General features: G+C 39.4%; 2 protein-coding genes across 2 annotated transcripts; both read left to right on the forward strand.

Annotated features, from left to right (window-relative positions):
* Positions 1–33,369: 33,369 nt before the first annotated feature.
* Positions 33,370–35,800, forward strand: LOC147856895 (small ubiquitin-related modifier 1-like). The gene is made up of 3 exons (XM_087328827.1): positions 33,370–33,507; positions 35,095–35,244; positions 35,482–35,800. The coding sequence occupies exons 1-3, from the start codon at positions 33,394–33,396 to the stop codon at positions 35,539–35,541; spliced, it is 324 nt and encodes a 107-aa protein (XP_087184953.1). The 5' UTR covers positions 33,370–33,393; the 3' UTR covers positions 35,542–35,800.
* Positions 35,801–40,306: 4,506 nt separating this feature from the next.
* On the forward strand, positions 40,307–56,501 carry LOC147856896 (DNA-directed RNA polymerase II protein). Its single transcript, XM_087328268.1, has 13 exons — positions 40,307–40,444; positions 40,530–41,096; positions 41,210–41,297; positions 46,407–46,506; positions 46,598–46,671; positions 46,759–46,830; positions 46,920–47,000; positions 47,149–47,276; positions 47,368–47,440; positions 49,900–49,958; positions 55,463–55,807; positions 55,888–55,987; positions 56,069–56,501. Exons 2-13 carry the CDS (start codon positions 41,017–41,019, stop codon positions 56,276–56,278), a joined length of 1,410 nt encoding a protein of 469 aa, XP_087184394.1. The 5' UTR covers positions 40,307–40,444; positions 40,530–41,016; the 3' UTR covers positions 56,279–56,501.
* The last annotated feature ends 15,588 nt before the right edge of the window (positions 56,502–72,089 follow it).

Below are 72,089 nucleotides of genomic sequence, written 5' to 3' on the forward strand. Positions count from 1 at the left end.
CCTTCGAGAAGCACAAGATCCAGCATATGTGAGAAGCCGACGACCTAGAGGCCGAAAATTGAATCGAACACTAGTCGATTCAAATAACTAGCCGACTTGGCTAAACTGACTATACCTTAGGTGATTCGGCTACCAGCCGATTAGCTTGTAATATACATTATAGTTTAAAGTTAAGTTGTAATTTAAGCTTACAGAGGAGATGACCCCATATCATTGTGTTATATACACATACCGTAGGTGAGGGTAGGTCACTAATATTTACATAAGTGAAGGGTATGTTCACTAATGTTAAAAAGGGGACTAATGTGATTGGATAGAAGGAATGATAGGTGCATGCACTATCATGATTTGGACAACCAATAAATGGAGAGCCTTTTAGAAAGGCACATCTATTCAAGGGGCCTAGGAAAAGGTATAAATATGAGGCTTAGCTACCCTCATAAGGACATTACGTCGGAAGACTGTTGTCTTAGACACCGATGGTGCAAGCTAGGCTTTTGTCTCGACGATCGTGTAATCTCTTCCAAGGTATTAGTCATCCTAATATCCGGTGATATGGGACATCGGTGGTAGGTTGGCTATGTCTAGATCATAGCTCAGGGGTGGTCGGGTGGAATGGGTTCTTCTATCCAATCTATTTTCCTTCTTTTACTTTAGTTTGGTCTATTGATTAGTAATAGACTCTTAACACATTGTATGTAGACAAAGTAGTCATTTTACGAGGTAGTTTGTTGGCATAAAAGGTTGATTCTGCCCAAACCTTGTATCTCTAGTGTGAATGCAGTTGAATTAACTATTTAAGTAGGCAACTATTCTTGTAAACTTATGAAAAAGAATGTCTCTTTGGGAAAAACATCTCTCTCTCTCTTTGTGCAATTGTGTAACTATCTATTTCATCTTCTTGAATCTTGACACAATGCACATCTCCTTCTTACTTGCTACTTGTGTTGTTTGCTAGACTTAATTACAAATCCTCAATCTTATTCTGTAACATCAACTACCTGCCCCACCCATTTGGTGCAATAATCTATTGCTACAATTAGATATCTATTCCTAGTTCAACTTATTGTTGTAACCTAGCTCATAGGGTCGCCTCCATTCTATATTGTAACTTTGAGTTCGAATAATACAATTACATACTGTGTGCCATACTCTGTCTCCTTGATCTTGCACTACCATGCTAACTTTGTGATCTTCTAAGCATCGATGTTGTTCTTGTTTCCGCACTGACGGTCTTAGACTCCAACATCTAGTATCAAAGCGAGAGGTTATCCAACTTGTTGTCGGCCGTCATCTATTTTCAACAACATTCTTGCCCCTACCTTCCTGAAGACCCTGAGTTCAAGATCTCATCTTGAGAAGAGAAAGACTACTGAAGATTTGCACCCTACTGAGCTAGATCACTCTTGAGGTAAGCTAGTCGGTTGTACCTTGCTTCTGTGATTGCAGCCATTTAGAGTGGAATCTCTATCAAATTGGCCTAGATCGTGCTTTACCGGGTTAGGCACTATCTACTCGTTTGTCGTAACCACTCAAAGCAAATCCAGCCCTAGGAGCAACCTCATTTGTGCTTCACTCGGCCAAACAAAATCCGGGAAGAATAGTTTAAATATGTCCCTCCAATCATCGTAGTCACTCGAAGCAAGATTGACTTGAAAAGAGAGCACATAATCTATGATCGTCCTCAAATTTTGGTATTTGGAACCTATTTGGCATATAGTTTTGCTCAACTCGACTAAGCAATATTCGGGAAGACCAATTGGTTCTGTCCCTCCCCTTGTTGTAGCCACTTGGAGCAAACTCACCATCCAATAGTGATTCGAAACCCAATTGGCAAACTCGTGACCAAATACGGCTAGGACATATTCGGGTGAGCTAGTTGGTTGCATCCTACCATCGTTCGTACCCAACTCTGGACAAAATCTCCTAAGGCCAACACTGATGGCATCAACATCTAGCTCATCAAAAATGATTCTAAGGAAGTTCGATGGATAGAAGTTTAACTTCTAGAAGGAACAGATGCATGACTATCTAATAGTCAAGGGTCAGATCGATCCAATTGTTATGTACACATAACGTAGGTGAGTGTAGGTCACTAATATTTACATAAGTGAAGGGTATGTTCACAAATGTTAAAAAGCGCAGGATCATTAGAAAGGCACATCTATTCAAGGGGCCTAGGAAAAGGTATAAATATGAGGCTTAGCTACCCTCATAAGGACATTATGTCGGAAGACTGTTGTCTTAGACACCGATGGTGCAAGCTAGGCTTTTGTCTCGATGATCGTGTAATCTCTTACAAGGTATTAGTCATCCTAATATCCGGTGGTATGGGACATCGATGGTAGGTTGGCTATGTCTAGATCATAGCTCAAGGGTGGTCGGGTGGAATGGGTTCTTCAATCCAATCTATTTTCCTTCTTTTACTTTATTTTGGTCTATTGATTAGTAATAGACTCTTAACAATGGTATCAGAGCATTTACTAACAATTTTCTTTTGTTGTTTTGATGTTTTTTGCGTGTGAGGGATGGGGATCTAACAAGGCTCGTCATGCTCTTCACAGGATCAAAACAACATTCTTAACCCAGTATTCTTCTTTCTCGATCTCTCTTTTCTTTTTTTCTATGATGCTTTTTCCTTGGTCATATGGAAGTGGTATTACGTTTTCTTTTCTTTTCTTTCTTCTTTCTACCATGATACGATGTTAATCTACTTATGCATCGGGTCGAGCATGTTTGCACTAATCGCACACGATCAACTCATGGCCCTTTTGCATATTGCGATGTATCTCCCACTCTCCCTTCTCTTGAGCCATCTCTTATGGTAATAATTATTCTTGTGCATCGAGTCGAGCGTGTTTGCCCTAATCGCACACGCTCACCTCATGGCCCTTTTGCATATCATGTTGAGTATGACACCCTTTTCGTTATTGAGCCATCACTTGGCCGATTCTATGGGATGTTGTGGTCTTAACGAGGTGTATGTCGCCCACCTATCCCACTTTACTCTCTATTGAGCCATCACTTGGCCGATTCTAGGGATATGTGGTGGTCTTGAGGAGGTGCATGTCGACTACCTTAAGGCATGCTTAATGTTCCATACACCTAATTGATTATTATTCTAATTAATTTTTAATTACACAAATTGTCGTTTCACTTTTCAAATTGTATGATTTTCTCGTAATTGTCATTTACCCACCCACAATTAACTCTCTTTTTTCCTTTCCTTTTCATGTTTAAAGTATTTATGTGCGTTTACCTATGATGTAACGCTTCTGTGTAGACTATTTTTTCGAATGGATTGGGCATCATGCCGCTTTTTGAACAATTTTTTCCAATGTGTCATCTAGGTTTAACTCATATTATTCAGCCTTAGAACTCAAGTGAAACGACATGAGTTTCCCTATTGATGTTTTACTCATAAATTTGAGTACTACATCTTTGCACACAATACCACCACCATTTGTATCAACTTGTGGCTTATGTCACAATTGAGCAACTTACAACCATCATAGTGGGATGTATATGTGCATACCTCACACCATCCATTTATTTGTGACATTGTTATTTTTTTAGTAGGTAGCACATGGGGTTTTTTTACCCTTGTTTTCGTCACTGCTTAACTCTTATGGGTAGTGCCTTATTTTATCGTTTTTATCATAACATTTGCTTGTTACTCGCAAGACTAGAATATTACTTGCGAGTGCACTTGTTTTTTCATGTAATACACTTTCTCGACCATATCAATACATGTTGGGTTTGCATTCTAATATAAGGCTAACTAGGAAACTACATTGATGTTAGAAACATGGTTGAGCCTCGGGGAGCCGCCATGATTATTCAAGATAGAGATTCGAGATAGACATCTTAGCTATGTTTTCCCCCATGATTTTTAAAACACCATAGTGTTACCATAGTTATCGGATCTTGAATCGCATCTCATATGTCTAGAGGGGTAAAGACATGAGATGCTTTCTTGGTAAAGTTCTTCCAATTAAAATTTCAAGCATTCATTTTGCTTGTGTATTTTTTGAACCTCCTTATTTATATTGGATACCCACAGCTTGCATCATGGAACAAGTTTTGAACGCTATTGGAGTGATCTCTCCGACTGAGACCTCTCAACTCCAATCCACATCTCGCACACAAGCTGAGATCACTATTGAGCAATTGCTCACTACTACCTTGAATCAATTGGCCAAAATGAGGCAGGCCAATATGGCATTGGAAAAGAAATTTGAAGAATTGATTATTGAGTCCAAGAAAGAATGTGAACCTTCTTTCGTAGTCACGTCATTCAAGGGAGATAAGAAAGAAAGAACCGAGGAGGCCATTAGCACTTGGCTTGGTCGTTGGGAGTCTCACTTTGAGCTCCACCCCAAGCCTGATGCTGTAAAAATTGGTTATGCCGGTCGTGAGTTAGGTGGCCGAGCTGTTGCTTGGTGGCGCGGCCTAAGGACTGCAAAGAACTCACCCACAACTTGGGAAGGTTTCGTTGATGTTTTTAAGAAATAGTTCTTGCAGCCACCTCTCAAACCGAACAAGCGCAACACTTGCTCACGTTGTCGAGTAAGCCATTTACCTCTCTCGAGGATTATGTGCATCATGTTGGACCCAGATCCAAAAATCGGCACTTACGGGTGAGAAATGGTTTGTCGCTTGTGTTTTGAATGGTATTCCCAATGGGGATTACCATTGGATTGTCCATGACAAGGACCCCACAACTTTCCAGGAAGTCATCAACATTGTACTTCCAATGTTGTAATAAACTAATTAGTTTAGAATAAGTAAATAGAAAAAAAAAAAAAAAAAGACGAAAAGGTATATGAAATGAAAAGGTGCACCCCAAAATAGGGTGCACCTATAACCACCACCTCTCCTCTCTGTGTGGTCGGTTGGTTGTAGAGAGAGACAAAAACTATCATTCAATAAAGTTTTCTTCTTCCCTTTCTCTCTCTCTCTCTCTCTCTCTCTCTTTCCATTCCATATTTCCTTATTTTCCACATGGTATCAAAGCGGTGAAGGAGTCCAACCCCACCACGAATTGTGTCACGGTGTTAATAACGAACGTGTGAATTAAAGAAACGATTTTTTGACCATGTCAAACGGTGGAGTGATAGCGAATGTGGCGGAAAATGCCACCCAAGTATCTTCTCGCACTTATCACATTGAAAAATTGAATGATAAAAATTATCAACCATGGCGTATGACCATGGAAATTATATTAGAACAACATGACTTGTTAAATATCGTCAATGGAACCGACGTGTGCTCCGACATTAATGTCCCCACAAATTCACTTGACGTGCAAACATGGAAGCTGCGTGATTTAAATGCTCGCTTAGAACTTCTCCTTCATATGGAGGACACACTTAAGCAAAGTGTGAGAACTTTGACTACCTCCAAACAAATATGGGATAGATTAGAGGCTGATTACCTCCATACGGACATTACGTCCCAAGTTGCAAATTTAAAAACCTTAATAAATATGAATATGAATGAAAATGATGATGTTGACACATTTGTTAAAAATTGGAAACTTCGACTTGATGATGTGATCCTTTCAGGACTTAGCTTGCCAAGTTCCGTTCAATCCGCTCTCTTGTTAGCTGCCCTACCCCCATCATGGCAACCATTTATAAGTACAAAATCCACATCAGCCAACATTAGTGTCCCAACATTAGTGGCATCAATCTCACAAGAAAACATACTTCGTAGTGCAATAAATCAACCCTCCTCATCTCACACCGCACTTTATATCAAACATCCAAATTACAATAAAAAACCTTACAATAAACCTAGATCAACATACCAACCTAATAACTCCAAATTTTATTCACGGACCTCTAAATTTAATGATTCAAGGAATCATAACAAATCTAGGTTCCTTAGATCCTTTTGCAAAACTTGTCAAAGGAGTGGACATGAAACGAAAGATTGTTATAGGAATTCTAACAACGGGAAAAGAACATATAAAGAAGACCAATCTTACAATGCATCACATGATGACTACGATCAAAATAATGACATATGTCATAATGACCAAAATTCCGATGAGGATAATGAAGATTCTTTCATTGCCTTCATGGCCCTCACTTCATTTAACAACTCTCCCACTTCAACGTGGATTCTTGATACAGGTGCCACATGTCACCCCACCTCAAGAGTTAAATGGCTCAAAGACTATAAAGTCTTAGAACATCCTTTCCCGGTTAGATTTGGGAACAATGGGGTTGAATATGCCCTTGGACATGGAATTGCCCATCTTGAACTTTCTGATGGGAACTTCATTGAAATCAATGAAGTTTACAATATACCTAACATAGCAAAAAACTTGATATCTGTCAATAAAATCACAAATGATATTTGTCTACCCAATCCCTATCTGGAAATGTATATTTCCTAACATTTATCAATGACTTTACTCGTTTCACGATGGTCACATTTCTCAAGACAAAATGTAGTGATCAAGTCCTTGAGAAATTCAAAGCCTATCATAAACTTGCAACAAATCAACAAGATTTACCCCATAAAGTACTCCAATCAGATAATGGTAGAGAATTCAAGTCCCAAAACTTCCAAACTTATTGCCAAAACCATGGGATTCAACAACGGTTTACCATCCCATATACACCCCAACACAATTCAAGGGCTGAACAACGAAACCGGTTGTATATGGGTGCCACTCGTTGCATGCTCGTCGTTGCAAAACTTCCCCGAACATATTGGGAAGAGGTTGTTTCAACCGCTTGTTACATATTCAATAGAACATATAGTCGATCCATTAGGACAACTCCATTTTCCTTGTGGTTTGGAAAAAATCCTAATTATGAAAATCTAAGAATCTTTGGATGTTCATCATATGCACTCGTACCATTAGAAACTCGATCAAAATTAGATAATCACGCAGTTCGCACAATATTTGTTGGGTATGGTGAACCTCATGGCTATATGGGTTATCGATTATACGACCCAAAATCCAAAAGATTTATATTTAGCCGACGAGTGATATTTGATGAAGACAAACTCATATCTAATCCTCACTCACATCATGGCTATGAAAAGATACAAGACACGACTACCATGTCTAACACTGAATCCAATAAAGAAGTAATATCATCACCTACTAATTCTTGGCGGGCTCCACAAATGTCCTCGGAAATTCAACAAGTTACAATTAACCCTCCATTAATGCCCTCATCTCTAGAGGTCCACCCACAAGTCTCAGGTTCAACCAATGATTCCAACTTATTGCCTCTAATAACCAAACAATCACAACAAACTGATGTACATACTCCAATTTTAAACACTAACCCTACCCAAACTAAAAAGAGCCTTAATAAGCACCATAGCACTCATAAGGAAAAACATTTAAATGGAACACAACTAACTCACATTGATTATTCATGTTCCCATCCTATTAAAAATCTCCCTATCGCACTACGACGATCCTCACGCCTTAATGGCAAGTTGAAAACCATTGGTCACAATGATGCAAAAGTAATTAAAATAGGATGTAGAAATACTTCATATTCCACTAATAGTCAACATGTAGAACATACAAATAGTTTTGACATTGCGAAATCACCTAGTTCACTTAGTGCTACATCCACTCCAAAGAAAGTTCGTACTATTCAAGATCTTTATGATCACACAAAAAAAATAGACGCCCTTGTTGCGGACCATCAATTTGCATTTTTTACTCTTGGTTCCCCCTCAACTACATCAGACATTTCTGATGATCCCTTAACTATCAATGAGGCATTGCAAAGTCCAGATCGTAGTGAATGGCAAGCTGCCATGGCAAAAGAACTTGAATCGCTTGAGGCCAACAAAACGTGGACTCTAGTACCACTCCCAATGGGACACTCACCTATTTCATGCAAATGGGTGTTGAAGAAAAAACTAAACCCTAATGGTACTGTTGCACGTTACAAAGCCCGACTTGTCGCTCGTGGTTTTTCTCAAGTTGAAGGACTTTACTATTCTGAGACATTATCACCCGTTCTTCGCATGGCATCCTTTCGGCTCCTAATGGCTCTGGCCACCATTCTTGACCTCGCGGTACATCATTTGGATGTACAAACGGCATTTTTACATGGTGATTTACCTGAAGAAATCTACATGTCACAACCTCTTGGGTTTGAGTCATACTCTCAACCAAACTATGTGCATCGGTTACATCAATCACTTTATGGACTCAAACAATCTCCTAGGTTATGGTTTCAAAAATTTAACAATTTTATGCTCTCACATGGCTATTCTAGATTGTTATCAGAACCAAATATATACATTAGACATAATCATACATCTAATCGGTTGTTAGTGGTAGCACTATATGTGGATGACATTCCTATAGTTGGAACACCATCTGAAATTACTCAAGCAAAGCTAGAACTTTCCAAAGCATTTTCAATAACAAATTTAGGTCCCCTATCTTATTTCCTAGACATGCAAGTTACTCGTAATCATAGTATGGGCACTTTGATAATTCATCAAAATAAATTCATTAATGAGATTTTGAAATCCTTCGGAATGCTAAACATTAAACCTTGCACTACTCCCTTATCACTAACATGTAACTTACGCATATCCGATGGTCCAACCACAAAAAGAGATATTAATTTTATGCAACTATTTCCTTTTAAACAATTAATAGGAAAACTCAATCACATTAATCACTCAATCACATTTGAACTTAATAATTGTAAACATTTTATTCAATGTTCCAAACTTCCTTCTCGTTCACTTGTGTATTCTAAATCTTTAAGTGCGTATTCTAGTTCATTAATTTATTCGTGTGTAAATGATCTTGCTCTTCAATTTTATTATTTTAATATTGAGGCCACAAAATTACCATATTATGAACAACAATTACTTAACTCTAGCAAAACGTAATGTGGACCATCAAATTGAACTCATCCCCGGTGCTGCTCCTGTGAGCATTCAACCTTACCGACTTAGGCGATTAGAAGAGGATGAGATCGCTAAACAACTTAAGGAATACTTAAGTATGGGCCACATTAGGTATCGTAAATTATCTTGGGGTGTGCCAGTTCTATTAGTTAAGAAGAAGGAAGGTTCATGGTGAATGTGTATCAATTATCATCGTTTGAATAAAATGACAATTAAAAATGCATATATGTTACCTTGTGCCAGTGATTTGATTGATCGTTTGCATGGGGCCCGATATTTTACCAAAATTGACTTACAAACAGGTTATCATCATATTCGCATTGTCGATGATGATATTCCTAAAACCGTTTTTCGTACTATGGCCATTATGAGTTTTTAGTCATGCCTTTCGGGTTGACTAATGCTCCAACCACATTCCAACAATCGATGAATAGCGTTTCCCGAGATCAACTCAGTGATTTTGTTGTCGTCTTCTTGGATGATATTTTGATATATAGTCATACCTTGCAAGATCATGTTCAACATGTTCAATTTGTTTTACAAAAGTTGTGTGGCAACTCTTTCTATGCAAAACATTCAAAATGTAATTTTTTCAAAAAATCTATTGTGTATCTAGGTCATTTAATTACAAAAAAAGGCGTTGAAATTGAACCTTCTCATATTGAAAAGGTTAAACTTTGGCCCATTCCACATAATATTCGTGAACTTCGATCATTGTTAGGATTTGTTGGATTTTTACGAAAATCAATTCGTAATTATTCTAAATTGACTACGCCATTAACTGACCTTTTAAAAGGTCATCCACATAAGTCTGTCAAACCAATTTCATGGAATCAACAACTTGACAAATCATTTAAGACACTCAAAGAGCATGTGTGTGAGGCTCCAACTCTTCTTTTACCGGAACCCTTCCAAACCTTTCTCAATCGAAACCGATGTTAGTGATTATGATATTGGTGTCGTCCTTTATCAAGGCGGTCATCCTATTGCTTTTTGTTGGGAAACATGTCCCTCCGGATAGGAAGAGAAGTACCGTGTTGGTGATATCGGCCTCAGACGAAATTGAAATCGAAAATCGAAACCGTTTCGGAAGACTATAATTGTAAATAGTCTAAAATGCCCCTTGTGGGCTATACATGTAAATAGCCAGAAAGTTGCTTTTGTTTATAAGTAACTAGGGCAAACTTTAGTATAGTAGTTTATCATTATTGAAAAGTTAGAACGAGGTAGTTGCCTCTGTAACTGTGAGTGAGAGAGTGAGAGTGTAACTCTATAGCCGTTTGTCAGACAGAGAGCTCAAGGTCGTTGCCTCTGAGTTCTATATTTGTACTTCTTCTCTACTATAGTGATATGTTTTCTCAGGGTTTGTGGACCTCCGTGGTTTTTCCCAATTCGAGTTTTCCACGTAAAATATCGGTGTCTCTGTGTCTTCACGTTTTTGTTTGTGTACTATTTCTTGGTTTCTGCACACGAATACGAACGTGTAACCGGTTTTGGCCGGTCGATTCCTAACACTTTTGAAAGTACAAAGCTTGATGCTACTCAATCTTGGTATTCGGTCCAAGAGAAAGAATTGTTCGCGGTAATACATACACTAAAAACATGGAGGTATTATCTCTATGGAAATCAATGTGTGGTTACAACGAACCATCAATCCTTGAAGTATTTTTGTGACCAACCAGATCTTGTTGGTCGTAAAGGTCGTTAGGCTGACCTTATGCAAGATTTTGATTTTTCCATACGGTATCGCAAGGGTTCTATGAACACCGTTGTGGATGCTCTTAGTCACATTAAACAAGCTAACATGCTTAGCTTCACAGAAATCAAATTTGATCTTTTAGATCACCTTCGAGGGAAATACCTTGATGACTGTTATTTCTCGAAATATGAGACGAAAGCCAAATCTAGTTCAGATGTTGTTACTAGCACCCTACCCTCAAAGGCGACCTTTCATATTACAAATGTTTTGCTTTATCATAGTGGAAAGGTCTATGTTCCAGATTTACCAAATGTAAAACAGAAAATTATTCCTGAATGTTATGATGCACCATATGTTGGTCATCGTGGAATACAATGCACACTCGTTCCCATCTCGAGTACTTTTTTCTGGCCTAAGATGCGCTCTAATGTGCATAAATACGTGATTCAATGCTTACAATGTCAGATTAATAAGTCGAAATGACTTAAAGCTGTTGATCTTTTACATCCCTTAGATATTCCCAACAACAAATGGGAAAGTATCTCGATGGATTTTATTGTTAGTTTACCTCATACACAGAGGGGTCATGATGCCATTTGGGTTGTCGTTGATCGACTAACAAAATTGGCTAGATTTATTCCTACAAAAACCACGGTAACCACTCAATAATTGGCTTATCAATTTGTTGATGAGTTATTTCGTTTGTATGGATTACCTATAGATATTGTTAGTGATCGAGATTCCAAGTATACTAGTGACTTTTGGACGCAGGTCTTTAAGAAGCTAGAAACTACGATGTCATGATGTTTTCGACACATAGTGCGAAACCACCCTCAAAAGAGAATAAAATAGTAGTCCAAATAAACTAATGTTGTTAAATCAACTATAATAATAAATGAAAGGATAAAAAGTTAGAAGCGGTTTTCGAAAGTAGACAAAAGTAGAGAAAAAGATGGGAAAAGAAAAGTTAGGCGTGGATATGAAGAGCAACGTCGAGTAAAAAGCTCATAATTTCCTTGTCCAATGTCCAAATTAGAAAAGGAAATATGCATAAGAAATCTAACAAAAAGATCTTTCTAAGAATATCTTGCATGTCAGATTTGACGTTACGGAACAGAAATAGTGATAAAAAGAAACTCGACTCATATAGACAAACTTTTAGGAAAAAAAAAGAACGGAATCAAGAAATCCTAAACCTATAATAAGAGCTCATTTTAAGAATAAGGGGGGAGGGGGAAAGAACGCGGAAGCTCTACTCAATTGGAAAGCAAAAGAAGAAAGATCAACAACATCAAGAGGCATCATCAACAAAGAAACTCCTTCTATATTCCACTCTCTTCTTTTCTCCACCTCTCTTCCCCCATTCCTTATAAACAATCCTTCATATTCACATCCAAACCGTTCTAACATTATTCTTATATTATAAAAGAATCTATTATTTTGATGTAAACTAATGTTTTCTTTCATCTACTTGTCTTATGTGTAAATCTTGATTGTGTTGTGCATGTGAACTCTAATTCCTTCCAGTCCATAACCCCGGCGGCTCCGCCTCACGATCCGCACATAGTGACGGATTTTTCATGACAACGTTGAGCATGAGTTTAGTAAATCATCCTCAGTTTGATGGACAAACTGAACGAGTTAATCAAATTATTGAGGACATGCTTTGAGCTTATGTAGCAAAAACCCCTTCTAAGTGGAAGCAATACCTTCCTATCTTAGAATTTGCCTATACTAGCACTAAACATACATACACTAGATATAGTCCTTTTATGTTGATGTATGGTTGTCAGCCACGTTGTCATGAAGATTTTCGTCAATTGTGTGAAAATCACATAAAACATACGAAATCGAGTATGAATCATATAAAACAATAATAGTGAAAATACTATTTTAAATAAGTTTAATATCTTAGTACAAAAAGATAGAGGTATTCAAGAGTTTTTTAATGCACTTTACTACATAAGAAACAGACATCTAAGTCTCAAGTTATGTGGGTAGGAAGTTTGCAATGGAAAAGAGAAAGATAAAACTGTGAGATATCCCACATCGACAAGACAAATAAGGATCTCACCATATATAAGGTAGAGCAAAAGCTATTATCTTTGTGTCTATATGTGGCATATAGAGAGTTCAAGGTGACTTGAACTAAGCTAATTCATGAGTGGGTGTGGCCTAGCTACTTGTAAAAGTTTTTGGCCAACCAAAACCGGCGACAACCGACAACCGGCGACTGACCGGTGAGCGGCAAGAAACTCGGGATGCGGACTAGGCCGGACCAAACGGATGCAAATCGGATAGATCGATCGGGTTGGTTGATCGCGGGCCAACCAAAACCGGCGGCAACCGGCAACCGGCGACTGGCCGGTGAGCGGCAAGCAACTCGGGATGCGGACTGGGCCGGACCAAACGGATGCAAATCGGATAGATCAATCGGGTTGGTTGATCGCGGTGCATGGTGTCTTAAAGATATTTGGTCCAAAAGCCTAATAGTATTTTGTGCATAAAAGAAAAAGATATAAACAAGACTCGAACTTAACACCTCCAAGATATGAAGCAGTAGGCTTACCATTAAGACAAACCATTTCTTTAGGGATTATATTTTTATCATTATAGCTTTACATGTAAATTCTCATGTGTGAGAGCTTAGATGATGACATGGCAAGCATGCATTCTATGCATGTCTTGCAGCCTCACATGCACCATATGCATGGGGGCATCTATAAAAGAGTGGAGGAATCAAGCAAAAGGGGGATTTTTATCAAGAGAGCTTTGTACTTTATATCAAAATTAATATTAAGAAGAAAATTCGTTTTCCAATTGATGTATTAATCAAGAAATTAAGAGGAAGAAAATTTGTTATTCCATTTTTATCTCTCAATCTAAAGTCAAGCATTCTATCTTATCTCAAGCTCTATCTCCTTCAATCTATCTTAAATACTTTCTTGCTAAAGCTTGTGCAAACTTTGAATCCTTCCAGTCCAGAACCCCGGCGGTTCTGCCTCATGATCCGCGCGTAGTGACAGATCTTCAAAACAACGTGCCCCATTCAATGTCACGATTCATTGTGATACATTAGACAATACACACAATTTTTTGCAAGACATGAACCAAATGTTGCACATTGCCAAAGAAAATATCAAGACATGTCAAGATTGTGCTCGATTTTATGTTGATCAGGATACACGTCCTTGTACGTTTACTATTGGTGAAAAAGTTTTTTTGTGTGTCCCTACTGACTCTACGTTGTCGTAGTGTAATTCGCACACTATGTGAAAATTGCTTTTTGGTCCCTCCGGATGGGTAAGGAGGATCCGATAAGGAGAACCGAATGAAGGAGGAACCGACAAGGAGGACCCGGTAAGAACCAGATCAAGCAGAACCGACAAGAGCCGGATAAAGAAGGCCGGTGAGAGTCTCTCACCGGATGAAGAGACAAATTTGTAAATAAAAGAAAAGATTGTTACAAGCATAGAGCAGGATTCAAACCCTGTACCTCCATGTTAATAATGTAAAGCCTTACCATTACACTAACACATCATTTATGATAATAAAGTAGATGTCCCACATAGAAAGGTAAGTTCATGCTAGGATAAACTTTAGTTAGAAGAAAACGCATGATAAAAGAAAAAGCTACACATGCACATCTAGCGTGTATAAACATTATAGTCGATAAAAACGTATCAAGTTAGAAAAAGCAAGATCACTTTAGAAAAAACATGTTAGATAAAGCATATAGTCTATTGTTAGAGAAAAAGCATGGATTATTAAGACTCTCTCATCACTATATAAGGATGGGGAGCACAATGTAATAGGGGGGTGTAAAAATCCTTGGAAATTGGATATGTTTCTAAGTACTGATTAATAAAATATACTCATGGGATTCACGAGGTTTCTAATTCTCTCTCTTTCAATCTAAATTCATATTCTTATCTTAATATTGATTAATCTAATACAATATAATTGTGGGATTCACAAGTTTTTATATCTCTTTCTTATAATCTATTCATAACCAAACTCATCTCAAATTCTTCCTCCTCCTAGTCCAAAACCCCGGCAGTTCCCACCGGACTCACGCAACGATCCGGAAAGGCACAACAGCGTCATTGTCTACGGGCAAGTGCACTAAGTTAGCCCCACGATATTGTGGCCCATTTAAAATCCTTAAGCGAGTTGGGTCATCTGCTTATCACCTTGCCTTACCCCGTAACGTTGGTATTCATCTCGTTTTTCATGTCAGACGTCTAAAACTATTTTTCGGCTCTAGTGATAACACCATCACAATCCAGGATCTTGTAACGTTAGAGGATTTTTCTTACAAACCTCATGTTCCTAAACGATTGCTTGATTCTTGTACTAAACGTTTACGTTCTAAAGAGATTTGGATATTCAAGATCAAATGGATGGATAAACCTATTGATGATGCCACATGGGAACGTGAGAATACTCTTAAGGGAAAATTTCCTCACTTTATATTGCAAGAGTGCAATCTTTTGAAGTAGAGGAGTATGTTATGTACACATAACGTAGGTGAGGGTAGGTCACTAATATTTACATAAGTGAAGGGTATGTTCACTAATGTTAAAAAGGGGACAAATGTGATTGGATAGAAGGAATGATAGGTGCATGCACTATCATGATTTGGACAACCAATAAATGGAGAGCCTTTTAAAAAGGGACATCTATTCAAGGGGCCTAGGAAAAGGTATAAATATGAGGTTTAGCTACCCTCATAAAGACATTACGTCAGAAGGTTGCTAGCTTAGACACCGGTGGTGCGGCTAGGCTTTCGTCTCGACGATCGTGTTTATCTCTTCCACGGTATTAGTCATCCTAATATCCAGCGGTATGGAATGTCGGTGGTAGGTTGGTTATGTCTAGATGATAGCTCGGGGGTGGTCGGGTGGAACGGCTTCTTCTATCCAATCTATTTTATTTCTTTTACTTTAGTTTGGTCTATTGATTAGTAATAGACTCTTAACACATTGTATGTAGACAAAGTAGTCCTTTTATGAGGTAGTTTGTTGATATAAAAGGCTAACTCTGCCCAAACCTTGTATCTCTAGTGTGAATGCAGTTGAATTAACTATTTAAGTAGGCAATTGTTCTTGTAAACTTAGTTCGGCGGGAAAATGAAAAAGAATGTCTCTTTGGGCAAAACATCTCTCTCTCTCTCTCTCTCTCTCTCTCTCTCTCTCTCTCTCTCTCTCTCTCTCTCTCTCTCTCTCCTCTCTCGTTTCACTCCAGCCACCATTGTTTACATTCTATAGCTCATTGGAAAGCGCTTTCAGAGAGCTTTCTAAGAATGTTCGTTTACTGAATTCCGTTACTGTGGTGAGAAGTTATGAGCATTTTTGTCTACATCCATCTTTGTCCCACGGCTCCTCAAACGCAAGGTAGATTTTGAAGCCCTAAATCAAGTGAAAGGTACATTTTCTCTCTCCCTCTCTCTCTTCTCATAGGGTTTGGTCCTACAATGACACACACCCATAAGGCCGCCTCAAAGTTCGGGAGTATGATTAATAATGAACCGAAATCACCAACAAATGTTGATTCCAATGCAATAAACACAATGGACAAAATGCTTATGAGTCACTTGATTTCTCTTCAAGAAACCATAAACAAGCAAGGTGAAGAGATTAGGATGTTAATGAAAGAGAATGCTAAGCTCCAAACTATTGCCATTGAGAATTAAATTCTTAAGAAAGTGGTTGCAAAACTTGAAGAAGAGATTCAAGAATGTAAAAGAGCTTCTTTCGAAACTGTCAAATGAGGGCCTTAATAAGATTGAGTTAAAGGAAGCATTAAAAGAAGAAAAATTAGACACGATGAGGCGGGATGTAAGTGAGATGAAAAATATATGTACAACGAAATCATGGGTCGATGTATGTGGTGGGGATGGGGTATCAAACTGATCTAGTATGCATGTGATGCATCAAGAGAAGAATATTAAAAGCATAGATGCCCATGAATTGAAAGAGCGTGAACGAAGATGAAAGAACATTGTTATCCATGGGATTAAAGAGGAGAGTATGGAAACACCCACTTCCCTTGGAAAGGCCATTGGTGAATTTTTTAGCATGCATTATGGGATGTCGGATGTGAATGTATATGGGGCACACCGAGTTGTGAAACATGGTGTTACTCGCTCCGGAGAAAGGCCCATTGTATGCACAATGATGGATTATACAAAGCAGCGGATCATACTTGAAAATAGTTGGGTATACCTCAAAGGTACACAATGCTTTGTGAGTGAAGATCGTACTATCTCACAACAAAATGCTCGTCGTAAAGCATATGAAGAAAGATTGAAAAATAAGGTTAAGGATGTGCTTAAAGATGGAAATGTAGGCAAATAGGGGCATGTGACCTATGAGACTAAACCGCGTCTTTTACGATTATGTTTTTGGAATTGCAATGGATACCCATGGAATGCGGGATTTAGCATAGAGGAGTTCGTTGATGACTCAGATATCACACTTCTTGTTGAAACATGGGAGCATGATACTCAAAGAATTCGAGGTTTAGGAAACTATAATGTACACTCTTTGATATGGGAGAAAAATCCAAGACAAAGAAGAGGACAAGGAGGGGTGGCATGTTTGATTAAGAAAGAAATAGAGAAATATGTGTCAATCATAAAAAATGATGAACATAAATGCTACATATGGCTCAAAATAGAAACACCTAATGATTTGCCCACTTTTGTCGTTGGATGTTACATTCCTCATCAGGATTCTAACTTCTATGCTTGTTTGGATAAAGATCAACCTTTTGCAAATCTAGAAGATGATATTGCTTATTTCAAATCCAAAGGGAAAGTTATTGTCTTTGGTGACATGAATGCTTGTACAAGAAGTTTCCAACTTGATTCACAAGAATCTTTCATGCCACATATCTCAAGGATGCAAGAGGATATGCAAATGTATAGTCGATCTTCTAGCGATGAAAAAGAGTCGGACCAATTTGGGAAACTACTCCTACAAATGTGCAATAGTACCAGATTGCTTATTGCAAATAGTGTTTCCTTATGGCCCAATACTAACGGCTTTACATGTAGCAAACACAATGGAAATAGTGTGATTGACTATGTGCTACTTTCCGAAGGTATTTTGGATCGTATACATAAATTCTCACTGGGGCAATGGACACCGAAATCCAATCATAGGAATTTATGTATTGATCTCAAATGTATGCATAGGTTTGATTGCGAGAAGGTCATTGAAGATAGTAAACAAACACACTTGAGCATGAATCTTAAGTGAGCGCCCATGTATTCCAAGATGGTTGAGGATATGTTACAAATGACAAAGACACAACATGGTGCCACACTAGAATGCAAATGGGAAGCTTTTATGAATGTCATTCTCTCTTGTACAAACAAATGTTTTTCGACCAACCGCACATCATGGAAATGCACCAAGAAATGTAAGAAAAAATGGTTTGATAAAGAATGTCATAAAGCTCGAAAGTGCCTTATGGTTTTGGATGTGGTTAAGGATAAAGAAAATTACCAAAAGCATTTGCATGACTATAAAAGGCTTATTCAAAGAAAGAGACGAATATGGGAAGTTACTCAACAACTTCTCCAAACGCAAGAGAAAGCACATGCATGTGTTAAATTTTGGGGAAATCTTAAGGGGAAACGTGTTGAGAGTTATGGTGACTTAACTCTTCATGACTTGTCTATGCATTATAAGAATTTATATGAGTTATCTCTTGCCGGAAAGATGATGTGTTATGGTTCTCTTTCACATATGTCTCCCTTCTTTACAATTGAAGATATATGCATAGGACTTAAGAAATTGGTGTTGGGAGACATGTCCCTCCGGATGGGAAGGGAGAAGAACAGTGTCGACGAACAATCTCGGCCGAGGCCGATAGGCCGAGCCCGGTGTGAACCGGATGAGGAGCACCCGACTACGGAGAGCCGGATGGTGCAGGCCCGGTGTGAACCGGATGAGGAGTACCCGGCTATGGAGAGCCGGATGGTGCAGAACCGGTGAGAACCGGATGAGGAGCACCCGGCTACGGAGAGCCGGATGACGCAGACCCGGTGCAAACCGGAGGAAGAGACATATTCGTAAATATGTTTCTGAGAGCCCATCGAGGTTACATTTGTAAATAGCCGAAAAGTCATATTAGTATAAATATGACTTAGGGAAAACTTTTAGAGATAGTTGGTTGTCATTCTTGTTGGTGCAAGAATAGAGAGTGTGCGTAACTGTACAGAGAAAGAGAGAGAGAGAAAGAGGTCGTTGCCTCTGTTGTAACCGCCGCCTGTGGCGAAGATCTGTGAGCACGAGGTCGTTGCCTCAGTGAACTCACTGTTGTACATTCTTACATAGTGACAGTTTGCAGCCTGTGGGCTGCCGTGGTTTTTTCCCCTAGTTTGGGGTTTTCCACGTAAACCTCCTGTGTATTCTCTTCTTCTTTGTGTCGCGTTTTATTTCCCGTTTTCTGTGTATGAAAAGAAGCTCGGTTGTGGCCGAGCGTTGCGCATAAGGAACGTTGCAATTCCCGTCAATTGGCCTCTCAAAAGGCAAGCGATCTTCAATGTATAAAAGTTGAAATGCTCAAATGGAAGGGAAAGGAAGCACTTATATGGATATGCAATATGTTTAATGATGCATTGCAACATGGAATCCCTAAATATATGTGGAAAGAGTTTGAAAATGTCCAAAAACATTTTCTTACAAAGTTTCTACAAGTTAAGAAACAAACGCGCTACACCCTCCTCCTCCTTGAGACGGGATCGCTTCCCATTGAGATCATGGCCATAGAAAGGGTTGTTGAATACATGCTTAAGGTTCAAAAAAGCCCCTCACATCGACTTCCTAGAATTGCATAGGAAGCAAGCAAAAAGATCCAAAAGACGCATAAAAGCAAAATTTTGTGTTCCACTTGGATGCAAGATTTAGAAAAATGGTTTGGTAGATGGGATGCAAGACACTTGCATCATGATGCGTCACTAGATTCCTCTATAAATGAGGCCTTTTTGCAACGCCAATGTATCATGACATGGGACATATGTGGTGGCTCACGCTTCACACATTATACTACAAATGTTGCACCTAACTACAAAACCATATTCTTCGCGGAATGGGGAAGCCGTACACATCGATACATGTTAGAGCCCATCCCAATATCTGCCATTCGAACCATTGCTTCCATGCGACTTAGCTCGCACGCATTGAGATGTGAGACGGGGCGTTGGGGCACAAGTGATGAGAGTGGCCAACTATGCACACTTTGCCCTAAACAAGTTCGAGAGTCTGAGTATCACACTTTGATACAATGCTCTACCTTTGATCATATTCGACCATGCTTTCCACATCTCTTCGATCGAGCCCAATCCTTGCACAAATTTCTCTCACAACCACGATGTGCACTCTCGATTGCAACATTCATTGGTAAAGTTCTTGAACATCGAGAGTCGCTACTCACCTTCACACGTATCACGTGAAATGTAATATTTTTGGTCTCATAGGTCATATTTGACCTTCGAAGACGGTAATATAATCTATCTATCTATCTATCTCTCTGTAATTGTGTAACTATCTATTTCATCTTCTTGAATCTTGAGACAATGCACATCTCCTTCTTACTTGCTACTTGTGTTGTTTGCTAGACTTACTTACAAGTCCTCAATCTTATTCTGTAACATCAACTTCCATATTCAACAACCTGCTCGACCCATTTGGTGCAATAATTTGTTGCTTCAATTAGATATCTATTCCTAGTTCGAGTTGTTGCTGGCTTGAATGGGCTGACAAAATCTAAGCCACATTTTTGGAAAGGATCCAATGGTAAAATTGGTTGATGTGGCATTCTAGCCTTCTCATTCGCTTGTTCCATTTATTGGCATAAATCGCATTCTTTGCAATATTTAATGGCATCCTTTTGGATGGTCGGCCACCAAAGACCACTCTGCCATATCTTTTAGGTAGTTGCTTCTCCTGCATAATGCCCGTCTGCTATGCCACAGTGCGCCTCCTGCAACATTGCCATTACGCGTACATGAAGCGAGTGACGGAAGTGCGTGAGCCGGAGAGCTACGCAGAAGCGGCGAAAGACACGAACTGGCGTGCCGCAATGGAGGAAGAGATGCGCGCATTATTGGAGAATGAAACTTGAGACCAAGTTGATGCACCGATGGGTGTGAAGCCGATTGGATGTAGTTAGGTGTACAAGGTCAGGTACAACACCGATGGTTGGGTCAACCGATACAAGGCCAGGTTGGTAGCGAAAGGCTACGCGCAAAAGCACGGCGTGGACTATGACGAGACCTTCGCGCCTGTGGTGAAGATGACTACCGTGCGAGTCTTGCTAGCCATAGCAGCGGCAAAGTGGTGGCACTTATATCAAATGGATGTAAAGAACGCGATCCTGCAAGTCCTTCTCGTGGCTACACATGCCTCATCGCCAAATTCCATCGGCTCCCTTATGATGCAACGTGTCTTGGATCAAACAGAAATTTCGGTTGTGTACGACAAGTTGCTTCCTTTCATCCCTGTTCAAATTCTAGGGTGGCAATTTTGTGCTTAGAAAACACATCATGTCGTCCATCCACCTATCCTCAGGTACGTTGTCCATACCGGTTGATTCGGTCACTATGATACTGAACAATTGGTCATTGGGAAAATCATCCTTGACTTTGACTCCTTCCTCGCTTGATTCTAGTCGACTAAGATAGTCGGGTACGACATGCGGCACTCCTCGCCGATGGTAGATGTCGAATTCAAACTCCTATGAGAGATGCTTTCGAGACCAAGTATAGTAGTGTCGAATGCTCGATGTGAAAGGAAAACTTTCGGCCCAACAAATAATGACGATACTTATTTACACTGTACACCATTCCTAATGCCTCGTGTTTCGTAGTTGAATATTGTGTTTGGCTTTCGATAATTTCCAACTCATGTAATACACTGGTTGATACCAATTCGGCTCGTACAACTGCATCAATGCACTACCGATCGCGGCGTCTGATACGTCCACAAAAACATGGAAGTCCTTTGTCCAGTCATGAGGTTGGATGACCGGGGCCTATGTTAGCCTTACCTTCAAAGCTTGGTTGGCTTTTTCCTCTACCTCTATCCATTGGAATGACGTTTGATGGACTGCGGCGTGTAATGGCGTGGCGAAATCTGCCAAATACCTGAGCATCCGACTGTGCCATCTAATTTGTCCTAGGAATGGGCTCGGGACTTTGGTCATTGTTGGAGTTGGCACCTCTAGAATTTCCTTGACCTTGTCCGAATCAACCACAATTCCCTCCTGCCTAATATATGGCCTAATAATGTGCCACTTGTCACACCGAACACACACTTTCCCGGATTTAAACTAAGGTAGTTCATTCGGCACTTCTCCAAGCAGAGCCGAAGTTGGCTCAAATGGTCAACCCGCGTATTGTGCACGGCAAAATCATCCAAACATACTTGCATAAAGGCCAAGATGTATTACCCGAAGATTTCCATGATAATCCTTTGATTGGCCAAATGAAACTGCCTCTCAAGATCTTCTCGATTTCTTCCTTTACTTTTGTCACATAGTTTGGATTCATCCAATATCGCCTCTGCTAAACCGGTTTGGCATCCTTACTCAAATGGATTGGATGCTGGTAGAATTTCGGATCCAACCCCTTCATGTCCTCATATGATCAGGCGAATACATCTTTATATTCCGTCAATAGTTCAACCATGGTCATTTTTTCCTTCGGCACCATCTCCTTTGCAATCTGTACCAGCCTAGGTTTAGAGGTGGAACCTAAATTTACCTCTTCCAATGTAGAGGCCTTCACCCTCTAAGAGATCTCCATCTCTCATTCTAATGCCTCTTGTGCATAGCGCAATTCTTCTAGCACCTTATTGATCATCTCCCTTTCTTCATGCTCCTTTTTTGGTCGGGATGTTGCAAAGGTCATTTGTCGGCCGAGCCATTCCATGAGTTCATAGCTCATGTTGAATTGCAATATAGCGGTAAACTCTTGAGCAACCGTTGGTATGTCTAGGAACCTTAACATCGTGTCGACTAACACCATGAATGCATGTCCCTCTATCTCTTTTCCTTTAGAACCATTTGTTTGGGGTTTTATGAGCATGGACTCCCCTACATGCCCATCTACGGTCGGCTCCGGTTCAACCGTTTCTTGCTTATTGTTTGCTTCTTTGTCCACTACTTGACCGGACTCTATGCTAAGCCCTTTCCCATTTACATATGTCAGTTGTCATCACTTCATCAACCGACGCGACTTGCTTCTTCTTCTTGGTCGCTTCTTCTTGGCTGCTTCCTTCTTGGCCTCTTCTCCGACTCTGATCAATAAGTCAGCTTCAGCGGTCACTGTCTTTCTTCCCGATTCAACTCTTTGATTTGGGTCATCTGTCGTTGCTTGCTTGACCCTTGTGGTCGACTCCACTACTACCATAACAATTGCATCTAGCGTGGCTGAATCTTCTGATACGGTCGTTATTATCGATGGTTCTGTTGTGTCAGCTCTAGGAGGACTCTCCTCCTGCTGCTCCATTTGCAGCACTTCGATCATCCAACGTCTTCCAGACTACCTAGGCATCTCCTATGTTTACCCCTTGTCTGAAGTCTTCCTTGCCTCTTGTTGTGGAAGCATGAAAATAACAATATATATAACCATAAGTAAAGCTATTATATAGAGTAAGAAGAAAAGATAAAAACAACACCAGAACTATCGAGGTTTGACCAATCAGCTTACGTCCTCCAAAGCAACATGCTCTATTACGGTTGGGAGAGAAGAATACAAATTGAGGATATCAAACTAAGAGGGAGAGGAGCGTATTTATAGCTCCCAAACCACCTCCCTAAACCATGCGGGATAAAGAATGGGCCAAAAAGTTAACAAATCTCCACCTTGGCACAATCTCTAATCCTTCCAAATACAAATCTTCTCAAGCAAACCAAAATAAAACAGATTGCTTTCAAATCTGCGCCATGAGGCGCCAACTTTAAATGTGTTGGATATTAACCAAGTCTAAACAAAGTTCAAACTTGGCCCTTGTAACCACTTTGGTCAGCATATCTTCAGGATTCTCCTTAGTATCAATCTTCTAGAGAAGTATCTCCTCCTCTTCAAGAATTTCCCGCACAAAATGACAGTGAACATCAATGTGCTTCATTCGTGAGTGAAAGACTTGGTACTTTGCTAAATGAATAACAGTTTGACTGTCAGAATACACATCAAGTTGTTTCTGACCAACTCCCAAGTCTTTAAGCAACCCATGAAGCCAAATTGCCTTATAGCCTCTGTAATTGCCATATACTCTGCCTTTGTTGTAGATAGAGCCACCATTGACTGCAAAGTAGACTTCCAACTGATTGGCACCTTTGTCAAAGTGAACAAATAGCTAGTTGTAGACTGTCACTTATCCAAATCACCTGCATAATTAGAATCACAATATCCAACTATGCCTTTACCAAGTGATTTATGCTGCTCAAAAGTCAATCCCACATCGGTATTTTGAATATACCGTAGAATCCATTTCACAGGTTGCCAATGACCCTTGCCCGGATCATGCATATACCTACTAACAATACTAACAGCATGTGAAATATCGGGTCTTATACACACCATTGCATACATCAAGCTTCCAACTACATTTGCATACGGGACTTTCGCCATGTATTCTCGTTCTTCATCAGTTGTGGGAGATAATTGGCTACTCAATTTCAAATGAGGAGCAAGTGGAGTACTTACAAGTTTCGTATCATCATGCATACCAAAACGTTGTAGTATCCTCTTCAAATACTACTTTTGTGATAGCCAAAGTTTGCCCCTCTCTCAATCTCTACTTATCTCCATGCCGAGAATCTTCTTGGCTTCCCCCAAATCCTTCATCTCGAACTCTTTACTCATCTAAGCCTTCAATCTATCAATCTCAACTTAACTCTTGGCTGCAATCAACATATCATCAACATATAAGAGCAAGTAGATGTATGAACCATCTTGAAGATTTCGCAAATACACACAATGATCATATTTGCTTCTCTTGTACTTCTGACCCTTCATGAACTTGTCAAATTGTTTGTACCACTATCTCGAAGATTGTTGCAATCCATACAACAATTTGCTAAGTTTACAAACCCAATCTTCGTTACCAGCAACCTTGTATCCTTCAGGCTGAGTCATATAGATTTCCTCCTTCAAATCACCGTTTAAGAACGCGGTCTTCACATCAAGTTGAGCTAGCTCCAAATTCAATTATGCTACCAAGGCCAACAAAATTCTAATGGAGGAATGTTTTACAATTGGAGAAAATACCTCATTATAATCAATTCCCTCCTTCTGAGCATAGCCTTTAGCTACCAACCTTGCCTTGTAGTGAATGTCTTCTTTACTCAGAAATCCTTATTTCTTTGCAAATACCCATTTGCACCCAATTGCCTTTCTCCCTTTTGGTGGTTGTGTCAGCTTCCACGACTTGTTCTTCTGAAGAGATTGCATCTATTCTTCCATTGCACTAATCAGTTGCTACTTTCTTTCCTCTGAATGGCCTCTAGGTATGTGGATGGAACATTATCATCACAAACTAGAAGTGCATAAGCTACCATGTCAGCGAAACGAGCAGGCTTCTAAATTACTCATATGTATCTTCTTATTGCAATTGGTTCTTATTGCTATACAGGTTCTTGGGTCAGAACCTCTTCCTCATCCGACTCTTCTTCTACCATAGGAGAGTCACCGGTGGTGCTTTGCCTTGGAGTCACCATTGTCTGCTCAAACTCCACCTGCTTCGGAGTACCCTCCACTTGTATCGAAGTAAACCTGGTTCTTCCAGATTTACCTTGTTCAACATGGCAAATTCATCAAAGGTAACATCTCTACTGATAATCGTTTTCTTTGCCTCAAGACGCCCCAAATGGTATCCCTTCACTCCAACATTGAAGCCCATGAAAAGAGCCTTCTTTGCTCGTGGATCCTATTTTGATTTAGACTCATGAGAATATGTAGTAGAACCTTCAATATGCAAAGTATCATAATCAGTTGCAGGTTTTCCTAACTATACCTCTAATGGAGTTTTGCCAGCATTAGACAGCATACAACGAACTTTCTCCACAAGTGTCTTGTTCATACACTTTGACACCCTATTCTGTTGCGGTGTTCTTCTAACATTGAAATGTCGATTAATGCTACAATCTTCACAGACTTCCAGAAATGGATCACTCTTGTATTCTCCACCATTTTCTTTTTGGAGAACCTTGGTCTTTCTCCTTGTCTGGTTTTCAACTTGAGCTTTCCATTTAAGGAAAACTCCAAGCACATCATTCTTGTTCTTCATTGTATACATCCAAACTCTCCTGGAAAGATCATCAACAAAAGTTACAAAATAATGCCTACCTCCAATGGATGGAGTCTTGGTAGGTCCCCACACATCTGAGTGCACATAATCCAAAATACCCTTGGTATTATGAATTGCAGTGCCAAACCTTACTCTATGTTGCTTTCCCGGAACACAATGCTCACAAAAATCAAGTTTGCAAGTCTTCATGCCTTTCAACAATCCTTACTTTGCAAGAATTTGCAAAGACTTTTCACCAACATGTCCCAACCGCATATGCCACAACTTTGTTGCTTTAGTGTCTTTCTTGGTACTTGAAGTTGTTGTTACCACTGTCCCCACCATTGTATTACCTTGGTAATAGTACATATTGTTCTTTCTTACGCCTTTCAACATCACCAATACTCCTGAAGTTGCCTTAAGAACTCCATCTCACACCATCACAACTAGGCCCTTAGATTCAAGAGCCCCCAAGGAGATGAGATTCTTCTTTAACTTTGGCACATAGCGCAAATCCCTCAAAATTCTTGTGGTTCCATCATGATTGCGCAGCTTGATCGAACCTATCCTAGTTTTTTTACATGGATGATCATTACCCATGTAAACAACCCCACCATTGACTTCCTAAAATTCAAAAAACCATTGTTGAATAGGACACATATGATAGGTACAACTTGAATCTAAAATCCACTCATATGGATGTGTTCACTGGAGTCTGCAACATTTGCATCTTGTGGACGCTTTCCTTTCCTCTTCAAATTCGAACAATCTTTCTTCCACTGCCCTTTCTCATGCCAGAAAACACACTCATCTTTGGCAATGCCTCGGCCTTTTGATTTTTGGACCTTCCCCTTCTCCCCTTAGTATGGCTTTGTTGACGACCTCTTGCCACCAATGCTTCTTCTAATGTCATTGATTTGGTTATCATCTTATCCTACTTTCTCAATTCATGCCTATATAAAGTAGAACAAACAACATCTAGTGACACGTTCTCTTTCCCGTGAAGTAATGTAGTTTCCAAATGTTCAAATTCATCGAGAAGAGATGATAACAACATCAAAGCCAGATCCTCATCCTCAAATTTAACATCTAAATTCAACAGGTCTACTACTAATTGATTAAACATGGTGATGTGATCATTCATAGTAGCACCTGGTTTGTGGTCAAATCAAAATAACCTCTTCTTCGTAAGGAGCTTATTCTAACCCCTTTTTTTCAGAAATTTGCCCTCCAATGCCTTTCACAATTTGTGTGTAGAAGTCTCATTCTTGAAAGCATACTTCTGTTCTCTGGATAGGCACGATCGAATTGTTCTGCATGCCAACCGATTAATGATGCTCCAATCTTTTTCGTCTACCTCTTTTGGTTTATCTTCTTCAATGGCAATATCAAGACCTTGTTGAAAAAGAGAATCTAAAACCATCACCTTGCCACATGCTGAAAAGGCCGGTACCATCAAATATTTCTACCACTAGTTTCGAACTAGACACGAAGAACCTTGACCATGATGACAATGAGCCTGATGTTCCCGGTGGAATCTTCAACATTGTATTCTCTCCTTTTTCATCTCTTGATGCCATTATACACTTAATAAATAGTATTCAATATTATAGCTATCAACAACCCAAGGTATCAGAATGACCAAAGTAATTCTTTTCTGATGTGGAAGAAAAGATAAAGTTGCAACCACAAAGCATACTCATATAGAACCTTGGTTCTTATAGCAATTGTTGTGGAAGCGTGAAAATAACAATATATATAACCAGAAGTAAAGCTATTATATAGAGTAAGAAGAAAATATAAAACAACACCAGAATTACCGAGGTTCGGCCAATCAACCTACATCCTCCAAAGCAGCATCCTCTATTATGGTCGGGAGAGAAGAATACAAATTGAGGATATCAAACTAAGAGGGAGAGGAATGTACTTATAGCTCCCAAACCACCTCCCTAAACCATGTGGGATAAAGAATGGGCCAAAAAGTTAACACCTCTAATGCAAGCACAGGTCGGTATAAGATAGATAGCTATTGAGCAACGGTTGTCGTGGCCTTCTTTCCAGAAACAAATTTTAGTTTGGTGCAACATCGATATGAGGTGCAATCGGAATCGGCCATCAATACAACCAAAAAGTTGAAACCCGAACAACATGAATTTTGTACCAAAGCCGAAATGGGTGCCGACATAATTAAGAGAATAGTAGAAACCCATTGAAGCCAACTAGAGAAAAGAGTGGAAGAAAGTTTGATGAAAGGATGGAGAGAATGGTCAACTCAAGCTTCAGAATTACAAATGTTCCGAGCTGACCAAGAAAATCGGTTAAAGGAGGGGAAAGGTTTCTATAAAATGGATGAGCAAAGTACAAATCAAATTCAGGAAGATCTTACGAAAGACTTTTATTCGTTAGCCCAAATTCATTCAATAGAGATAAAGAAATTCCTATGATCAAATGCAATTTTTTATGGAGTTAGAAGTTTACAAAAAGTAAAGAAGTTAGACAGCAAAAGAGCAGAATGAGGACAAACAAGCCGAACAAATCAATCTCAGTCATATTGAAGAGGAACAAGAGCAAACCAAGCAAGCAGAGCAGACGAAGGACAAATAAGGCGAGGAATCAACTCAATCAGAGCAACGCATCCTCGACATTTTGCACGAAAATTGAAGAGATTTTGTGGGTTCGACCGTGCGAAGCACTGTCCCACAGGTGTGCCATATGTTACCCGTATGGGTATGAAGTTGTTGAAAGTCGGAAACAATGTGAAAGGGGCAAATGGCCAAATGACCGAAAAGCAGTGTGGAGTCGACACCAAAAATATTATATGTAAAGCTGAATTAAATATAAATCGAAATAGTTATTAAATAGAAACAATGTAAATAGTTGGTCTGTAACAGTATGTTGTACGATATTGTAATTGTAATATTGGAAATGGTGTGTCGGTTGGCATTGTAACTTCTCCATATCTTTCCTATATAAAGGGGGCATGTGTATTGTATATAGAGGGCTTAATAAAGAGATATCTTTTGGTGATACATTGTATTTGTTTATGTTTGTGTTGTATTGATTTCATAAATTAATTGTTGTGTTGTGCATAGCCGATTCGATTGTAGTTGATTCGACCATCAGCTAGTTATTTTGGTTGCGTTCTATTTTGATTTCTCTGACCACGATCTTTGGTAAAGGGTATTTTGTGATAGGATATCCGACCCGTGTTATTGAGAGGATAACAGGTTTTGAACATTAGTGGACCATGGTATCTTTTCAACTCAAATCTATCAAAATCCATGAGGTCTTTTCCATTAGTATTCTTAAGTTTATAAGCATCGGTCTTTCTTGTGGGTGTCACAATGTATGGTTCATCTCCTCTCAGTTTAAAATTTTCCTTGTGTCTCTTGGTGTGTAGGATATGTGCACCTCACAGAGAACACTCTATGAATCAATGAAGTTGACCTTTCTCTCAATGTCATTTGCGGAGTTCGGACCAACGTATTCCCTTTTGATGGCGAATTGGGCAAGGATGGTTGAGCCTCACTCTCACTAAATGATTAAGAAATTATTCAAGATAATATCTCTCACTCTCTCACACTTGATCTCATAGACACTAGAAGTAAAGAATATCTTTATTAACCCTCTTGCTAAGAGGTCTAACACCAACAAGGAAGAGAGTTTAGTGTTTCTCTACTACACACAAACACTAATCTCTCTTAAGCTTAAGGATTACAAGAAAGAGGAAGAGAAGCTTTAGCTCTTAATCACTAGGGAGATCTTTACAAATTGAAGAACCCTTACAAAGATACCACAATATGGTTTATATAGGGTTTTCTTGAGATATCAAGCTCAACTAAGTCTAGTCATTTAGTCAACCACATAACTTAATTATAATTACCTAAATAGAATCTAGTTAGAGTGTTGACTATAAAGTCTTGACTCTTAAATATGATTTTATACTTGTAGTTAAGTGGGGATACAATCTAGATCCTCCACTACCAAGTTCATTTAATATAGGACTTACATCCTTGTACCTATATTCTCCTCGCACATGTGCCCCCTTGCACATGAGATTTATAATACCTCATTGTGGGTATTTTTGTACCTTGATGCTTATTCTTGTTAATATAGAGAAAGTTCTTTAGCTACACTCTTGTTAATCATCCCCCATTTATCTTATTGTTCATAAGTGTTCTTTCTCTCTTCCTCTCACATACACACACACACATCACCTAATCTTTCGCTGCTTAATCACATACGTGATTAACTACTCACATAATTAAACACTAATTAACCCTCATTTAATACCTAATTATTAACAATTTTACATTAATGGTGTGACCCTTTCACACTTGGTTGCTTATTGGCTTGCCCCTCCCTTGATTGGTTCTTACGACTCCCTCTTCGTGGGTCCTTTAGTTGTAAGATGTCCTTGATGATGCGCTCTACTTCACGACCAAGACCTAATGTAATCCAAACACTTAACACTTCAAGGAGAACACAAGGGCCATGCACCCTTCTTGTATGTTTGTATATTTAACCTTGTTTTCATAGTATAATTTACGATGTGCCTTGTTGGTTAACAAAGCATGAAACAAGGTAACAAGTAGGTTTCTATGAGCCACTCTAAGCTCTCAAGTCAAGGGGCTAGGGAGCTACTCTCCCATCTCTCCTAGATAGTTATCTTCGATCTAGGACCATGAACTCACCTAAGAGGTATGCCATGACTTCATTAAGAAGGTGATAGCCACGCTCACTTACTATCTCTAGGGGAAATGAATAATCATGTTTACATTGAGGAATTGAGTTGTGGTCCTAATATCACTTTTGATACAGCCTTTAGCCTCAACCCACTTTGTGCAATAATCAATTGCAAGTATTATATATTCCATTAGTTTCAAAGCTAAATTTAATGGGCCCATGAAATCAAACCCCATTTCTTGAATGGTTGTTAGGCAACAATTTGGGGGAGTACATTAAGTTAGCCTTAAGAAGATTTTTATGGTGTCGACACTCGTCACATCATTTCACATGCTCATAAGTGTCCTTGAAGAGTGTCAACTACCATAACCCATATGATGAGCCTTTCGAGAGGTGTCCTCAAAGGTAAAGTATCCATCTCATTGCACAATGTGCTTATTGAATGATCCTAAGTACATTGTGGTCATGCACATACCAATGGAGGAAATCATCCTTCTCTCATGTGTAAATGTTTCCCTTTTATCATTACAAATGGCTTCACCGCGTCAACAACGAACAAGAGAATTCTTTACTACATTGATGCAAAAACAACAGCCCTTCCATTAACACCTAAGAATTCTTTTATCTCAAATTCAAGGAGTGCAACAAAATGCCTCAATATTCTTCCTATGGAACATATCTTGTTGACTAGGTATAGTAGGTCTTGGTGCTCCAACAAAACAAAAGTGATAAACCAACATATAATTTCCAATGCTTCATTTTTCATTGTGGAGTAATTTCGTTCACTTGAGTTAAACCGATGACTAGCAAATTTGATGAGGAAATCTAGCTAATCAGTCCCTAATCGACCAAGGATAGTTCTGACCTCAAAAGCAAATGCATCTTTGTGGACATGGAACTCCTTATTCCAATTGGGTGACCTTCGAACGAGCATGTGGGCAAGGCAATCAATCTTTATTAGTTCAAAGAATGCCATGCATTCATCTATCCAATTAAACTCTTTAAGCACTACATATAGATGTTTTGATTTTTTCGCGAACATCTTGATGAAACTCATATAATAATATCCCACATAGCACTAAACCCTTGCAAATTCTTTTCATTGGTTAGGGATGGCATATCAATATGATTTTAACCTTTGATTCATTTGTGGAGATACCATCCTTCAATGTAATATGCCCTAGTATTAAATTGTGCTTAACCCATGAGTGACATTTCAATGGGTTTAGGGAATGTTGATACGCTCAATTTCTGCCAACAATCTTTCTAAGGAAGATGAGGTGTTCATCCCAGGATAAACTACAACAAAGATCATCAACATAGGATTCTACCCCTTTTCATAGATTGGAAGTAAAGATGTGATCCACACCTCTTTGTTACGTGCTCGATGCTAGTGTGAGCCCAAATGGCATCTATTTATATGCAATCCATACCAAACTCAATGGTGAAAGCTATCTTATGTTGGTCTTTGGAAGCCATTGCTATTTGTCTGTATCGAGAGAAACCATTTATGAAAATGCAAGCCTATTTATCTACAACCCTTTTTTTCCAGTAAGTGCTCAATATACAAGACTGGGTAATTGTCGTGGATAGTGGCGTCGTTGACTTTGTTGCGTATTGTGCATTATCACCTCATAGGATACTCCATCCATATCTTCGTAACTCCATGCGAATACATATTTAAACTTGTGACGGGAGTGACCAATGCTTCCTCCTTGTGGGGTGTTATGTCAACGACGAATAAACACTGGTTTGTGATTATCCTCATCATGAAGGTTGACCTCCTCGATTTCTGTAGTAGGACCATTGAGCACGATTCGCAATCCTTGTGATTTTCCTTGTTGGCCGGAGGTATGTTATGGGTATTAGCACCTTGCTTATACAATCTAAACTGCAATCTACGTCTTTGACTTATGGCAGCCCCCATTGTCATACATCTTTCGTTCTTTGTCATAAATAACGACATTCATTATGAAAGAGAAAACATGCCATCATGCGTCTCTCTCTCTCTCTCTCTCTCTCTCTCTCTCTCTCTCTCTCTCTCTCTCTCTCTCTCTTGGTGAAAACACACAATTATATTAATAAATGTGTAAAAAACACTACTTACAATGGGTGTGACAATGGAGTATGGTCACCCACTAACTACCCTACATGGGTAGTGGAACATGTTGAATTTCTTTATTGGAGCAAGTGGAAATTCTCTCTCTCTCTCTCTCTCTCTCTCTCTCTCTCTCTCTCTCTCTCTCTCTCATAGACACACACACACACACACACAATATATATATATATGTAAAGCATTCCTACTCGAATTGTTGCGAGTGGAGAGGCGAAGCACAATACTGAATGTAAGAAGGGAAAATGAAGAGAAGGAATCGATTCGATGAGTCACTGAGCCATAGGTGGGTTATCGAGCACATTGATGATTGCAACCACCACCCCACCCCCAACTTGGTGTTATGGACAAAGAAGTGAAGTTTCTAGGGAGAAAGGTAGATATATATATATATATATATATATATAGGGGTATTTGGGGAAATAAAGAAGCCCCCGGAGAGAAAGGAGGAGGGCATCCGCGGAAAACCAAAATTGATTGGAGGAAGAGAATGTTGTTCTGCGCTGAAAGAACAAAGGAAGAAAAGGCACACGCAGAGGAGAAGGAGAACAGAAGATACATACAGACCCCTGCAGACAGACAGAGGCAGAGTACAGAACCAGACCAGACTCTCTCACACACACACACACACACACACACAGAATCAGAAGCTCTGAGAGAGAGAGATATCAGCTATGGAGTTCGGCAACAACACACAGGGTAGCAATCCAACTCAGCAGCAGCAGCAAACCGGGGAAGACGAGAAGAAACCCCTCGATCAACACCTCAGCCTCAAAGTTAAAGGCCAGGTTCATCCTCCTCCTCCTCCTCCTTTCCTCTCTTCTTCTCTGTCTCTTTGCTTTTTTTCGTACTCAGGTTCAAACAGTAAGGCCTCGTTTTCTCGGTACCCTAACCCTAGACAAACCGATTCTTACATATCATTGCTCTTTCTCTCATGTCTTGATTAACGCTAACCTTGCGAAAATGTTGCTTACAGATTCAGGTCATCTTTCTGTGATTCCTAGACCTAGCCATAGGATGAGGAAGAAGAGTATATCTTTCTGTTATTTTGAAATCCGAGCTATATAAGGAAGAAGAAGATTGCTTTTCTTTCTTTAAAGAGTACACGCTTCTATGATTTTGAAACCATAGCCACGAGAGGAAGAAGAAGATACGTTTTCTTTCATTAAGCAGAACATCACTCTCTGACTTTGAAACCCTAATCATATGAGAAATAAGCAGATATATTTTCTTTTTTTAAAAGAGTACAAATTTCTGAGATTTAAACCTTAGTCATAAGAGCAAGAAGAGAAGAGATACTTTTCCTTCATTTGAAGTGAACGTCTTTCGTTGATTTTGAAACCCTAGCAATCGGTGGAAGGAGAAGAAAATAATGTTTCCTTCACTTATCAAAGAGTCCGAGAAGAAAATAATGCTTCCTTCACTTATCAAAGAGTACATAAATAAATTAGTTTTGTAGTATTAATAATAATATGATACAGATGTTTTTATCTTTCTGTGTCTTTTGAATATGGATCTTTCCTGATTGTTTGCTGCCATATCTTGTTGATCATAGATCTCTCGTTACTTTCTTCTCTGGCTGTTGAATGTCTCGTAGCTGTTGTGATGACAATCTTTCTGCTAGGGTTTTGCAACCCATGAAGACATATCAGATGCGAAAAGGAATATTACTGATGTGCAAAAATCTTAGAACAATTGCTATTTAACTCCTAGACTGTTAAAAGAAATGCTATATACAAGACTGTGGATTCCCTAGCACATTGAATGTTACAGATTTATGCTCGACTATAGATGTTCAACCCTAATAACGTTTCCTTTCCATAAAGAAAGGTGCATGTTCTTGTAACTCTCCAAAAATATATGAACCTTCATGATCATGATTTGCCTGGATGATTATTTTCATTTGTGAGGAGAGCAGGTTTAGTAAATCTTTTTTATGTTAAATGCTGTAGAGTATATATATATATCTATTTATGAATACAGGTTGAATATACTAAATTTGGCCCTTCGATTGGGAACCTGAATAAATTCAAAGTGCATAAGTATAAAATTAATTGAACTTAGGCTCATTGGGAACCTGTATAAATAATATAGAATGTACAGATATGGCAAATAGAAAAGAGTATGTGCTCAATTGAATGACATGACAAATTTTTGGCAGTAGATTTATGTTTTTTCATACAGGTTTACTTCTCTGCTTGCTATTAACCTTTTCTAGCATCCAACTTTACATATTTGTATTTGTGTGTGAAACTGATATTTAGGCTAATATTATAGTTCATCGATATTGAATACATCCACTGCCGCCTTGTCATTTCCAATTTTCTGTATGTGGTGGTATCTCTACTTACTTCACTTTGAATGTGGAAATGCAGGATGGAAATGAAGTGTTCTTTAGAATCAAGCGTTCAACACAACTGAAGAAGCTAATGAATGCATATTGTGAGAGGCAATCAGTAGATCCGAACTCTATGGCTTTCTTGTTTGATGGTCGCCGTCTAAGGGCTGAGCAGACACCTGCCGAAGTATGTGATACATAGAGTCCTTTCTAGTGATGAAGTGCAGTTTAGATTATCTCCATTTCAAAATGCTTGTTAAATTTAGATGTCACCATTTCAAAATTCTGTTGAAGTATGTTTTTTAGGTCTATTTTTCCTTTCGCTTTTCCTCATTTTTACTGAGCTCTGATGCTGCAGTTAAAGCAGCAACATACTTTTAACAGCTAATAGTGTGCTGTCAATTCTTGTTCTGTATTTTTCCAGCTGGAGATGGAGGAAGGAGATGAGATTGATGCGATGCTTCATCAGACTGGTGGATTCTAACTTTGAATTAAAGGGGGGGTTTCTCCTTGTTTTTCTTGTATGAATGATTTGAACAGATCTCTATGAAAGGCTAGGACTTCAGTAATGGGTTGTTTAAGACTCTAAAATCTGTGTTACAGTAGAGCAATTGTGCTTTTTTGTCACCGTGTTTGATACAATTCATGACTGTGCATGCTTGATTTTGCATAGAGCAGTTGTGCGATTGTGACCTGACTCGACACATTTTAATGATTATAATGGTTGACATTATGTATTAAAATCTATATATTATTATTGTAGTTCGTTGGTGAGATGTTGTTGGGCTACATATATCAAAAGAATAAATAGTTCTTCGACATGATGTATACATATATAAGAAAATCTTTCATGTTTTATAGCATGGTACTCTTGTTTAACCTTGCATTGATGTAGGTTTTAATTAACATATTGATCGGGAATGGTGCCATTTCATCCTTCTAATTTGTACACAAAAAATATGTTTGCATATATAGCTAATGGGGGAAAGATAATTGTTTTATGCATTTCTTATTACTCAAAGAATGTAAATGTTACAGCATTTTATGTCATTTGGAATTTTATGTATTGACCTGATACATGCTATCTTATGCTTGGTCATTTGAGCCATAGCATGATAGCTTTAACTTTATTTCTAACTTCTATGGCCTATATCTCTCATTCTCTTTCAAATTATCTAGCTTTATAGGCTTTCATCACGCTGAAAAGAAGTTAGAGCATAAAATGAGGGGTTTCACTAATATTAAAGGTTAGAACCTTCCATTGCTTGATATGTCAGTTGCCTTAACCACTAAATATTAGCCATGTGCATTGCTCTGAGCCACCAAAGGTTTCTACTTATTCTACATGATAGATTCGTTTGAAATAATGTTTTCCATTTCCTCATGTGTAGTATATGTCAGATTCCCCTGAAGTAGTGTATGATTGCATTCCATTCAGCATATTTGTTGTGCAAAATAATTCTCTCCATAACATATTCATCTTTGAGAGAGAACACGGTCTTGTTATCATTGTTAAAAGATGCTTGGTAAATCCCAAAAATAATCATTTTAGACTACATAAGTGTTTTTTGCATTGGAGGTTGTTGATTAGCCATTGATGCCTTGGTAGCTCTTTAGTAACTAGTTGGCAAGTTGGTTTCTCTTTTCATTTAGTGTTTCATATCATTTTTATCAGATTTAAGGTCTAATAGTTGATTTTATCAAGTACACGGGGCTTGCCATAGAATTGATTTTCTTTGAGACTAATCATATAGATATACATTTGGTAGCCTAATGGATTCCTAGAAGAACTTGCCTAATTCTATTGTGGGGATTGTCAACCTTTCTCCTTGAGTTATACCTTCAATGCTTTGCTTATGTTTGGATTTACTTCCAATGTTGATCCTCTTTCCTTAATTACTTCTCTCTTGCACATATTTCATTTTGTTACGAAACAACAATCACTTGTGATTTCTTATTTATTCCTTATGTTTACTACGTTTTTAATCAATGACTTATCATTACAAAAAGTGTTATGTACCTTTTCCAATGGTGTCATTCAATGTTGAGAATGTCTATAGATGATTTTAGGAGATTTCCACTTGTACAATATTATAAATTTTCACATCCACCATGGCATCCACCTTCCCGAGTAGGGTGACAATTAGCAAATGGTTTGCAACTTCAAGAAGTGTTGGCCAATATTATTTGGTCGACAACTCCTATTTGGGCAAAACACTATTGAAACCCCAAGATAATGAATCTTGTGTGAGTTTCTTGAAGAACAAATTGATAAATCCCATCCACCTAGATAATTTAATGTTACAAATGATGAAGGAACTAGTAGATTCAAATAGGAACCGACATAAAATAAACCAAATTTTATTCCCAAATATTCAGTTTGATAACCCGCCACCAGTTCTTCTTCCCCCTTTGGTAGATTGAATCCCTTGCTCATCTTCAAATGTATCTTATGTATGAATAATTGGGATCGTGTTTTATATTTATCAACGTGTGGTATCAACCTCACCCATCTATAATTTCTAGTAAGCATTCTAATAAACCACAATGACATTTGATAAAAGAAACGAAGCCAATTGTGGTCATCATGATAATGTTGTGAATAATGACAATAAAAACATTAGTTATTGTTCCAAGTATTGGTTCAAGTTGTAGCTTACAAACAAATTATTTGCTTTCTTTGTGTGTGTTTTCGTAATTACAAGATCAAAAAGCTTTTTACACCAATGTGTCATGATGTCCTAGTAATAGTGGATTCTAAGGTTGTATTGTAAAGTTTTGGTTTTTGGGAGTGGATAACACAAACCAATCAAAGCTTTTCTCCCACTGCCCCAGCTTCCTTTTGTGACTTCTTTTGACCAAACCATAGTAGCTTCTCAACGATTGGGATTGTTTGGCATTGTTTATCGGGGTGAATGGAATAGATGAGGTCTCAACCTGTCTTGGGATTGTTGGTCTTTCTCTTGGAAGTACCACTTATGATTTACTTGAGGTTGATTCTCTTTCATTAATTGTTATTCCTCTCTAACACACATTTCTTTTTCTTCTGAAACCACAACTTGTAATTTCATGTTTATCCCTTATGTTTAGTACATCATTTATAAATAACACACCATTAGGAAGCGTGTTATGTACCTTCACCACCGATGTTATTTGGTGCTCAAGGTCTTATGAATGACCTTTTTGGGCATCACCACTTGTATTATATATATATATCTATATATATATATCTATCTATCTATATATATATATCTATCTATATATATTGTGTGGGATTTGAGCACGAGGAGAACCAATAAAAGCATGGTTTTTTTATTGTTTTTCTCAACCAAACAACTTCCAAATTTTGAAAGTGCATAAGTCATTTGTACTAGTGTTCCAAAGTTACGCATGAATTGTCATTTTGTAGTGGGTTTCAACTTCCTTTGAATGTTCTTTGAATGTGTTTATGTGTGTTTATATGCAATTACAAGTGTGAGAGGTGTTTGGAAGGAGTATGTTGGAGACGTGTATTTCAAGAATGTATGATGGAAGAATGGTATTTGGGGAAGTGTGTTGGGATAAGGGTATTTTGGGAAAGTGTGATAGAAAATGGCATTCGAAGAAAGTGCGTTGCGAAAAGGGTACTTTAGGAAAGTGCATTGGCTCCCTTGTTTCCTTTTTTTCCTGAGGATGGACTTTAGCTAAATCAATGTCTGAATGCCTGATCTAGCAAAAAAATTCTCCAATTTAGCTCTTCTACACAAAATGCACACTTGAAATGTTTCATTGTCCCCAAAAGCAGAAATGTCATTGGTTGGCCAAAACACCAAGTTTTTCAAGACTTGATGTTGCAAGTTCAACTTTCGCCATTTGCAATCTCCTTTGATTTTAACTTCCTTGTAGAAGCTTTGATTGATGACCTAAAAACCCACCTTGATTTCCACGGAATTTCCGATGAAAAAGATAAAGTGTTGGGAGGAGATCCTCGAGTTTCAGCTAGCGAGTTTGTGATTGAGAACCACTTCACTTTTTTACATGGAAGACCCCTACATGCCCACTTGTACTGCAATAATCCACTCGTCGACAGAGCCTGCACATATGCCTCAATATGTCCAATGCTAACAATGAGCTCTCATTACCCTTTTATAGGTTTTAAGAGCCCATCTACCAAAATAGTAAGTGTTTGTTTTGTAGCACTTGACCTCGAGATTAGACTCTAATCTGACCAAGAATTTATGCATCCCTTTTTGTTTTTATCGCATACGTTGACCATACACTTTGCTTACTATGATGAGATCCAAACCTTCCATCTTATCAATCCAAGAGTAAGCTCTCACCAATTGAGCTATCTCTCTTTGTTGATTTCATCTACTTCTACATCCAACTCATCCTTGCCACTTCTTTGACCATAACTCGAACTCACCATAAATTCAGTTCGAGACGTTTTTCCTCCTCTGCACATGCCATGTCACAACACGGGGTGGTGAGAGTAACAACTGGCAACACCGAACCAAACCGCAAAACCGTGGCTTAACGGTTTCAACAGTTCGGTTCAGGTTCAGGTTTTTTAAAACGGTTCGGTTCGGTTTTAACAGCTAGAAACCGCGGTTTAAATGGTTTAACGGTTTTTATTTTTTTATTTTTTATTTAAATAAAAATTTAAGAATTTGTAAAAATATTAAAAGATAGTTTTTAAACAATCTTTTTATTTTTAGACCTTATTCTCACATTTTAGGAACATCGTAAAAAATTAAAAATAAAAATAAAAAATATATTATAAATTCTTAAAAATTAAAAAATTAAAAATTAAAATATTAACCTATGTTGAAAACCGAAACTGAAGCACGAAACCGCGGATTTTATGGTTTAAATGGTTTAATGGTTTCGTGGTTTGGTTTGGTTTGGTTTAGGTTAATTTTTTTTATTTAAAAACGGTTTGGTTTGGACCCTCTCAAACCGAACCGAACCAAACCGAACCATTGCCGATTGTTAGGTGAGAGGTTAAACCAGAGTTCGGAGTTCGCGAAGCAATAGGAGTCCTCATGAGTTCTTTCCCTTCATTGTTTACTGGCCAGTGTGTCTTGACCAGAGCCAGCCGAGCCGACTCACAGGCCGACTCCATGTGTGAAGCAAGCAAGGGAGACAAAGAGGGGGGGTGTAGTGTGAGGGGCAATATGAGAATTAGGGTAAAACGACAGGCCTATTTTTGGTAATTTCTGACGATTTTGGACTTGGCCCCCTCCGTCGCCATGGCTGTTTCGTTAACCTTTTGATTCGCGCCTGCGTTCCTGCCTGTCTTTCTCGATGCTTCCCCAGCTTTTCTCTTTCCTCTCTCCTCCTCGGATTCGTAATCACCGCCGCTCGATCGCCCCGTTCAGCATGCGTCTTCCTTCCCTTTACTGCAGGTATTTCCTCCCTTCAGAACTTCCGCAAATTACATGCTCCTCGCTTCCGTTTGGTTTGTGATTATGGCTTTCTTTGCATCCTCAGAGATCCTACTGATGTCGAGGTCTAGATTCCATGTCAAGGAAAAACACCTCCTCTGTCCTTTTATTTCGCAACACCCTTCGTACTCTTATTGAGACGGCCTGATCTTATTTTTCGCTCTCCATTCGATTTCCTTGAGATTTGAATGTTTGAGGACACAGTTCTTTTATATTCTCGAAGTCTATGTATGAGATACGATATCAACTTGAGATGCTCGGAGCTTGGAAGGAAATATAACACCGAAAGCAAAGTTGAAATGAAGCAAACCTCCCCAATCCTTTAAAATTTTGATAGCGGATAACATGTCATCTCAGAAAAATGTCTAGATATGATTTCCAATTCATGAGAAGAGCGAGCTCATAGAAAGGGATTAAGGTTCAGATACATGTGTGCAATTATTTCTTGAGAAGTTCACTTAAAAGTTCAGTTTTGAATACTATTTGAAGCGGTAGCATACTGAGGAGGAGGAAAATAACGTCAAATCTATGCCATGGCATTGAGAGTCTGCCCATGTGGCATATGTGACAATGTCAATGCTCCCTCAGCTTGTGCAAAATGCATCAATTCAAGGTGTTATTTTTATGGTTGTATTTTATTTCTACAAAAGATTGAAATTTAGTGTTATTTTTTCATTTGAGTTTTCAATGGTTTTGCCCCCCCCCCCCCCCCCCCCCCACCTTCAGGTTGATTGAGAAATATAAGCTACTGGGAAGCCTGTCAAAGCGCCGTGATAACTTGTATATGGAAGTCCAGGCTCGTCTCAAAGCAAAGGTTCTCTAAATTCAGTTATCTTATTTTGCAATCAATAATTTGGTACCAAATTGTTTTAATTGAATAATCCATTTAGACGGGACATGATTACACTTGAGATACAACTCAAAGATTTGATACTTGAAGGACATGTTACACATTGTTTCGAGGAACTTGGATCAAGATTTATAATGTTGATGGTGCTATTGGAGCCTGTGATACTAGTTACCCTCTTGTTTGTTTTACTCATTGGCAAGAACAATGTCATACTCTTGTGTTCTTATTTGCTCGAGATTTATTTTCTTCCAGGATGCAAGACATGGCCTTTTTCTGTCTCTTATCATGATTGACCATGAAAAGTGTTTGAACACGATGTTTTTTTAAGGTTTATCCAATGATGTAAAAACTACATCTCTTCACTCCATGAAAAGAGATATGTGCTGCCTACACTTTGTAAGGAAGAAGAAGATAGAATGACAGTTTTCTGAAATACGTGAAGGCAGAGATATAGAAACTAAAAACAATTATGGGGATTAACACATAGGAGGATCAAAGAAGTAGACGCAGAACTGCAAAACAAAAACCTACCACCTAAAAAATATACAAGGTAGGAGTGCACACACACATATGTGCTACCCAAGATACATAGAATTTGCTATTAGAAGAAGAGATTAAATGCTGCTAGGACAATTAAGTCATGGCCTCATAAGTACTTATTTAATGCTGAGTGGAATCTTTTCTAAGGATCCCATTCAAACTACAAAATATTGTTTTCGAAGTTGTACTACAGTTCTGAAAACGAGACTATACAACTTTAACAATAATTAGAAAATATTAAATAATATAAAAACTATTTTCTAGTTTAGTTAGAGAAACCTAAAGGGCCTTTAATCCCAACAACCTCCCACTTAAAGGAGCTAGGTTACTCTACTAGACAACGCCCACTCACTCAAGGCAGTGTTAATGAAGTCTTTGAGAAAGACTTTGTTAAACAATCTGCCAGATTCTTGGTGATATCAATCTTTACCGATTGGATTTGACCATTCTCTATCACCTCTCTAATGAAGTGATAGCGAATATCAACATGTTTAGTTGCATGGTAAACATGGTTCTTTGCTAAACATATGGCACTTGGTTATCACAATGTAGTACTGGAATTTGTTTTGGGAATCCAAGCTCACTACACAAAATAGTTAACCAAATGGCTTCTTTTGAAGCCTTTGTAGTTGAGATATACTCAGCTTCTGTAGTAGAGAGTGCAGAAATAGCTCCCCCTACGATAGTATAGATGTAGCCGTAAGTAGATTTTCTTGTTTCTACATCTCCATCCATACCAGAATCACAATAACCATGAAGATTCAAGTTCCCTTTGCCATAACAAATGCATTTTTCCTTAGTGCCTTTGAGATATGTATGGATAGATGTAACCACAACCCAATGGGTTTGTCCAGGTTGAGTCATAAATATGCTTACTATTCCAACTGCATATTCAATATCAGGTCGTGTTGATATCATTGCATACATCAATGATCCACAAGCTGAAGCATATGGGATAGCTTGCATTTTTTTTTGTTTCCTCTATGTCTTTGGGATAATGTGCTTTTGAAAGCTTTACATGTGGTTGAAAAAGCACTGAAGATGGCTTTGCATCAGTCCTATGAAATCTTTCCAATACCTTCTCAATGTGCTTCTCTTGGGACACAAATAGTAACTTCTTTTTGCCTATCCCATTTGATTCTTATCCCAAGAATGTGCTTAGTGTTCCTGAGATCTTTCATAGAAAATACAGATTTGAGTTTGCATTTTAATTCCTACAAACAGATTTCATGCTTTGCTGCAATGAGCTTGTCATCAACATAGAAAACCAAAATAATTGGATGGCCATCAATTTCCTTTTTCATATAGAGACAGACATCTGATTAGTGAAGCAATTTGAGAGCATGATAGAATCAAATTTCTTATATCAAAGATATGGGGCTTGTTTTAGCCCCTAGAGGTTGCGTCAAAGCTTACAAACAAAGTATGCTCTTCCTGGAATCAGGAACCCTTCAGGTTGCAATGTATAGATTTCCTCATTGAGGCTTCCATGAAGGAAAGCCGTCTTTACGTCCATTTGATGTAACTCCAAATCCAAAAAGGCTGATATAGGAAAAAGTGTTCGAAGTGTAGTCATTTTGACCACTAGAGAAAAAACCTCCTGAAAATCAATTCCTTGTATTTGTTTGTACTCTTTGGCTACTAAATGAGCCTATACTTGGGTTTACCTTCAAGAGTGTTTACCTTGTAGACCCACTTGTTGGGTATAGTCTTTTTACCTTTGGGTAGCTCCACAAGCTCCCACATGTTATTCTCATGGAGTGCTTTGATCTCCTCTTGCGTAGCGAACCCCCACTTGATAGAATGCTCACATGTCTTAGCCTCTTTAAGAGTGAGAGGCTCTCCTTCATCTGTTAAAAGTATTTGATGAAGAGATGGATCATACCTTTGGGTTGGACGCGTCAACCTAGTTGATCTCCTAACCCAATGATCTGCATTATTTGGACTTGGTTCCAAATCTAATGGAATATCTTCTTGCTGTAATTCAGGAGTTATTTCTTCATTTGTAGTTGGCTGTATTTGATCGTCATCTTCATGGTCTAAAATTTCTCTATTTTGCTGTCCATCTTCAGGCAATAGAACTGGTTTCTAAATCTCTACTATTCATCACCCTGAGATGCTATTATTGAGTCAATGGTTGGTGGTTGCTGAAATTTCACTCTTTTTTGTTGATTCTAATGAGGTACAATTGCTTTTGAGCAACTTTGCTTCATTGAATGCAACATCACAACACCTGATTACCTTTGTGAGATGTGGTAACCAAATTTTGTAAGATGTGGTAACCAAAATTTGTAACCCGTCTCACCTTCTGCATCGTATCCAAAAAGATGCCTTTGATGGATTTTGCATCCAACTTGTTTCTCATCTCCTATCTAATGTGCACAAAAGCCTCACAACCAAAATTGTGCAGATGATCATACAAGTTGGATTTGCCAAAACAAATCTCCTCCAATATTCCACCTTTAAGTGAATTGTGTGGGGATCTATTGTTAATATGCGCACTGCAGTTTGTAAAGCTTGTCCCCAAAATGCATGAGGCGGATTAGCTATGGACAACATACATCAAACCCTATTGTATCGTTCAACCACTCCATTAGATGTTGGATTGTATGGAGCTATAAGCTCTCTTTTGATTCCATTTTCTGCACGAAAAGTTGTAAATTGACTACCATTGTACTGTCCTCTATTGTCTGTCCTTAGACATTTCGGTCATGATAAGGCATGAAACTTTCTAAAAACAGCAAACACCTCAGTCTTATCCTTCGGCAAATATGCCCAAGACTTTTTGGAGTAGTCATCAATGAAAGTTACAAAGTGTAAGGAGCCTCCTAAGGATTTAGTGGGCATAGTATGCAATGAAGGCATGGTAGAGGATGAATGTCACTTGCTCTTCACATGCTCGTTCAAGATATGCTGACATACTAAGAGGGAGTGATAACTTGAGTGCCATACTTAAGACACCACTGAGAAGGTTTACCTCATATGTGTATGCGTTATTCACACATAGAGATTTTGTGCTTCAATGTATGAATACCCCTTCTTAGGAAGGAGACACATATCAAAAACACATGTATACTCTGGTCCCATAGGTCAAAATTGGCCTCTTTATTGACTATAAAAATTCTAATTCTAATTCTCTAACCTCCATAGTCGAATCCAGTGCCATCAAATTTCCTGAATTCTACTACAACATCGGCTGATGTATTTGCCATGGTGAAAGAAGGAATACAAAACAAACAGGGAAAATAAGTCTCCCACTTATTCAAGGTGGAAGAGTAATCAATGGAGATCCTGAAAGGATGCAACACTCACTTTGTTACCAGCTGTAAGTAGAAGATAGAATGACAGTTTTCTGAAATATCTGAAGGAAAACATATAGAAACTAAAAACAATTATGAGGTTTAACTCATAGGAAGGATTAAAAAAGTATAAGAAGTTCTGCAAAACAAAAGTCTACCACTTAAAACATATACAAGGTAGGAGTGTACACATATATATGTGCTATCCAAGATACATAGAATATGGTCTTAGAAGAAGAGCTTTAAATGCTGATGGGACATCTAAGTCATGGCATCATAAATGCCTATTTAATGCCGAGTGGATCCCATTCAAACTACAAAAGTTGCAGTACAGTTTTGAAAACGAGACTGTACAAACTTAACAAAAATTAGAAAATATTAAATAATATAAAAACGTTTTTCTAGTTTACTTAGAGAAACTTAAAGGGCCTTTAATCCCAACACACTTGACCTTGTCCATATACGAATGGATAAGGTTAGTGTTTGTTGCACATGCATGAATTGTTTATGAGAACTTCTTGACATATTGTTTTTCTTTACAAAATGTTTGTATTTGTTTTTATTATACAAATATTATGTGAGGGTTTATTGTAATCCTTAATTTAGTTTACTATTGTTTTCTTGGTGACAATCGTTTGGTTTAAATTGCTTGAATTTCTTTTGTCATTGGATGTGTTGATCGTTTCGAGTTTTTGCATGGCATTTATGAGAGATGTGATATATTCTGATAATTCTTAAGGTCTATGCTATAAAAGCAGTGTAATAATCTGTGAGCTCTCCGAGTTTAAGCTAACATTCCTAGTTGGTTGTGACGGAGTATGCCTCATGCAAGAAACTTGATGTACAAAAGTTAAAAGTAAGCTCTAATACCTACATTGCTAATTGCAAGGAGGATTACAGATAAAAATAGTTGACTACATCTAAAAATAGTGGGATTACAGTATGTGGAGATGCAGAGATCTAATTGCAAGGAGAATCTAATGATTGATCTAGAAAATCATCATAATCACATGCTTCAAAATTTTCTCCTTTTGACCACTTCATTGCATGGACATACATGTTTTTTGTTATATTTTAATGGGACATTTTGCTATACATATATTAGTGGAGCACCGGTTTTTATTTAAAAGTATTGAGTGTCTACCTGTTAACCAATGTGGAGGCAGGAAGATGTGAGTTAATCATTTTCAATTTCTTAAATTGGGAATGCCACTGAGTAGTTTCAAAATTTCAGCATGAAGCAGATAAACAGTATCATTGGCGTATGGTACACAAAAATAATATCTCTAAACTGGAGGAAAGATTGCAAGAGTCTGAAAAAGAGCTTAAAGAAGGTTAGCTGTAGTTTATGAAATAGAATAATAAAGTACATCTGTTGAATCTCATAAATGGTTTTTGAGATATTTGATTTATGTATTTTCCCAGGACAAGAGGATCTAATGATTAAGCAACAAGATTTAGATACACAGTCGCATTTTCTTGCTGTAGCATCAGCACAGGTTTGCTCATACTTTTCATTTAGCTGTATAGATAGTTAATTCTTTGTATACTCCACAAAATAATTTGATTTCTTTCTTCTTTGTAAGTTAGCAAAGAAACAGGTGGAGCAGCTAGGTCAGCATCAGCCAGATCTTGTTCAAACCCATAATTTGCAACTTGTATGATCTAAAACCTCTTTATTTTGGTTATGTTTCTAAATTCTTACTCTTTTTTATTTAAAACTAGAGACATGTGCTTTATTTTCTAGAAAGAAATAAGTTTGGAAATACACCAAAGGAGGAGATTTGTATTTCGTCAACTTTGCAAGTTTTTTCCATTAAAATACATGGTATTGTCCTGATCTTTATTTATTTTTATGTCATAATCGATGAGAATGTTAGAAGTCAAATTGTTTTTCCTTTATATTAAAGAATAGACTGAGATTGCCAGAATGGTAGTGCATAATTTTACTGGAGTATTATTGTTTGGTGTCCTAGCCAACTGTTGGAGGAGGTAATAAGGAAACTTCGAGCATGTCCCCATCATGGACTATCTGTGGCTCTCGCTTACCGGTTGGTGATGACCCTCATTCAGTTGGAAAGCAAGACTTGGCAGCATCATTGGGGTAGGTTAACAAGCAAAATTCTCGTGATGTCTATTAGATTTTGCTCTGTGTGAAATTTAGAGAACCCTTAATTTTGTTGTTCTGGATGCAGCTACATGCTTCAGTTACTGCACCTTGCAGCTCATTATCTTGGTGCACCTTTGCTGCATAATGCACATATTAAGGTATGTCGTGTTTTCTTGATGTGATTTTGACTTTGTAATTTTATATTTTGGTATTGACTTGGATTTGCTGCCATTCTCTCCAGTTGATTTTGCTCTCTAGGGAGACATGCTTATGTCGTGCAAATGTAGTGCCTAAATAGATGGATACAGTCTGTGTCTGATTATATATGTGGGTTTAATGCTCTCTTGCTTTTAAATCTTGTCTTCTCATGCTCTCTTGTTACATACAAATACTTCTAGTCAACTTATTGCAGTCCAGTTCTTTTACTATAGTACTTGTAATCTATATTCAAGTTTATTGTCAACTTTTTCTCATATATCAAGCACAGGAATATTCTTGGATCATAACAATTTATTTTCATAGACGCGATCTTGCATAGAATATCAGATCTCTAGAAATTTTCAGGAAAGATCTTGAAGTTGTGAAAGAAGCAAGAAAGCTATATTAGTATTTTTAAAAAGTTGTCTTGTCTATGGGAACATCAAACCAAAATAAATCTAAGTAAAAAAATAATAGAAGTAGACTAAGATGTGACCAAAGAATCTTGTCATCTATACATGTAAGATTCTTGAGTCAGACATATCGTAATTTTTGTCTTTGGAAGATCTCTAGCATAGGTCAATCCAGAATGGAGAGGTTTCCTAGAGGCCAAAATCAGCTTAATAGATGAATCTTGATTATAAATATGGGCGAATTAATGTCATCCATACTAAAACAAGAATAAAAATTCTACATTGGCTCCATCACTATTACGTGAACGCATGTGGTGGAATGATCTTTGAGATGCTTTACAAGCATGAAAGTGCATAGCTAATATGTATGAGAGTTGTGATGACCAGACTTCATATCCAAAGTTGGTTGGTGTGGTAAAAGATATTGTGAAGAAGTTTAAAAAGTGTGTCTAGGTGTCCTTAACACGGAACAAACATGGCGAACAATTATAGTTCGTGCATTGAAGTCTCCTAATAGGTCCCCATAGTAGCAAATCTTATGATATCATCATATGATGGTAGATATGGTGATTCACTGAGAGATGCTGTATTTTGTGGAAAAGGTAAAACTAGGATTGAAGCATCATTTAACATGGTGGTATGCTGTAACTTGTGATTGATCATTGAAATGCTCAGAATGACGCAACACTTGGTGCTCTCCTAGCAACAAAGTTTGTAGCAAATCTTATGATATCATCATATGATGATAGATATGGTGATTCACTGAGAGATGCTGTATTTTGCGGAAAAGGTAAAATTAGGATTGAAGCATCATTTAACATGGTGGAATGCTGTAACTTGTGATTGATCATCGAAATGCTCAGAATGACTCAACACTTGGTGCTCTCCTAGCAACAAAGTTTGTAGCAAATCTTATGATATCATCATATGATGGTAGATATGGTGATTCACTGAGAGATGCTGTATTTTGCAGAAAAGGTAAAATTAGGATTGAAGCATCATTTAACATGGTGGTATGCTGTAACTTGTGATTGATCATCGAAATGCTCAGAATGACTCAACACTTGGTGCTCTCCTAGCAACAAAGTTTGAGATTGATTAATTGCGGATGTCAGATGCAGGCAGTGAAGTAAAACTGTACCAATCAAGGTATTCACGTCCTTATGAGCATTGCATTTGGATACAAAGAAAGTCTCAACTCTAATTCTATCGTATGATGAAAGCTTACATTGGTATCTGTGCAAAAAGCAATTTTATTGCCACTCAGGCTGATGATGGCAAACCTGGTTTTATATACCTGCCGAATGGTCATGTTTGGCAATCATTACCTGCTTTGCAAATTCTTGAGGCCCCTATTCCAGAATTGGTGGAAAAGGAACAATAGAGATTGGTATTCAAGAGCAATAGTCAATGCTCACAGTGCACATAAATAATTTTTTCTAAGTTGATTGAAGATAGAACCTGGTAGTTGTGAAAATATCTCTACATTCATGTTTATGATAGTGGTTTTGACCATTGGACGTGGTATGGCAATCCATTCTTTCATTGCTTGGGAAAGTGCTCTTTGGTTTGTCTTTAGCAGTGGCTTCAAAATGCAACACATTTGAGACGGGACATGCCCAATTGCTAAAGCTATTTGGGTGCTTTTTGCTCAGGGAGCCGGAGCTTTACTCTCCCCTTAGTAAAGGTAGTGTTTGAAGACCTTCAGTATTGAGGTCTATGATATAATTGGGGTATGAGAAATGAGTTCTTAGTTGGTGGTCTTCATGGAGTACCACAACAGGTATGTAGGTCAATTTGATAGTTCTCGTAACTGAGCTGTGCAGGCACCTTGTCCTTAGATGCATACCTATATGACAGCTAGTCTTACAACATCTTAGAAGGTTCGTTTTGCCATTGAGATCCTCACTATTATAGTAGGGCCAACAAGGAGTTTTTTATTGTCATGTTGTACTATATTTTCTAACAATATATTTTATTTTAAAAAGAGCATTTTTCTTTTTTAGGGTTCTACATCAAAGATCTGGCAAAGATCATCATATTGGGATTCAAGTTCTGCTTACAGGTAATATTGTTTATATTAATAACCCTTTGGGAAAATTACCAATTACTGCTACAGATGTGGGAATTCTCAAATCACCATCTACATTTCACAAAGCTAATTAATACCATATTATCATAAATAAACATCAAGTAAAGCTTTACTACCTACTAAGACAAACAAATAACCAGAACTAATGTATTACTTATTGCAAAGCATAATTAAGAATAACGGAAACATAATTAACCACTAAACTTGTTTGTTCTTATGCTAGTTTCGGGTTTAGCATTTGTTCTTATGCAATTTAAAGGTATGGTAATGGTATGGTGGAGGTGGGCTGGAATAGGCATAGGCTCTTCGCCTTGTGGGTCTCATTTAGAGCTTTAGGGAAAAGGATGTACAACCACAGTGGTAGTGATGACTGCTTTGGCTTCTTCCCTCACGTCGCTTGCAGTTCTAATTGGATCACATCAACTAAATTGACAGGCTGGTCCTGATAGTTTGTGATAGTACCTGCCCATCCATTGGCAATGTTATAATGTTTGTGGTGGAGCAGCAGAACTATACGTTGATCATGTCTGTTTCACCAAACGGGCCAATGTACAATATGCCGCACAGTCATTCCACTGTTGACTGCATGATCCAGATCCAGGATGCCCTTTGCCACTCTCAGACTCATACTGTCAGGGGTTTTAAGTACAACTTTATTCACAAAACCACAGCCACTGTTTTGAAACCGAAACTGACCATTATCAGGCATAGGAACTCAAGATAGAGCCCCAGCTGGATAGGCGGAATTGCCACAACTCAGACTGCAACTATAATCACAATGAACACTGTTGTTGCCACGACTCCAAATGCAGCTACGTTCGTAATGGACACCATCCTGACTGTGATTGTGATTGCGACAATGCCTGTCCCTACCGTGTTGACTGTTGGTCTGATTTGTGAGACAACATATCCAAGTGTGGCCAGGATCATGGGTATGGTGGGAGGTTCAAAACTGCTACTTGGCCAACCCACAGAATACTGTACATCCAGTTAACAGCCATCAGATTTCCTTTCAGTAACCCTCGCATTAACGAGGTCCTAATCCATACACTCCACTACACTGCTACCATGAGGTAGCCGAGCCCCACATGCAAACAGGTCCACTGACCAGGATTCAGCTGAAGAAGTTGACCATAGCCATTCGCTGGCCCTTGAATGGTAGCATTGCCACTAGGTCAGCCACATCAGCAATTAATGATCCGATTGTTAGGTAGATAACTTAATTGGGGCTTGTATCGGTGACATGGTACATGGTTTCACCCAGCAATAAAACTGCACTGCGGATGCTTATTTCGAGCTAGAGTGGATCCAGCACCAAACTCAAGAATGAGTTTGGGACATAAACTGCAAGACTACAAAATGAATGGGATAGGATAATGTGGAGCAATTGGCATTCACCATTGGAACATGCAGTCGCCTGACCTCTTCAGGGGAATGTAGAAACGTTTTGGACCCAACAGAATCAGCCCTATTAACAAGGTCCCATCACTTTTGGCGGTGGCCTCTGACAAGATATAGTTGGTTTCTACGGAATGTCAAGTATCCACCCCAATGAAACAACTCCTACATTATGCACAGAACCACAGAGGTCAAGCAGCTGCAGGCATCGGCTGCACCACCTATGGTTAGTTCTAGATGGAAAATCCTGTGTCTCAACCTGCTAATCATTGTTGTGGATCCCTGATGCTTGATGGCAGCACACATGTGCGTGTCATCAGTACGCATATGTATAAGCAACTTGGTTTGTCAAAAATACATCTGACCTGAGCTTGAGAGTTGTTTCAAGCAGTAACGGAAAAATCTAGGAATCCAAGTTTGCATTGACTACAGGATATTAAAGGCCGCCACTATCTGCGATAGTTTTGCTTCGTAGACAGTATAGACACCATTGTGGGTCATGAGACATGTAGCTTCATGGACAATTTTAGTGGGTATAATCAGATGTGAATGGTCAAGGAGGGTTAGGAGAAGACTGATTTTGGCATGGACTGGGACGTATGGTTTGCAGTGGCCATGGTGTTCATCCTTAAGACAAGACCAGCGACTTTCTAGGGCATCATTGCAAATTTTTTGAGTCATACATCCTGTCAATCATGCAGGTATTTCTCAATGATTTCGCAATGTTTGGTGTGGCTGAGAATCATCCTTCTGACATAGTGTCTTGACAATGGCTGCAAGGCATGATTAAGCTGGCCATGTTTTCTGGCTATATTGTTTGCAAGGAAGGTATTGGGATGAACCCAGGGAAAAGTTAAAGTGATTCTTGATGTGCTGGCCTCTATGACTGCCTTGGCTGGTTCCTAGGTACGTACAGTGAGGTTCTTTGATATTTGTTCCAATTTTGTGACCTTGCTATACACAACTGTCTACCAGACACCTTTCTCTTGGACTCAGATCATTGAAAAAGTGTTCCGGCCTTTAAGATCATCTATCCAACACATCATACTGGAAATCTGAACCTCAGGTCTTTGTGGATGCCTCGAACATCTTTATTGGCTCTCTTGATGCAAGTATACAAGAACAATTGGTGTCTGGGAGTCTATAATGCTAATCAGAAATTCATGTGCTGAAAATTGATCCTCCGAGAGTCGGAGTTTGCCATTTTTCACATTCCGGACACAGAATGCCATTGCACACTATTTGTATTGTTGATGGAATCCTTGTTCTTGAACGCTTACGGACTTTGACCAATGGCTAGTGAACATGACATTCTTTTTGGAGAATGGAGTACCCCTAGATGCAATGCAATCTGACATTATAACTTCTGCTTACTGGGTGGTACAATCTACTACAAGGACACTAACCATATTTGGCAGTGCAATGTCTGGAGCCATGAAACACCAAGACCCACATAGTGGCATCACCGTTTTCATTATGTTGTGTAAGGCACTGCATGACAAATTTGACAGAGCAACTCATGTGAACAACGGTGCAGAAAGGTGACATTCGTACTGCTAAGTAGCGTGACACGTTCAAGCACCTCAGTCAGCCAGTGGAAGAAGTCTGCATGCCACACTGACATGTCCTACCTGTCAAGTCATCCTAGAAACGAGGCCTTCACTTGTCTGACTGTTCAAATCTACGTTTGCACACAGGGTACTGATATATCATTGTGGCCAGAGACTACTATGTTGTGGAAGCAGAAAATATTTAACCAAAATAAAGCTATTAAATAAAAGCAAGAAGCATACGAGAAACAAAGACACAAGAAATTTAATGAGGTTCGGCTAATTTTGCCTATGTCCTCAGACACTACCAAGATTAATATTTCTCTAAGAAATATTACAAAAGAAGAAGCACCAAGACCAAACTATTATAGATGAGTTTGAAAATAAGATCCCTAAACCTAGGGGAGGGGAGTTCAATTACAAGACTCCCCCCTCCTTCCCACACCTTTCAATGTGGGATATGGGAAAAAAATGAGCCATCATTCACATACTGTACCAAATAGGTTGTAGTGAATCCGCTCCCTGAAAGCACTACTGCCTCAGCAGAACAGTTTCTATATGAAAACATCTTCTGCTGCCCCATTGAGTTGGTGAGTAACCAAGGTGGGCACTTCATCAACTGCATCATCTGGAACCTCATGAACCATATGCTATGATCGACAAGCATGTACTACATACAACTTGTAGGCTAACTTCCATGCAGAGTTGATACATGCAATGCTATAAAGTGTCTTCAAAAAGATTGTTGGAGAAAACATAACAGATTGGGAACACAAGCTGCAATCCGCTCTATGGGCATACCAAATGAGCTAACAATGTGCCATATCATTCAAGCTAGCATTCAGGATGAATGACGTCATGCTGGTTGAATATTACGTTGCCACTTTATGTTCCAAGTTGTAAATCACCTGGATGAAGACACCGCCTGACATGAACCATTGGAAAGTGATGCTACAGATGGTACCTATGGAATGGGCAGCCTAAGCAGCTAGATTGAGCCACGACTCATTAATGGTTCCATATGAGTCACTGCTATGAAATATTGCTGCCAAACCAAGTAGATGAGGAAAATAATGCCCTGCCATTTGGACACTGAGCTGAAGGGAAACCTGAGGTCAGACCAGTAAGTTGTCACTTTCTAAAGTTTGTGACACACTCCCTGCCTGGCTCCTCGAGCATAACCAGGAGGGCCTCCTTAGGATTGCAGAACCACCAACACATCCTTGTTTAGAGGACCATTTCCCATCTATAGTCGATTAAGAGAAATACAAACCATATTCAAGTACGAGAAGTAGATACTCTAACACTCTATATAGAAACTTAACATTTGAGCTATGGGTTAAAAATGAGGGTCAAGGCTTTGAGGATTAGATTAGATATTTTGTTTGCTTCCATAGAGAGGCCCAATATTGACCCATGGGACCTAAGTAAAAAAGTTTTCTCAATGTGTGTTTCCTTTCTAAGAAGGGATATTCATATTTCTAAGCACAGAGTCTCAATGTGTGAATATGGTAAAACACATATGAGAGAAATAAAGACCAAACAAAAGATTACATCTTAAGTGTTGTCTCGTCTTTGAGAACAAATCAAAATAAAATAAATATTACACAGTAAATATGATAGAAAGAGACTAGAGAATCTGTTTTTCGGCACATGTGAGATTCTTGAGTTAGATATATTATAACTTTCGTCTTCGAAAGATCTCTAGCATAGGTCAATCTACCATGGAGAGGTCTCCGAAGTGAGGGAGAACCTGTGATGGCCGGAGATAATGGCCTTTATCTGTAGATGACAAGAGAGACAGAAAGAGAGGGGAAAAAGAGGCCAAAATGGCCTATAAGACCAAACAAGAGATTACGTCTTAAGTGTTCTTCTATGAGAACAGACCAAAATAAATGCTATTAAGTAAATAAGATAAGAAGATACTAAAGAATTTTTCTATCGGTACATGTAAGCTCATGAAAGCGCTGAACGTGACCTTGTCTTTTGCATTAGTAGCCACAAGGTCTTTGCATCTTCCTTTTTTGCCCTTTTCCCTTTTCTTTGCCTCTAGGTTTGTTCCTTTGGTACCAATGCCAATGTAATATTTAGATAGATTAGATAGATTTTATTGTTGTCTTCAGAGGTCAAATATGTTAAGTGAAATGTATGTCAAGTACTTAGCAGTGCATCAGGTCCCGGGGTGGAGGAGTTTATTTCTCTGAAGAAATCACAAAATTCCTTTGAAAGGCAAGACATCTGCATGATTTAACACATATCTAGATATATATATATATAACAAGTGTGTCAAATACAACATAATATAGCAAGTGGGGCCATATGTAATTTTGACTAATAAATGTTGAACAATGGCTGTAGAGTTCATGAAAAATACATGATTTTATTATAGCTGAGTATTTGTGGTAAACATAGCACTTTCTTTGGACTAGATTTAGTTTAACTCTTTGGATTGATATAATTTTTGCTACACTGCTAAGGCTTGATCCTAGGGAATATTGATGCCATCTTCTATTTTTATCTGTTTTTCAGTGATGAGTACCCGTTGTTTATTCCAACACATGCAAGTTCTCCATTCGAAGAGCAGACATTTTCAGGAAAAGGGACAAGCATAATGGGGTTTTCAACCATGGAAGGAACTAGTGACAGTAGGGTAGAAGATATCTATGGTAATTCTAAATATGGTAGTAGTTCATTGCAGACCATAGAAATGCACAGTGAAGTGAGAAAAGGTATCAAGCTTCTGAAAAGGAGTATAGCCTGTGTCTCGTCCTATGGCTACAGTCATCATCTGGTACCTGTGCCGTCCAATATGTCTACATTCCAAATGCTCACTGAGCTTTTGTTTATGCTTTCATCTAAGGATGTTAGGCAAAGGTATGCTTTTATTTTTTGTAAATGTAAAAGGGAATCCAATGCTGTGTATGATATTATTGAATGTGATTTTTAATATGCAGGAGCAGCAAAAATACAATGCAACAGATAAGCAACCTTACCGCGAGTGCCTTGTCGAGTGTGAGCACTATGGAAATAAGCTGGCAAGGGAGAGGCAGCAGAGTATGTCATCGTTACTCTTATTTGTTCATGATTATCAAATCAGTGATTTTAATTTGCTCCCTAATATGCTCGTCTGCTCAGGATTTTAAGGTTAGTATTGGAGGAAATGGGAGTGTTGCAAACAGCTTTTATTGTATAGCAAGGGATTTTAATAGCATGGAAAGGAAGGTTGGAGAGAACGTGTCAGATGAATGGAATTTGGTGGAACATCTTACTCTTCCCCCACCACCTTCGGATTCTGAAGATGTAGAACATTGGACTCGAGCAATGTTTCTGGATGCCACCAAGTAATGTACAACTTCGTTCATGGTTTGTTCATATATGTACAGATGCACCACTTGTATATAGCACTTTCATTTATTAACATTGCCTCTCTAAAGAGGGAGGCTTATTGTTTTGAGAAGCCAGTACAACCTGTATGTAAGGAAGTAGTGGTTTCCTTTTGAAAGATCACACAAAATGTTGTTCTAGTCATAGTTAGCTTCTCTAACCAGATGCAGTTTTATCAATGTCCTATGCATGTAGTGTGTTGATTTAAATATTTTAATGCAACAAAGTAAAGATTGTTGAAGCAATCCAATCTCAGTGTATTATTGAGGACAAATATTTTTATCCAAAATCATATTTGATCAATGAAGCACTACCCGACATGTGGATGAGAATGTTTCAAGATATAAAGATTAATATGCATGTTATGTACCCAGAACTTCTAACATGTCGAACTTTTGAAACAAATGTTCAATTTAAGAGGATCTTGTTCATGTTTTGCAAGCTAGATTTTGTCAATGTATAAGTTTATAACGTTACAGCAATCTTTCTAGGATTTTGTTTATAGGGAATGAAAAGACATGGTTACTGTTCCTAGCACACTATAAGATGATAATTGACAGTTTTCTCTTCAGCCAAGCTCTTCATGGAGTCTATTTGATTGCTTGTTCTATTTGGTAGGTGGGAATCAACAAGAGTTCAGTTTTGGCTTGACCGGTTTAGGAGTTTCCAACTTGAATTACTCATTCCTAAACTGGTTAAGCTTTGGATTTGTGGAAAGAGTCATTCGTCATTAAAATAATACTAAATGTCCATTAGGATTGCAAGATGATTGGAGAATACTATTTAGTGGAGATGGCATTGTAGTTTCAAACCTAATTGTACATTTTCATTTCATTCTAGGCACCTTACTGAGAAACAAAAAGCAGTTGAAAAGTTCAAATTGTAAATTTGGACAGTAGGAAATATTGCAATCAAGATTTGTTGTGCCAATATTTTCCGGAACTCACATTTTGATCTTAATTCTGTTGACATGAATATCTTAAGAGTTATAATTTAGCATTCAATTGTAGATTACTGCATTATGATAAACATTCTATCATGAATAACCATTATGACCTCTAAAGTCCCCAATGAAGCTGGGATTGCAAAATAATTGCACCTTTGAATGCATTGATTAAGTCGGAATCAACATGAATATCACAATGTAAGGATTAGAAATCCTTGAAATGTTGTGAAGTATCCACATGATACATCTAACTCCAACATCAAACAACTTCCAAGGTATGTTTAAATTTTGAATCTAGCTTTCATTAAAAAAGAAGTGACTTGAGGAAATTTTGGCTTCATTCAAAAATTTTGAATCTAGCTTTTGTTCCAAAAGAAATGACACTCATGACTCAATCCTATATTGCCTTATAATTGAGGAGAGTCATGTTAGTTTCAAACCTAACTATAGATTTTCATGTCATATTAGGCACCTTAATGAGAAACAAAAAACAATCAAAGGTTCAAATTGCATGGTGTAAACATCAACTATTCCATATAATGTATTTCATAAAATTAGTCATCACTTGTTGAAGTACAAGTATTCCATACCATCGTCCTTTGCCATCGTGTCTTCTAAATCAATATCCAAACTTTTATATGCATCATTAATATCCTTGAGTATAGAAACGTCTACAATATTGAGTAAATCCAACCAAGATCTTATGCACGTCTCCGCCTTAAAAGTGCATTAATGCAGTCAGAACATATCTTCAAAGTTATAACAAGCTTTGGAGTTAACTTCCTCTAAAGACAACGATGAAGTAGGTATTGCCAAATAATTTCATGCCATCTTGTGCATCCATAGTAAAGTGGATCTGTTTCAAACCATTAAACTAGATCATATCAACAAATGTATTTATTAATAACCAACAATATCAATAAATGTGTTTAATAAAACATGATGTAATATTTGATGAAACTTGTCAGTAAACCCTGTATCGAAGAGGGTCAATGTCAGTCTTTAATCTTGGAAGCTTTAAGAAATCTTAAAATTCTAACCCAATTGATGTTTCATGGGATTTCTCGTTGATGCCTAACATTTTCCAAAATTCCAAATGTTCAAACTGAAAATTCTATTTGTCATTGGATGGACAATCATGGACATCATGTTCGTGTTCAAAATGAAATAGAGGTCTCCCTCTAAAAGACCTTATCTTTGTAGGTGTTTCTAATAATCAAAGTTCCTCCATACAAAAGCTATATCTATGGTGTTTAATTTTGACCATGGTGTAGGTTCTACATCTCAAAAATATGGAGATTTCAAAAGTCCTTTGCTCTTTGCATTTGGGCATTGTGTGTGTGTGCCGAGTCTCAAAAATATGGAGATTTTGAGAAAAAGGAATTCCAACAGACTATGCAAAAATAGTAGAACAACAGTTCGATCGAGACACCCTTGTCCATGACATCTATGTGCTTCTCACTGCTAAAGTAGGCTAACTATTTAAAAATCTCATTTGGTTCTTGTTAAAGACTTTTTTGCCAATTTTCTTCACATTCATTTCCATCCTTTTCTATCATGAAAGTGTATTGATTTTAGAAACTCATTGTTTTCCTCTTTTCTTTAAATCTAATTGTGAGTGCGCATTATCACAAACCGCATCCATTCATGTTTTGATGTGTTTTTTTTGCATCCTTTTTAATAGTATATTAGCACGGCAAATGTGCAATACCCAGATTAGGATTGATACCATCTTGTCACATTAATCGAAACCACGACAGTGTGGATGTGTGATATTCCTATGATATATATGCATATACGCTATCCTATGATTTGTGAATCTATAGGCAAGAAAAAAAAACGCTAACTAGCCTACCATGCTTTGCGCATGTTGCTTTGCCATATAATATTTGCCACTAGTGCCACCCCGGCCTGAGGATTTAGTTTGTCCCTTGGGGGCATGTAGTTGGTCTACCCATCCCACACCCCGGTTCCAATGTGAGCCGACTTGTAATGTCATGATACATTGTCTTAATGTATTGGAAGTTGAAAACTTTAAAAATGTGATTGAAAATAGAAGTAAAATAACAATAAGGTAAAAAATAAGAGTTTAGTATTCAATAGTTTTCTTATGCCTCATTTATGTGAAGTATGAGGAACTTATTGGAAAATTAATTTCTCATTCGAAACATTTGGAAACTTCAAGAGTTTTAATAAACGGATGCTTGATGTTTTCGAAAGTTACTCTAGAGTCCAAATTTCTAATAAAATAGGAGAAGTGTGAATATTCCATCCACCTCACTACATTAGTATACATAGCTCTTATGGTAGTAGTTGTTACAACAATACCTTAACCATGTCTAATGCAATAAAGAAGACTACACTATTTCTACCAGTGTGCAATTACACTCTGTGATAGTACTTCTAATAAAATTGCATGGCAACTATGAGTGAATAAATGCTTAAACCATATTGATTTGAATCTAGTTGTGGATTGTTATAGGGTAATTATAGAGGTTGAGCTTGCTTCAAATGATGGATGATGTAAATCGAACGTGAGGGTTGTGGGTGAAGAGGGAAAATAATATAGAGTGGAGATCCCCACAATACATAATTCAATTATTACAAAAATGGTTATAGACTTTCAATTGGCGCAATCAAAGGATTTGTGGATTATGTAATAATGATAGAATTGGCAACAATAATGAGAGTTTTCATAACAATAACAATGAAACTGGGATGTCCAGACCATTTGGTGGTATCAATCAACACAAAGAATTTCAGAGGTTGCACAAGTTAATCTATCAAGGCCATTCTTGGAAGAGGGGGCGTCAAATGCTTTGACGATCGTAAGTTGTGTTTGAAGGGCATGTTGAGAATCAAACTCAAATTCCTGTGTGTGGGAACACACTCTAGGATACTCTAAGTGTGTGACCATCTCACCTCCTTGTATAGTAACTAGTGTGTCATAGAAGTTAATATCCTATGACACATATTCTTTAAGTACTTAAGACTTGACCTCTTTCTCAAGAGGCAACTCTAGTGAGAGAACCTAGAGAGAAGGTGACTACATAAGAACCTTCTCCTTCTCTTTGTGATTTGTTGACTTATTCTTGCTCCTTGTTAATATTATTTTCTGTAACTCTTGAGCTCTCTCTCTCACTCTATCTCTCCACACACACACACACAATATTCTTGTCCTACACAAAATCGTCACCGATTCTTTACATGGTATCAGAGCGCTTAGTAGCTTGATCCAAGCCCATTGCCTCTACGAGTGTTGTGCCCAAACCCGTGTTCGGAAAGAACCGATTGATCGTTGTAGTAGCAATTTGCACAATTCGTATCAAAGAGAAGAAGAAGAAGAAGCTCGACATGAACACTCAGATGCGAAGCGCTCTTTCTACCAAGAAACTCGATAGAAACAACTTTGCATCTTGGGAGTACAAGATGCGCCAATACCTTGTTGGCCAAGGCTATTGGAGTTATGTCAAAGCAGCAAACGAAAATAAACCCAACCCAACACATGCAGACTACCCAGATTGGGCGCAAGCGGCGAGTCGTGTGTTGTATTGTCTTGCATCTTGCGTCCATGATCACATGCTCGATTACATCTAAGAGTCCAAAACACTGAAGGAGGCATGGGGGAACCTCAAGAAAATATTCACGGCCAACACGATCGCAGGAAAGCTTCGACTTTGTCATCAAGAGTTGAACGGTATACAACAGAGGGACATGTCAATCGGTAGCTACACCGTGAAGATCAACGAACTGTGAGATGCCCGCGAGTCGATCAATGTTAGCATTGGCGACAATGATATGGTGTAGATTTGCCTCAGAGGCTTAGCACCTCGGTTCTGTCAGGAATAGTACTAAAACAGAGATGGAATTAGTACTAAGAAGAGTAGTACTATTAGTACTAAGAGAACGGGACTGCGTAAGATTCCCGAGAGAGAGGAAGTGAGAAGAGGAGAGAGAGGGAAATAGGATGATGACAGCAGCTCTTATATTATATGAAAGATAAGTACAAATCGACTAAGAGGCTTAAGACTGGTGTTGAACCAATTTGGTTCAAAACAATGCCTTGTGCCTCCTTTTATAGTGTTTTTAGGAATAATCTTGAAGCTTCTAGAATGTTCCAGAGAGATCTGGAATATACATCAATTTTCTATGATAAAGTATAAATGAAAATAATATCCTACAAAATACAATTCCTAATCTAATGGTAAGAGCTCGACCCATGTAGCATAAAGTCATGGGTTCGAGTCTTGCCATGACACTATCTCCCCCTTAAAGACGACGAGTGGAACGAGTCGGCGCTAACTGCGGACCGGGTTTGTCCGGATACTTTCGGTGGAAATCAGCAAGAAGATCTTGTGCATTGGCAACATTCTCGACGGGTTCCCAAGTACGTTCGCTCGGACTATAACCGAGCCAATCGACCAAGTAATAAAGTTTGTTGCGAACAAGTTTGGAATCGAGGATGGCAGCAACTTCATATTCCGGGCCGGCGTCCAACTCCAGCGGGGGCGGCGGTGGTGTCACACGATCGGGAATGGTGTTTGCTTTATAAGGTTCAAGAAGAGAACAATGGAAAACCGGATGTATCTGAAGCTGCGGAAGGTGACATCATTAATCTTCCCCGTAATACGGAAAGGACCGAGTCGTCGATAATCCAACTTGTCGCACGGTCGAGTAGTCTTGATGTGACGACGTAAGAGCCATACTCGATCTCCGATGGCAAAAGAGGAGGGAATCCGATGACGATCCGCATAAGTCTTCTGTGTGTGTTGAGCATGACGAAGGTGAGTAGAGAGATCCATCTGGATCTTGCGTAGCCTCTCCAAATGGTCCTCGGCACGAAGGTTGGTAGGTAGCTCCGGAGTGTCGATCACCGACCAGCGAGGATGGAAACCGGTATAAGCGAAAAATGGGGAGACCCGAGTCGAGGAGTGAATAGCATTATTATACGCAAACTCCGCAAAGTGGAGAATCTCGACCCAATCGTCCTGTTGATAACTCAGGAAACACCGGAGATATTGCTCCAACGTTTGGTTTGTTCGTTCCGCCTGTCCGTCAGTTTGAGGATGGTAGCCGGAGGAGAGGTTGCAGGAGACCTTGAGCATCTTGAAGAGATGCTGCCAAAATTTGGAGACAAATTGCGGGCCTCGGTCATTGATAATACTGTCTGGTAGGCCATGATGCCGAAATACCTCACACATAACAAGAGCGGCGGTTTCCTCGCTAGTGATGGCTTTAGTACATGGCACAAAATGTGCCATCTTCGTATATCGATCGACGACGGTTAGGATAGCATCGAACCCCTTCGAGACCGGCAGATCTGTAATAAAATCAAGACAAATAGACTGCCATGGCTTACTTGGGATTGGTAAAGGTTCCAACAAGCCATATGGATGGTGTCGTGGCATCTTTGCTCGGCAGCAAGCATCACAGGTCCGAACGTAGTCGTCAACAAAACGGCGCATGTGGGGCCACCAAAAAGATCGCTGCACTAACTCCAACGTCTTGGTACTACCGAAATGTCCCGCCGTATGGGTGTCGTGACAATGTTGGACGATTTGAAGGCGACAGGAGCAATCGGGGACATATACGCGCTTTTTAAAGAATAACAAACCATCATGATATTCGAATTGTCGGTAGTCAATACCTGGTTGTTGAGACTGAGAACAGGATGCCCGAGAAGTATCAATGTGCGCCAGGATGTCTTGAGCAAAACTATCCGTCTTCAAGGTTGCACGTATGTCATCGGTAATCCGTGAATCCATCGGGGTGTGAAAAATCCGCGTCGTGTGCAATCGTGTTGGTCCCAAGATTACTTGCTTTTGATTATCAAATGTTGCGTCACCAGGACGAGGTGCAAGATATGAACGTCGTGATAGTGCATCTGCTTTTCCTTGCTGCTTCCCCGGTCGATATGTGATTTCGAAGTTGAAACGCGTGAGGAATTGCGCCCACCGAGCTTGCCGTCGATTTAGTACGCGAGCGTTCTGAAAATAAGCAAGATTTTTATGATCGCTAAAGACAATGACCTGATGTGGAGAGCCCTCTAAGAAATGCCGCCATTGTACAAATGAATCCACGATGGCTAATAACTCCTTGTCATGTATTTCGTAGTTGATTTCGGCGACATTGAATTTGCGCGAATGGAAAGCCACCGGATGCAACTCTTCTTTATCGCCTTGTTGAGAAAGGATGCTACCGAGGGCGAAATCTGATGCGTCGGCCTCCATGATGAATGGTTTGCTTGTATCCACATGAGCTAGAATCGGTGCTGATGTAAAGGCTTTCTTAAGATGCCGAAAAGCCATATCTGCTTCGATGGACCAAAGAAATGCTTGGCCCTTCTTCGTAAGTTGTGTGAGAGGTAAAATAATCTTCGAGTAATCCTGTATAAACTTACGGTAGAAGTTAGCAAAGCCTAGAAAACATTGTACATCTCGTACCGACCGTGGAATTTGCCACTCTAGTACAGTTTGGATTTTAGCTAGATCCATGGCGATGCCCTTTGAGGAGATAACGTAGCCTAGAAATTCCACTTGTTTGCAGTCAAAGCTACATTTCTCTAGCTTGGCATAAAGACCATTCTCGCGGAGTCGCTTTAGTACTAATAGTACATGAGAATCGTGCTCTTCCTGGGTCTTCGAATAAATCAACAGATCATCCAGATAAATGATCAAACAGATATCCAAGAGGTCTCTGAATATATCATTTGCCATGTGTTGGAAGACTGCGGGTGCATTGGTTAGGCCAAACGGCATAACAGTATACTCGAAATGCCCATACCGCGTGCGAAAAGCGGTCTTCCACTCATCTCCCGGTTGGATCCGCACGAGATTATACGCTCCTCGTAGGTCGATTTTAGTAAAAAACTTGGCACCATTAACTCGCTCTAAAAGACTTGATATAAGAGGAAGTGCATACCTATTCCGGATGGTGACTTTATTTAATCCGCGGTAATCAACGACAAGACGAAGTGAGCCATCTTTCTTCTTGACAAAGAAGATGGGTGCACCGGCCGGAGATTTCGAATGACGGATGAACCCGCTTGCCAAGTTCTCCTCTATGTAGGCTCGAAGGACTTCTAACTCGGTGGGTGACAAGTTGTAAATTGGTCCCCATGGTGGCTCGGTTCCTGGTTGTAAATCGATGGGACAGTCATAGGGACGGTGATGAGGAAGGGTACCGGCTTTTACCTTGTCAAATACATCGGCATAAGGATGATATTTTGCCGGAAGTTGTATTGAGGAGTCCTTCTTAATAGTGCTAGAAGGATGTACTGATATGGCAAATAGGAACATTGCCTCCTTGGGTCCTTCTTCGCGTAGTTGATGGAGTGAAATGGTCGAAACTCGGTGAGTTGATTCTTGGGGTGGTCGATATCAGACTTCTTTTGTTCTCCAATCTATGGCTGGATTATGTAATTCAAGCCAAGGTAATCCTAGGACAATGGATGCTCTGGACTACTAATTATATTAAATGATATTATACACACAAAACTACCTAGGACAACTTGAATGGGTTCTGATTCTTCTACAATATTCCCGGAAGCAATGGGACGACCATCAATGACCACTACAGATGCGGGACAAGGAAGTTTTCTTAAGGATATCTGAGAAGCTTGGGCAAAATTTCGATCCATGAAACAGGAATTAGCTCAGGAATCTAAAAGTGCTAGGACGGGTACTGGGGGAGTACTTTTAGTACTAACAATGACTTGGGCTAGGAACACATTGCTAACTTACTTGGAAGGAATGGAACCACTAATGGGCTGTACAGATCTAGGGCTGCTGTCCAACCAAATGGCTCCTATTTTGGCTGGACTCAATTGTTTAACTCTTCATCTAATTGACTAAGGATTTCAAATTTATTTGAGATACTTGGGCTATTAGTACTATGAATACTATCTGACACTCTATTAGTACTATTAATACTATCAGACACTCCAAAGGGAAGAATTGACTCGGGTTTAGTACAGGCGACGATTTGATTTACCTGTCTTCTTGGCCTATGGGGACAATTGATGGCGATATGTCCTGGTCCACCGCAATAAAGACATAATCGATTGGCACGTCGTCGTTGCTTTTCTTCTTCCGATAACGGGCCGCGTCGACGCATGGTATCGATCTCCATCGGTGTCGAAGTATTTGCTTGAGGTGTGTCTCGTGCAAACGGTTTAGCCGCGACTGCGGCGTAAGTGGGCTCTGGCCTAGAGCGTGGTATCTGTAATTGACGTTCTGAACGCCGTTCAAAAAGGCGGTTGTCACATCGAACTGCTCGACTGATTGCCTCCGTAAGAGACTTTGGTTCTTCGGGGAAAGTTAGAAGTAGATCTTTGACATCGTTTCGCAAGCCATAGCGAAACTGCTCCATTAGTGCTTGATCATCCCAGGGTATATCTGAAGCAAGTAGGCGGAAATCCGCCGCGTAGGCAGAGGCTGGACGATCGCCTTGACGCAATCGCCGGATCTTGTTGATCGTCGTCCTGATGCTGTCGGTGTCTCCAAAGCAGGCTTTAAACTCACCAATAAAATCTTCAAAGTTATTAAGTAAGGGTGATTGTTTTTCTAGAAGCGGAGCAAACCATGCCAAGGCTGAGCCGCTAAGTAGCGTGCCTATTAGGCCGACTCGAGATGCATCAGTGGGATATCGGGAAGGATGCATCTGGATGACTAAGCGTACCTGATTAAGGAATCCCCGGAATTGCGAACGCGTTCCATCAAACTTCACAGGAAGTCCAATCTTGGGCTCTTTATGAAATCCTTGGGGACTGGATCCTTGTTGTTGCAACGTTGCTTCGAGTTGTTGTACCCGTAACGCTAACTCCCCATGTTGTTGTTGCGTTTGTTGTTTTTCTAGAGCGATTTGTTGCAAATCCCCTATCAGCCGTTGGTTTTCTTGTTCCAGGGCAACAAATTTTTCTTTTAAGCACCGTATCTCGGAGAAAACGGATTGGTATTCTTGGGCGCTAACAGTAGCCATAGTATAGGGAAAAGGGTAGGAGGATGAGGGAGAGTGACAAGTAGGCTAGAGGAAAAAAATTGGTTCAAACTGTCAGGAATAGTACTAAAACAGAGATGGAATTAGTACTAAGAAGAGTAGTACTATTAGTACTAAGAGAACGGGACTGCGTAAGATTCCCGAGAGAGAGGAAGTGAGAAGAGGAGAGAGAGGGAAATAGGATGATGACAGCAGCTCTTATATTATATGAAAGATAAGTACAAATCGACTAAGAGGCTTAAGACTGGTGTTGAACCAATTTGGTTCAAAACAATGCCTTGTGCCTCCTTTTATAGTGTTTTTAGGAATAATCTTGAAGCTTCTAGAATGTTCCAGAGAGATCTGGAATATACATCAATTTTCTATGATAAAGTATAAATGAAAATAATATCCTACAAAATACAATTCCTAATCTAATGGTAAGAGCTCGACCCATGTAGCATAAAGTCATGGGTTCGAGTCTTGCCATGACAGGTTCAAAGCCATTTGATCAGCAATCCTCACGGGGGAGAATCCTCCCTCCTTTATCTCCAGTCGATGTTGTTGGCCGAGGAGAATCATGTTCCAACAAGAGGCAATGTGCAAGGACACATGCTCTATTCGAACTTTGATGGAGGAAGAGGACAAGGTTGTGGAAGAAGAGGCTGACACAACCAAGAGTTGCAACCCTGAGAACATAACTTCTACTAATGACAAGACATTTTGAACATGCGAGGCGGAGCGTCCGGAACAAGGGGGAGCAATAATGTTGGACCCAACTGACAAAACAATTTCGCCCAATGCGGATACTATGGTAAATTCGGCCACTATGAGGCAAAGTGTTGGAAAAAGAAGAGTGAGTCGACCTCCACAAGATGACAACACACCGACGATCATGGCGGAATGTTCATGATGCGACACAAAGCAAATTCGATGACGAGATCATTTTCGACCAGCACCTCTAGTTTCGAAGATGTATGGTTTGTCGATTCGGGTGCGTCAAATCACATGACGTCTCATGTAGATTGGTTTGAGACTCCGAAAACCCAATTGACCCAGCTATGTTGAAATTGGGGATGACACAATACATCTCATTCAGCATGTCGGCAATGTCCCGTTCGGCGAAGAGGGCAATCAGACCTACATCAAAAATGTCTTGCATGTTCCAACTATAACGAAGAACCTGGTCTCGGTTGGCCAGATTGTGGAACAAGGCATCCAAGTTCGTTTCAATGACGAATGGTGCTTCATTGAAAAAGAAGGTTGACTCATTGCTTGCGGTCGAAGAGAAGGTCGGATGTTCATCCTAGATTCACACAAGATGAAATTGGTAATGTATGCCAAGGGTCATAGAACCAATGACGACACAGAGCAGTGACACAAAAGGATTGGCCACATCAATCTCCAAAAGCTCAAAGGAATGCAGTCAAAAGAAGTCATCATTGAACTTCCAATTTTTACCAATAAGAAGAGTACATGCGTATGCGAAGCCCGCGAGTTCGGCAAACAACATCGTCAACCATTCTTGAAAGAGAGGAACGTGAGCAAAGGAATCCTAGATGTAATACATTCATATGTGTGGGGACCAGTCCAAACAACAACATTTGGTGCTTGCCGATACTATGTGACGTTCATCGATGACTTCTCGAGGCATACCTGGATCTACCCCATGTGCCAAAAGAGTGAAGTGTTCTCGCACTTCCAGAAATTCAAGAATAAAGTCGAAAAGGAAACCAATCTTCATGTATGATCCCTTCGATCGGATGTAAGTGGCAAAGGGTACTTCTCTGACGCCTTTACAACATACCTTCGACAAGAAGGAATCCGACAGGAGTTTACCTGCCGACACACACCTCTACAGAACGGAGTAGCTGAACGCAAAAACTAGCACATACCAGAGGTGGCAAGGGCAATGATGAACGAGAAACATCTGCCCAAGTCATATTGGGATGAAGTGGCAAATACGACCGTCTATGTGATAAATCTTTGCAAAACATCAGGAGTGCATGATCTTACCCCCCATGGGAGGTTCTATGAGAAGAAACTAGATCTATCCCACGTCAGGATATTTGGTTCAATAACATATGTACATATTCCCGACGAGAAGCAGTAGAAGCTCAATCCTAAGTCGGAGAAATGTATACACGTTGAGTACTCACTCAAGCAAAAAGGGTAGAAGTGCTTCAACCCTTCCATGAAGAAGGTACGAGTGAGAGTGATGTCGTATTTGATGAGTCAGCATCCTGGTATACAATCGAATCAGTCACATCCAACACAATCAAAACCAAGTTCGACACAGATACAAAGGAGGACGATCGACCGAGGCTCACATCAAAGGTGGACCATGAGAACCTCCAAGCAACCAAAGCACGTCGCAACCGAGTCCAAAACAAGACAAAGGAATGGCCAAAATGCTTGAATACGAAGACTCAGATAGAAACGAATTGGACCACTCACCCGACAGTGAGCATGGTGGACTAGATGTGCCCCTCATGAGGACACCAGGAGAACCACATCACTCCACCCGAGAGAAGAACGTAGTCAGCCAATTCGGCTACAACGACTACATGGCATATCATTATGCATTCATGATGAAGGTGGAGACAGTTTGAGAGCCGAAAACCTTTTCTGAACCCGCTAAAGACCCACGAAGGGTTGAAGAGATTAATGAGGAGATGCAAGCCCTCTCCCGAAATGTGACATGGGATCTTATCCCCTCTTCACCCCATCAACAAGCAATCGAATACCGATGTATATACAACGTGAAGCACAATGCCAATGGCACCGTCAATAGGTATAAGTCTCGGCTTGTTGCCAAAGGATATGTGCAGACCCACGTGATCGATTACGAAGAGACCTTTGCCCCGGTGGCAAAGATTGTTGGAAGCCTCTTCATCTAATGCGGAACAAGATCAACACTCCTATCTTGGCAAATCGTAAGTAGATACAAGATCACAGTGGATTGATGGCAACATAGATAGAGAAAAAGGGAATGCAACTAGTACGTTAGAGAGAGAGAGAGACCGTTAGGCACAACTCAGAATATCTTGAAATAGCCACGAAGAACAACCACATAACTAGGTTACAAAATCAGTTTATATACTGATTGACTTAGGGAAACTGCCCTTCTCGCTATTTACATAAGTAGCCTAAGCCTAGTGTGTACAAAGGAGACAGTGTGAATGTGTCCATTAGAAGCCCGTATTCAACACTCCTCCATAATGAGCATATACATCTGAAATCTGTAAACCGAAATGAATGTACAATACAGATCAATACAAATTGATACAAGGTTTTTGAACAATCGAGAATTCGTTCGAGTCAGTGAACTCCGAAGAGCAGAAGGCTGGATTGGCTGAGTTTAGAGAGACTGAAGCCAAAGTTCTAACTATCCAAGTATATTGTCCGAGAAACATCCTAGGTGTCCAATTTAATCAAACTGATTCTTCATTACGCCCATTCGATGCTGAAGGGATCGAGATGGATCCGTCGAGAGACACTTGGTCATTGCATCTGCAACGTTATCGGTTGTAGGTACCTTTTCAAGGCCGATTTTCCTTGAAATGACACAATCCCGAACGAAATGATATCGAACATCGATATGCTTGGAGGCGTTGTGATGAACCAGATTTTTCAATAGAGCAACAACACCCTGACTGTCACTGTAAACAATTGGAGCCGAGCCGATTTCGGCTTGTCGAAACGTGCAAGCCAGCTGACCAAGCCATAAGGTCTCTTTTGCCGCATTGGACGCGGCTACGTATTCGGCCTCGGTCGTAGATGTGGCGGTGAACTCCTAAGTTTCGATTTCCATGAGATCGCTCCATTGCCAAGTTTAAAACAATGCCCGGTGTCGATTTACAACTGTCTACGCAACCTGCAAAGTCCGAGTCGATGTATCTGACTACGCCTAAGATGTCGTTCGGGCCGAATAGAATACCAAGGTCTTTTGTGTCCACTATATATCTGAACACATGCTTGACTGCATTCCAATGTGATCGGCCAAGATTGTGCATAAATCTGCTGACGACTCCAACGGCGTGAGCGATGTCAGGTCGTGTCGCCACCATCGCATACATCAGGGAGCCTACTAATCTCCCCCTCCAGACCGGATGTCGAGCAGTCTCGCTAAGACAGTCGAGTACTAATGGGGAGCGGGGTTGAAGTTGAATTTTCTGATTGCATGTTGAAGCGTTCCAAGACACGTCCATTGTAGTCGGATTGAGACAGAAACAATTACCTTTGATTTCGGTGCCGACTTATTTTCATGCCAAGAATGTGTCGAGCTGAACCAAGGTCCTTCATGGCAAACTTCCACCGTAGTTGATGAACAAGTTCAGCGAGTTCTCCGGCATGGTGACCTGAGATGAGCATGTCGTCCACGTAGATGATGAGGAAGATGAATGATCCATCTCGAATTTTTTTCTTAAAGAGACAGTGGTCCTCATAGCTCTTTGAGAAGCCAATCGATTGGATGAAGTCATCGAACTTCTTGCACCATTGTCGCGGCGCCTATTTCAGGCCATAAAGACTCTTCCTAAGTCGGCAGACTAGATGTTCTTGACCAGATACCACAAAGCCTTTCGACTGCTCCATCTAAATTTCCTCCTCAAGATCTCCATGGAGGAAACCGTTTTGACATCTAGCTGGATCAGCTCCAAATTCTCGGCTACCACTACGCCAAGCATAAAGCGAAGGATGGTCATTTTCACCGCTGGTGACAAAATTTCGCCGAAGTCGATGCCGCATTCCTGTTGAAAACCCTTTGCTACTAATCTGGCCTTGAATTTCGGGGTGGCCGAACCGGACGTCTCCTTAACTCGATAGACCCACTTACACGGAAGAGCACGTCGAGTCTTCGATAGTTCGACCAAATCCCAAGTGTTGTTTGCACGAATGGAGCTCATTTCGGATTCCATTGCCAGATGCTAGGTGGCTGAGTCGGCTGATGCCAATGCTTCTTCGTATGACGTCAGTTCTCCAGCGTCCATAAAGAAGATACCAAGAGAGTATCTCCCCGGGGGTTGCGACAGTCTCTCGGATTGTCGAGGTATGACTTGATTGGTCGCATCGGGTGTCGTGGTCGGATGGTCCAAAGTCGAGACATTTGGTTGTGTCGTCTCTGACACTGTCGAGTCGGTGTTAGAGGGTTCAGCTACCCGTGAAGCTGACCGCGTGTTGTGAGTTGGGCCTTCGTGAAGGGTTGGCACATCGAAGAAAATTACCCTTTGGACTTCGATCGGTTTTTCAACTGATTAATGCATGGCCGACTCGTTGAACACAACGTCCGAACTACGGACAATCTGTCTATGCTCGGGGTCCCAGAGTCGGTATCCTATTTCGCCATCTGGTCCATAACCGAGGAAAACACATTTCTTGGACCTTGGTGCAAGTTTGCGGGAGATCATCTTTCAGGATGAGAGCGTACGCCTCGCATCCGAAAATCCTTAGCTTGTCGTAATTCGGCGTATTATCGGTCCATAATTCCTGACGGATCCGAAGTCCTAGAGGCCTACTCGAAGACATATTGATTATGTGTACTGCCATAAGTAGGGTCACTGCCCAGAAGCCATCCGACGGTCCGGAGTATTGGAGCATGGAAACTATCCTTTCTTGAATTGTCTGATTCATTCGCTCGGCAATTCCATTCTGCTCCGGACTGTGGGGTGCCGTAAATTCACATCTTATGCCGCAATGTCGGCAAAATTTGACAAAGTCCTCTTATTTGAACTCTCCCCCGTTATCGGTCCGAACGCATTTCAGTTTTCGACCGCATTGGTTCTCAATCATAACAAGCCAATCAGAGAAGATCGAGAACACTCGATCTTTGGTTTTGATTGGATAAGCCCA

This window comes from Azolla caroliniana, unplaced genomic scaffold (genome assembly GCF_043228905.1).
Source record: "Azolla caroliniana isolate FFs.n. ecotype wild unplaced genomic scaffold, voAzoCaro1.0.p SCAF_12, whole genome shotgun sequence".
NCBI classification, from domain to species: Eukaryota; Viridiplantae; Streptophyta; class Polypodiopsida; order Salviniales; family Salviniaceae; genus Azolla; species Azolla caroliniana.

Coding starts and splice junctions, on each gene's coding strand:
- LOC147856896 (XM_087328268.1), top strand. CDS start 41,017: ATGGCATTGAGAGTCTGCCCATGTGGCATATGTGACAATGTCAATGCT. Junction 46,831..46,919: donor AAACCCATAATTTGCAACTT/GTATGATCTAAA, acceptor TTTATTTTCTAG/AAAGAAATAAGTTTGGAAAT. Junction 55,808..55,887: donor TCTAAGGATGTTAGGCAAAG/GTATGCTTTTAT, acceptor TTTAATATGCAG/GAGCAGCAAAAATACAATGC.
- LOC147856895 (XM_087328827.1), top strand. CDS start 33,394: ATGGAGTTCGGCAACAACACACAGGGTAGCAATCCAACTCAGCAGCAG. Junction 33,508..35,094: donor GCCTCAAAGTTAAAGGCCAG/GTTCATCCTCCT, acceptor GTGGAAATGCAG/GATGGAAATGAAGTGTTCTT. Junction 35,245..35,481: donor CTGAGCAGACACCTGCCGAA/GTATGTGATACA, acceptor GTATTTTTCCAG/CTGGAGATGGAGGAAGGAGA.